The following is a 69,698-nucleotide window of genomic DNA, read 5'->3' as shown; positions in this document are numbered from 1 at the left end:
AGCCTTGAAATCATATCAAACTCTTCCTAAATGCATACTAAAACTATAGCTAAAATGGGTAAAATAATGATGTTATCAGAAATAAAACGTATTTGGGACGATAAATTTAGTAAGCAATTGTGACATTTTAGATACGTTTACAAATCGTTACATTTGGTGACGAAATAGATACGCAAGAGTTAGTCGCAACTGGTGTGACGTTTTTGAGACCAAAAGAAATTGTGACCACTGCATTGTAACCATTCACTGATCATCACAGATTCGTAACAATATTTTTATTGTGACGAAAAAAAATTATTGGGACGGAATATTACGTGACAATGGACTCATTTTCTTGTAGTGCACTAGCTTTATATCGAATGGTGTCCTTAAGATCAGACCAACCACATTCCTTTTCTTTAATGAATTTAACTCCACGTCAATGGCTTTTTTCTATTTTAACCAATATTTTCCTTGAGTGCACTCCAATATATAGATGTGGGTTCATGATCCTCATTTATTTCAAGTGCTACCTTATAAGCAAATATTTCATCAATGTCGACATCTTTTCGGTTCCATTGAATTCCAGACATGATATAATTTATTATGATCTCATTATTATAACACCTTCATGACCTTGAGGTTCAACGTCCCAAACCTCATTTGGTACCTTAGGATTTGCCGCGGCCATGTCTATAATTTCCTTAACCTCGGTTTGATTTGCACCTTTCTTAGATTTCCAAGGGTTCTTATCTATGGAACCTATTGGTCTACCACGTTTCAAACGTGCCTTAGACTCTGTAGCAACTTGATTATTGTGTTCCTTTTGAACATCAATACGTACTGGTGCATTACAAGCTGGTATGTACGATTTCATAACTCTCTTTGGGTCAGCAAAGTAATCTGGCAATTGAATAGCTAGCTTTTGTAAATGTATAATCTTTTGGACCTCTGCCTCACATGCTAGAGTTTGAGGATCTTGCCAATTTAAGGATGTTTGATTCCATGATATTTCTTTAACCAGCTTGTTTGTCTCTCCACCCAACATAAGAAAGTCGTATTCATCAAACTGAAAATCCCCGTATCTAGCCTTAAACAAATCACCCGTAGTTGGCTCTAAATACTTAATAATGGTGGAAGAATCATATCCAACATTTATTTTCATCCTCCTTTGAGGTCCCATCTTAGTTCTCTGTGGTGGAGCAATCAGTACATAAACGGCACACCCGAATGTGTTTAGATGGGATATGTCTAGCTCATGACCCGTAATAATTGGGATGGCGAATATTTATGCTCACTAGATGGCTTGATGCGTATAAGCTCTGCTGTATGTAATACTGTGTGTCTCCAAGCCGACCCAGGAAGCTTCGACCTCATGAGTAATGGTCAAGCAATTAATTGAATTCGTTTAATGAATGATTCAGCTAATCCATTTTGTGTATGGACATGTGCCATGGGATGTTCCACACTCACCCCATGGACATACAATAATCATTAAACACTTGGAATGTAAATTCACCAGCATTATCTGGATGTATAGTCTTAAGTGGAAAATCTGGAAAGTGAGCTCTCAGTCTTATGATCTGGGCTAACAATCTAGCAAATGCTAGATTTCTTGTGGATAATAGACAAACATGTGACCATCTAGTCGATGTGTCGATAAGAACCATAAAATATCTAAACGTCCGACAAGGTGGGTGTATTGGTCCACATATATCTCCTTGTATCATTTCCAGAAAATTTAAAGTCTCTTTAGTGACTTTTACTGGTGATGACCTTATTTTCCCTTGTGCACATGCTACACACGTGAGATTTTTAGGGATAACTCTTGGCTCTTTAAGAGTGTGCTCATTTGAATTCATAATTAGCTTACGTATCATGTTAGAACCCGGATGGCCAAGCCGGTCATGCCATAAAGTGAATTGTTCACTGAACATCTTGTTCATTGCCAAATTAGCCTCTATCATATTAACCTTAGCATGGTAAAGACCAGTGGATAATGAGGGTATAGTCTGTAAGACTTTCTTATGGCCTTGGGTGATTTCAGTTATATATAGGAACTCTTGGTTTCCTTCACCCTTAGTTTCAACATGTAAACCATTCAAACGAATGTCTTTAAAACTCAATAAGCTCCTCTTTGAGCTGGGTGAATATAAGGCATCAATTATTTCAAGATGTGTGCCATTAGGTAATAAAATATTTGTCTGGTCGTAGCCTTCAATCAGGCTTGCTATACCCGCTATTGTGATAATATTGACATTTTTCATAATGAGATTAACAAAGTATCTCTTATCCTTCAAAATTGTGTGGCTTGATCCACTATCCACCACAAGTAAGTTCTTGTCCTCAGCCATTTCTAAAATGGACAAGAATTCTATGTTTTAAACATAAAGAATAAAACAAACAAATATATATTGAAAGAAATAAAATAATTGAATTTAAACCATAATTATAATCCAAAAATATAATCCAATAAAATTCAAAGCATAAAACATAAAAATTAAATCAAGACAATTTGAAATTTAATTATCCTCTCCTAGACAATCCGAAGTTTCATAATCCAATTGGTCATCATTCTCATGGTCGAAATCTCCTTCACCATCGAGATGAACCAAGTTGGCTTCTGGATTCTTTTTCAAACTTTCTTGATAGAGATCAATAAGATGCTTGGGTGTCCTACACGTCTTAGCCCAATGATTCTCCATACCACATCGGTGACAAACCGATTTGGCCCTATGTTGCGGTTTGAAAATTCTGCGGCCTCTACCATGGCCACGACCGAAGTCGGACCGGTTCCCATGGCCATAACTATCATAGTGGCCACGACCACCATGTCCTTTTCCACCACGACCACGACCGTGATGCTTGCCTCTCTGGACGTAGTTAGAATCTTTAGTTTCTTTAGGCTCCTTCTTGGTCAAATCGAATTTGTGGGCTTCCGGTAATGGAGTAGAACCAGGAGGTCTCATTGCACTGTTCATTAGTAACAACTCATTGTTTTGCTCAGCAAGCAGCAAATAAGAGATGAGGCTTACATCTGTTTTGAAACCCTTTTCACGATACTGTTGCTGAAGCAGTATGTTATTGGTGTGAAAGGTTGAGAATGTTTTCTCTAGCAAGTCTTCCTCAGTAACCTCCTTACCACATAACTTCAAGATCGAGACTATCTTAAATAGCTCTGAATTATACTCATCCACGGATTTAAAATCCTGGATCCTTAAGTTTTTCCAATCGAATTGAGCCTTTTGGTAGAAGCACCGTCTTTTGGTGTCCATCTCTGTTTTTCAACTCTGGCCAAAGCTCAAGAGGATTCTCTATGGTAAGGTACTGGTTCGTGAGACTCTCAGCAAGGTGGTGGCGTATTAGCAATATCGCCTTATACCTACTCTTTTCATGCAATCGTTATCATCCTCAATGCATTCGCATAGGTCCTTTGATTTTAGGTTTATCTTAGTGTCGAACGCCCATTGGAGATAGTTGTCTCCAGAAACATTAAATGCAGCATATTGGAGATTGTTGATCTTTGCCATCTATAAAATAGAAAAACAAGCACCCGATTATTATCATGCGGTATTTGAGACTGAACCATGCAATTGTTTTAGTCTTAGGCCATGCGGTATTTGAGACCGAACCATGCCAATTCTTTTTAGTCTAGGCCATGCGGTATTTAAGACCAAACCATGAAATTTATTTTCGTCTAGGTCATGCAGTATTTAAGACCGAAACATGCCGATTTTAGTAAATAATTTCTTGTCTTTTAATATATAGTTTTGTGGTTAATTCTATGCATGAAAACAACCCTAGATAAATTTAAAATCTAGCATGAGCAAGAAAAAAACATTCAAGCAAATTTCTATTTAAGGGGAATTTCCTTTTATTAAGTTTTCCTTTTTCTGTAGGTAAGATTTTCTTTTTCTAATTTAGCATTATGACAAAAGTTTTAGGAAATATTTTCTCTAGGGTTTCAATTTTAAGGTTTGATTTTAGGTTTTTGATTTTAGACAAACAATCAAAGATAATCGGATTTAAAACTTAGAACAAATATTTCAATATTTTTCGATTTTAGGTTTTTAGTTCTAAGGTTTTCATGCAATCGATTTTCAAGCAAGCAAACAATAACAACCAGATTTTAGAAAATATATGATCCATCCTAAGTGATTTATAACAGAATTATATTATTATTACTTAAACTCATAGTATTGTTTTTTTATAGTCTTTAAAGTTTAATTTTTGTTTATTTAGCTATTAATTACTTTAAATAGAATACTTTAATACAAAAGAAAACAAGATAACATATACTTGGATATGTGCCAACCTCTTTGTTGCTTACGTGGCAGCCTCTAAAAGAAAGTTTTGGGATGCCTCTACTTTATTATATAATTTACCTTTAGTGAACTTCCCAATTTGTTATTAAAACCAATGACATTATTTGCAATATCTTCAAGACTCTGACTCTTACATTTTATTTACCCTGTTATTTGGCAAGCTATGCCTTGAAAATATTTTTTCTGATGTATGGGGCCTCAAATTATAGAGGCCTTTTTCTTTTTTTGGCAAAATTTTTGGTATCATTTGATGTATAGAGACCCCAATTTTGACAACAAAAACTTTGTAAAATTATTTTTTTATATAAAGACCCCGAATTTGAGGAAAAAAAAGAAGCTCCTAACTTTTGTTTTGTATTTGACCACGAATATTACCGGGCCTGTTTTTATCATTCTGATTTTGATCCTAATACATGTAGTTAGTGTCATGCACTAACATTGATTACAAATTAATAGATTTTGTTTCCCGCGATTTTCTTTATTATAACCTAGACTTGGATGAATATCATGTTATAGCCTGCGAAAAATGACGAGTATATCATCGAGAATGTCGAGTTCACAATAGAGTTCTTATAAGGCATTTCTATCGCCATATTAGCTTAGAGAATTATTAATGTCGGTTGGATCTATCTCTCATAATCAACGGGTTGACATGGATCTACCTCTTATAACCACAAATGTAAGGTTGGCCTTTCACATGCATAGTTTACTCCATAATAGATTGGTGACATGACCATATGTAATCACATTGAGTATTTGACCATCATTTCCTCCACACTTAAACAATCATCTCTACTCTTCCTTTTGTAAAAAGCAACGGAGAAGTAGAAGAAAAACAAAATCAGAAAAATACAAAGAGAAACTGATTTACAATTACCATTGGGAATTATCAGCCCTAATATGAGTTTCAAAGGGGATCGTAATAAAAGAGAACAAGAAGAATTTTATATAAGTGATGTGTTATTATTTACTCTTCTGTTTCTATTGGATCTCCAGCTGCAAGGAAAAAAATTCTATAAGACTTCTTCATCACTGATTTGTGTGTTCAATAGTGTCTCACAAAATCATTAGACAACATGCTTTCCAAATTGTATAGTACTATACATAATATAGATATTTTTGAGCAAGAGAATAAAGAACAAGAGTTTATTACCCGAGGTGTCATCTTTAGGATGGTTCTCAATGCACTTAAGTAAGAATTTGAAAGTCTCCACCTCACATGGTATGGTTAACGCGCCGCTGTGATCAAATCCATACTCTTCCTCAGCCTTCTCGAGCAAGACCTTGAAAAGAGAGTGGCTAAGAAAGTTTGTGGGTATGATAAATCTCCGGAGCTCGGGTCCAACATATACAGCCAGATACCCTTTAGGGACATCTGGTGGTGACTCAGGGCTATGGCAAGTAGTTTCCTCGTCCGAGTCACAAGTCTTCAAATCCAATACCCTCTTGTTGATAACCGGGGAAATGATTGCTGTGTGCTTCCTAGCCCCCAACTCGCTATCATCTGACTTTGAACCTATTGTGACAGTTTGCCATTTTTGAAGAATCTCCTTTAGTCTCACAATCTGCTTGATCCCGGTTAACTTTGCCCCATTGTTTTCATCCATTTTCTCCTTCGAAGGATATATATAAAATCTTTCCCAGGCAAGCTGCGTTTTAAATCCCAAAATTAAGATTAAATTAAAGCGAGAAAAAAAAAATTTAATGGGTTAGATCTCAACAAAGTTGTTGTCTGGAATAAAAAAAACCAAAATCTAAAAATGAACACTGGGAAAAAAATTAGTCCCCATTAATCCAAATCCGTTGAGCAAAATTATTAACAAGAGGAATAAAAAGTCGATTACTTATTAATCCTCAATACCCTTTCGTAACTATCACATACCAGAAGAGGTACAGAAATGGAACGCTCTTAGACACGAAGAGGAAACGCCATGCAAAAGCAAGAAAAGAGTGTCAGCAGCTCCGGAAGATTTTTTTTCTTCTTTTTTTTTCAAGGATTTTTGGGTTGGATGATGACAAGAGAGATTTCAAGTAGCAGGAACATAATTTTCTTATTTTGGATTTTGTGATTCGTTGATTGCCTTTCCATAACAAAATAGTTTTCTTGGCCTTCCCGTCACTTTCGCATGTAACTGTTTCTAATTCTAGATTTAGTATTAGATTTTTCAAATGAACCAATTAGTCCTTAATGCCTTGTTTGTTCCCAATACTTTCGCACGTATATGTTTCTTGTACCGAAGAAGTGACTATGGATATATAATATAAGCATCTTACCTGAGGACTGTTCAAAAAAAAAAGAAAAAAAAAAGCATCCTACCTGAGGACTGTTCAAAAAAAAAAAAAAAAAAAAAAACATCCTCCCTGAGGTATCATATGCAGTAAACCAATAATTATTAATTTAATAATTTATATTAATTTATAAAGGTTTAAATTTATATATAAATCAATAATTATTCAGTTATAGAGAGACTTTTCTAATTTAATAATCTTTTTCAAAAATAAATTTTAATTGCTATAGCTAATATTTTTATACAATCACTTATAAAAAAAATACCAATTATCATGTTTTGAAGCGAATACTCAAGTTTTTGATATATTAAAAATATTATAAATAAATTTGAACAAAAATTAATGAATATATATTTATATATTTTGATAATTTTATATAATTATTAATTTATATTATTGATGGACCATATATATATAAAGAATTTTTTAAGATGTTATTCTCTTATTATATTTGTTGAAAGAGAAATATGTCAAAAAATAAAACTTGAACTCTCAAATATAGGAAAAAAACATGAACTGTAACACCCACTTTCTAAAATGAGGATTGTGGAATGTGGAGCAAACCAAAGGATTGAATTTTAGTTGATTTTCTGTTTAATTAAATTTTTGTTTACTCTAAATAAACGAAAAACTCCTAATCTCCTCCATAAATCGATGCTTCCACTCTATATGTGTTATTGTTGACATTGTGCTGATGAGAGAGAAGGAGAGAGAGCTCTTAGTTATTTGGTGTGAAATAAAAAGAGAAGGGGATGAAGCTTTTTTTTTTTTAATGAATGTAAACTTATATTCAAACCTAAAAAAGTCCTTTGTACATCAAGTACGTCCTTATATCAAAAGGTTCGGAAAAAGTGTAAAACTAAGAGAACTGAGAATTTTAGTTGCGGGAAGACAACCAAAGCTGCAAGCCATCTTGGAATTGCTTCACTTGAGGTTGCATCAAGAGAAGCTTATTTCGGGTAAGACGGTCAAGGTATTTAATCAATTGGCCCGAAGTAGCAGGCACCTCTCCATGCCTGCGGCGATTCCGCTCTAGCCAAATTGTGTGGACTGCAGCCTGGAGTGTAATGCGTAGAAGATAGCCTTGTGTACCTTTGACTACTGGACCAGAGATAAGAGAAAGGAGCTGGCTAAGACAAACAGAGGAGGGTCGAGGCAGGAGAGTGCAAGCTAGGGCCTGCCAAACACGCGAAATGAATACACAACTGAAGAAAAGATGAGACAGGGTCTCAACTGGTTCCCTGCAATACACACAAGACTGGCTCACGCCTCTTTTCTAGAGTAGCATATGGTCCCCCGTTGAGAGTGTTTCAAACAGCAAACCAAAGCATAAAGGAATGCTTTGAGATGAAGTGTGGGAACCAGACTAGGGTATACCAACCTACTTGTGACCCCTGGAGTCTAAGCTGGGACCAAGTTTCTGAAGTAGAGAACAAAGCCATGTAGGTGTTGTTAAAACGTTTCCATAGTGCAATATCACTACTAGCACTAGGCCCACGATTTTGAAGCTTGGGGACTTTGTGACAACCCGTCCCGTGGACCCCACTAGCCACCGCTAGCTTGTCCCCATAGGCCCCAAGCTGGCCCTGCAGGGCATCAATCCTAACCCCTCAATGTGGATATCCAAATCCACCAGTAGGTTATTGGTGCGCCAGACGTTCCTCGAACCCTGGTCTGGACCCCACCCTTTAACAACCTTCCCACAGGACATTCTGTCACCAATTGACCTGCATCTGATTAAGCAGACCCAAACGGTGATGTCGAGGTGTGTGAGTTTGTAGAACCATAGCTATTGTTGCAGTGGAGGGTATACCAAGAGTAATAAACCCGCGATCTCCAAGGACCACATGAATGCATCCCAGAGGACTCCAATTGTCATACTATCTTGCCTGAGATGGAAACATTTTGCCTGAGATCTGTACTTTAGTAGTTTCTTCCATCAAATACTCTTTTAGCTCTCCCTTTAAGAACGTTAACATGTAGTTATTCACTTTGTCCACTGTCTCATTTCTTGGAGTAAGAATTGCTCGCTCAATCAGATAATCCTTATCTTTGAAACTAAACTCGAAGTCCTGATATGTAGACTTTGCAATGTATTCAATACAATCATCGTTGTTTTGCAGAGGCATATTATTGTCTATTTTCATTAATCCTATATCATCATCTATGGTTCTATATTTTTCTGGTTTAGATATTGTGCCATCACCGATACTTATTAGCCATTTTGCAAAATCTTTCTCCGCCTGGTGCAACCTCATATTTTTCTCAAGGGTGAATATAGAGCTATAGTTCCATAAATATGAACGGTTGATTGTTGCCATAACAGTTTCTTGTCTGGTGCCTTGTGGTATAACTGGCAGAATTTGTCTAAAATCACCACCAAGAAGCATTGTTTTTCCGCCAAAGGGTTTGCTTGCTGCATCTGGATCTGCCACTGAGAGTACATCTCGCAAACTCTTATCAAGAGCTTCAAATGCAAATCGATGGCACATAGGTGCTTCATCCCAAATGATGAGATCTGTTTTTTCTAGTAATTCTGCAAGCATGGAACCACGACTGATGTTACAAATACTGTCTTGATGAATATCCACCGGAATCTTAAACCGCGAATGTGCAGGTCTACCATTAGGTAAAAGTGTAGCTGCAATTCCGGATGAAGCTACTAGTAGTACAATTTTTCCTTGCGATCTTAATCTTGATATGATAGTCTTATACACATATGTTTTTCCTGTTCCACCTGGTCCACTGAGGAAAAACAACTTTCCTATCTGATGGTCAATTGAGTCGATCACAACATCATACACGTTCTTCTGCTCGTCATTTAATATTTGTATCAACTTGAGGTATTCTTCTTCTTGTTTATGAATATTATAACTCTTTTCATCTTGAAGCATTGAGTTTTTTATTTTCTTCAACAACTCTTTGTCTGGTTTTGGCATGTCTTCAAAATCAGTTAATGATCTATCATTTTGCGCTAGAATTCTTTCGATTTCTATAAGTGTATAACTTTGTAGCTTCTCATCAGAGAACTTTTGATCGTTGAAGCTGAATGTTTTTCTTTGATTATTAGGTATGTCGTCAGCAAGGTGACGCCAACAATGCTCCCATAGACTAAGAGGGCTACTTAATTCGAAGTAAAGTAACAATGTCACAAAGAGATGACGAAGCTGAAAAGGATATGCATATTGTGCTGCTTCGTCCATAACATCCCTCTAGCATAGCATGCCGCCTTGAATGTATTGTATTTAACATTATCAAAAGTTAGTAAATCATCAAAGCTTGTCGGCCCATTTTCTGTATTTAGCAGCATTCTCAAGTAATATAAGTCTCTTTCTGTTGGATGAATGTTTACAATTCTGCCTATGCTGAATCCTTGCTTCCTTTCTGTCCACATTTTTGCATCTGAATCCCACACGTAATATGAAGGGAATTGGATATATGTTAGTTTTCTAGCTTCAAGAAACCGCTTGTTCATCTCAAACCATTCAGTAAGCATTGTTTTCTCGATTCCATCTTTTGACAAAATGTATTCTAGTATGGCCCCTTCAGGATATACAATTCTTTGTTGGTTTGGTAGGTGTAATGATAGTCTTGTTATTGCAGGTTTTCGTTCATGTATATCGAATGCAAAAATTCGCCAAGTAGCTTCACATGCAGAGAGGTAACGACATTCTAAATAGTTTTTTTATCTCATTGATCTCTTCTTGTGTTTCTGTCTCTTCGCTATTCTGATCCATTGCTTGTTTTCTTTCGATCTTCATTGTAGCCATATCTACTCCTTTTGTGATATATTTGAATAGGTACTTTATGGCAGATGACCTATTGCACCATTCTACATTAATGTGAGCTTTATATTTTTTTAGGAGTGCGAGATTATGAGGCACAACGTAGCGGTTATCAAGCTTTATGTTGCTCTTCATGACAAATTTTGTTTCGTCAGATCTCGTATGATATGTAATGTAGCCAACATCACTAATATTTGTCGTATTGTTGTTCGATCTTGGGAAATTTTTGGTGCATTTGTTATCATCCATACACTTTAGCCCGCAAGGTCCATGCATCATAAATTGTTCTACCAGTAAGAAACCTTCTGGATCACTCTCCTTATCTGGTAACTCATAGCTAATAAAACTATCAATATCTTCTGGATTTGGATTTTGTTTTGATTCTTGTAACCATAAAAGTATGTGTGCATGAGGAAGTCCACGTTTTTTAAACTCGATTGTATGAACAACTGTTTAGGGAAAAAAAACACTTGTAAACTATTTTATGTTAATAAATCTTAATATTAATAATATTTGGTAATAAATTATATTAGTACCTGCTGTAATAGGGCCAAAAAAGATTTCATCCTGTAGGTCTTTAAGAAGTTCTTCTAATTTCATTTTAAATACACGACATTCAATATCATGTCTGTCATTTGCATTCTCATTCCTCGCCTTTTTTATATGGTCATTCACTTCTTCCCATTTTGGATTTGCTGTTATAGTAATGAAAAGGTCTGGATTTCCATACCGTCTACATATTGCCATTGTGTCTCGATAATTCTCTACCATGTATCGCGGTCCGCCTGTAAATGAAGATGGTAAAATTATTTTTTGGCCTAGTTTTTTCGAATCTGCATCTCCTTGTTCAACTGCATCACATACATTATTGTACAGATCCGCTCTAAGTTTTTTTTGGTTATACAGATCAAAGTTCATACGTTCTTGTTTGATAGCAGTATATGCAACAACCACATATTGATGGAAAAGACGGCGTGATCGAATTATTGTTCCTGGAGATGTCAATCTTGTATGTATTTGGTATGCATAATACTCTCGCATTGTCACATATGACCTCTTCGTAGTATATCCTTCTCTATATGGAATTGTTTTTTCCATATAACCTTGTTCACCATATGGAAACAATAAAGGATATTGTAGAGACATGTACGATGGATGTAAAAAGCTGATGTATTGTGGTTTGTCCATTTTTGGATGCACTATTATATCTCTCTCACAATTCGGAATAGTCATGTCACCCACAATAAGTCCAGCAATCTCGTCTCCTTGTGGGAGGTCAAATTGTCTACCACGTTCTCTATTTTTGATAAATCTGATTGAGTATTCTTCAATTGTTCCGGATTCGTATCTATCTCTAGCAATTCTGAACACTTTAGCTAACTCGTTGTATTCGTCAAGCATTTCAATCAATCCGCTGAGAATACTTTCATTCAACTCATTATTTCTTCCTTTGGCAAGTGCATTGAGACGATTATGTAGTTCATTGGCGGTATCATATATGTATAGTTGTGCAAAACGTGGTATATCTCCTTCGACTGGTAGTAGAGATCCAATTTTGTGGTAATTTTGACCATGCATACGAAAAGTGAAAGGACTATTTCCTGAATTGATATCGTAATAAATTTTTCCACCCATTGATGTAAAAGCAAGCATTGAATTATATGCTCGTATGTTGTTCTGAAACTTTGTTGAACGTGACAGTAAGTCATCTAAATAAGTTGGTGGTTGTCGAGATGGTTGCAGCACAACTCGTCCTTGTTGACAACAAATCAAAAATTTCAATTCTTTTCCACTTTGTTTAAGACTTTCAGATTTCCACACCAAAGCCTCACAGTAATTACATGTCACCAATTCATTTTTTTCCTCTTCATTGTTTCATGAATAAAAAACAATACATTTTTATTAAAAAACATGATTTTTATTCTAATTTTATTAATTAAATAATTATATTTATTTTATTAATTAAATAATTATATTTATTTCATTTTTATTACATGTCACTAATTCATTTTTATTATATTTGAAGATATTGAACTACATAATATAGGATATAATTGTTACCTCGTGACGTTTTATTCCGGAGACATCTTCGTTTTTGGTTTACATCATGATTATATTGATTGTTATCAATACATCTTCTATTAGATGCATTGCCATCCAAAATATATTTTGTTTTCTTTGTTAGATTCCCTTGCAAGATATATGTGGTTAAATTTGATGGGTTTGAGTCTTTGCAAGTTTTTACTTCTTTTGATCGTTTGTAATAAATCATGAAATATATGTTTTTATTAGATGAAAGTGTTTCGGTAAAAGGGGAAAAATTTAAAAGGTTAAATTTGTTACCATTTTCTTAGCTGCATAGTTGTTATCTGGGGTCCCTATATTTTGTAAAATAATATTAGTCAATAATGGAAAAATATGTATGAGAAGCTGAATATGAGTTTTACACTTACGCATTGATTTAGTTTATCGACCCATGCCTGAAGTGTAGCTAGTTTTAGCCGCATATGAGTTTCATTGGTAAGCACCTTCTCCATCATAATAATTTGATCATTATTCATAATGGTTTTATTCATTTTCTTGGCTGACTTTTCATTATTTTCACAGTTTTGGTTTCCATCTATAGTGCTCATTATGAAGCTGTGTTGTTTAGCGCTAATCAAAGCCAGTTGAAATTCTTGTTGTCTCTCTTATTTTATTGTTTGTAAGTTCTTCTTGGAAAAATATCTAATTGAGTTTGATTGATACCATTAAAATCACGTCTTCCTCTATATATATATGACAATGTGAGAGAATACATCTCCTTGTGGGAGTATCTTCGTATAATAAGTTTTTTTTTATATATATATTAGGCCAAGGAGTATCTTTACATGTATCTTTTTGTTAGATTATTTGTATGTTTTTTTTTGTGTATGTTTTTTTTTGTTTGATTAGAGGATTCCTAATCTTTTAAATTACAAAAATAAATTAATTTACAATTATTATTTTAATAATCTACAACATAATATATTGTTTAATTTACAATTATTATTTTAATAATCAACAACATAATATACAATATTGTTTTAATAATCTACAGCATAATATATTATTTAATTTACAATTATTATTTTAATAATTAACAACATAATATACAATAACATAATAAGATTTTGACACATGTCATGATCTGGTGAGACATAATAAGATTTTGACACATGTCATAATTTGGTGAGTTAGTAACTTTTGAAACCATACTTTATATAATAAGATTTGGTGTAACAATTAAGTGGAAAGTGCAATTCTTATTGTTGAATATACTACTCCATAGAAAAAGTGCTATATTTGATGAAGACATGATAGCAATGCCAAAAACCATTATCAAAAGTGACAGACCTATCATAATTGGCGATGATAGAGCGCTTGTTAAAACACTATAGTATCGTTAGATAGCGTTATTGAGGCGTTACCATGTCAATATTTTTGTAGTAAATTACGGTGACCCCATACATGTTTCTTGTATGTTATTGTTAATGTGTAAATTATATAGTCTGATAATTGCTAATGCACTAAATTATTTAGGAAAAAACAAAATCTATATTTTTAATTATATATCTTTTGTGCAAATTAAACTTTTCAGTTATAAATTATATATAAATATAAATCTAGACAATCGTTTGGGAGTATACATGTTGGCTGCTATAACAAATATATCCTAACTTATTTCAACAACCACTGGGACTAAAATATAGATAATTTATCTATCTTCTTAATAAAATAGCATGCATACGTTGAACTTCATTATATATCTTAAAACAAAATAATCCCTACCTAAAAATATCAATGATGTGGTACTACAAGACATTATCTATTTGTTTCATTATAAAGACCAATCAAATGAATGACGTGGGAACTAAATAATTAATTTCAATATCAGTTGTATCTTTTTCTCAACTCATTTTTCTTCAGTAGTTGAGAAAACCGAAAGAGACCCCGGTGACCAAAAAAATTGAAAGAAAACCCTACAAAAGAAATTATATAGCAAATTAAAATTTAAAATTTTCATTTTGGTAACAAAAAAATTAATAGTTCTCTTTTCTGGTTGTCTCTTTGTAATTTTTTTTAAAAAAATATTATTTCGTCGTCATTAGGTGAATTAAGAAAAAACAATGAATTACTCTAATACCATTTCATTCCTTAAAAAGAAAAAATAATAGTCCTTTCTTGCCAAGATGAGATTGGTGATGAAAAAGCTAATATATTTTAAGATAAGTAGAAAATAAATAAAAACATTGCATGCAGTGCGATCCATAGAAGAATGAAGACCAATAAACTCACACCACGTGTCTAGCTTCACACACCCATGCCGAAACCAGCCGGCAAAACTTGAGGGGAATATACGACAGTGTCAGGAGTTCAGTTTCTGACCAAACACGTGTCGGAAAACTAAAGAAAACAACTGCGAATAAGATTTTGGGCCTTCGGGCATCTTTCTTCACAACCAGCATCTTCGGTCTTGATCCTCAGCATCTATGAAAGATCCACCGTTCAACTTGTCAAGATCCATCCAACGGGTCAGATTCAATCTCTCTCCATAGTAATCCGCTCTCTCCTTCACCCGTTTATATAAACCTCTGACTCAATCTTCTTCGTTAGGATATACTAAAAACATTTTAGAAATGGCGACTTTGGATTCTCCGTTAGAGGTTTTGGCTTTCGACTACGTTAACTTCGTCTTTAACAATCTCTGGACATGGATTGCCGTCGTGACGGCCGCTGTTAGTTTTTGGCGTATCCGGTCCACTACCACAACCAGCGGCCGCGGCAGCAGAGACGAAGGTTTCAAAGATGAATCTCCTCGTGACCCACAGAAACCACAAGCGACAAAGGCTCCTCTCGTTGTGGAAACGAGACCTCCTAGGGTTAAGGTAACGGAGACAGAAGATTGGAGTTTGTTGTTGTGCAATGACGGAGTGACGAAGGGGAAGCTAACGGTGTACTACGAGGAAGAGATCGACGGAGAGAGAGATGAAGATGGCGGAGAGACAACGGCCGTTAAGTATGGAGGAGGTGAGAGTGGAGAGTGGTGGGAGAGATGGGAGAGAGTGGTGAAGATGAGAAACGGAGACGAAGGTTGGTACCGTTACGTGGATTTAACGGTGATTAACGGAAGTGTTGTGAGGTTGTGGGATGCTAACGGAGTCCGTAATGGTGGTTGGGTTAGTGTGGAGCGTAAGGAGTGCTTTAGTTGAGACATATTCGGAATATTATAATTTTCTAATTTGAGCATGATTATTATTCATCGAACCTTTCTGGTTTAAAGACTATTTTTTGCTGAAGTAAAAGCTGTAATTTGTATATATATTTTAGTGGTACACAACTATGATTGTTGAATAATAAGAACAAATTCACTTTCATGGATTTTATTTTTGTTAAAAATATTTACATATGTCAAAATAACATATATTTTTTTGGTTTTCATAGTTCGAACATTATATATATATAGGGAGAAAAGGAGAGAATGAAACCATTAAACATGAAAACTTTCTAAGAGCCCACATAACTCAATTAATCGAATTCAAAGGACGTGCGCAAGTTTGCTATGGGCAATGCAATTGAAGCCTCTACTAACCAAAAGTCGTATTCGAAGGTGGATATATCATTAATTCAAACCATTCAATAAAGACTTCCAAATCTTAGACTAGGAAAGTAAGTGGATGTGAGATATCGTTGTCATGCCAGCAGAAACATGTTAATCATGAAGCCAATCTTTATCTTACGAAAAAGAGAAACAAATATGTGTATCAATCGACATACCAAGAAAAGCTTTAGGTTATCTTCAAAGGGGGGTTCTAAGTGAGGTGTTAGTGGAGAAGCAAAAAAAAAACGAGATAAAGCAAAAAAATATAAGAGAGCCTCTTATTAAGCATACTCGTTTATGGCATAAGACTCCATACGTGTCACATATTCGTTGGTCGAAAAAAAAACTAGAAGTAGGAAAAAAATTTTATGCGACGATCAAAATTTACTCTGTTTAGTAGTATGAAAACAAACTAGAAGTAGGAAAAAAACTAGAAGTAGAAAAAAAACAAATTTTCTTTCTTTCCTCTTTCTCTCTATCTCTCTTTTGCTCTTGATCGAAGTCCAGAATTGACAAAGGAAGGAGAAAGAATCAAACGCTATGGAATCCAATGAGGTTGGGGTCGGAGGAGATCCGAAGCTGAGGAGATTGAATATGGGGAGGCCAATCAAAAGATATTGAATCGACTCCGAGATTGATTGGTTTGATATTTGAGTTTGTAGTCGATTCATTGTAGGTGAAACCGAAGACTGAATTTGGAGTTGTGATGTTTGATGAGAGTCATATAAATTTAAAACAAGAGGTTTGTTTTTTTATATCCTTTTATATAATTTTGTCTCATTCCTCCTTACTTCAACTTCGTTTTTGCTTAACCTATTGGTCTAACTTACTTAAAATCTGGTGTTTCAGGATCTTTGGAATCTTGGTATGGGGTTTTATGGCATCTTTGCCAACTTCTTTCGTCCAAAGCTATCCTGGGAATAACAGGTAGTTATGCACTCTTTTTTTTTGTTTTTGTTTTTGTTCTGTTACAATTTTTGGGGTTAATTGACATGTCCCTCGATTGAAGTCATTATATGATCTTTGTCTCGATGGTCTACTGAGTTCAAACTTTTTTTTGCAGTTAAGAGGGAGACACAATAACTTGTCTCAACCAGTCTCTTTGGTTTACTAGGAAGCAGCTTGAGTCACTGTTATATGACATATTGTCATACAAGGTTGGTGAGTTCTCATTATCTTGACTTTCTTTTATCTTTTTTGTTTTTCTTGGGTTATTAATTTATTTGGTGTTAGTTTAGGTAAGTGTCAAGTCAGTCATTGATGAATGCTTCTTCTTTGTTGGATGTGATAAATACGGTTAATACTTGATTAGGGTCTAGGGAGGTCGACATCAGACTTATTGTGGGATGGTTTAGGGTTTGTTGGTTGTTATGATGTGATAAATGTGTGGTTGTTGTAGTTTAAGTAAAAACTTATATTTGAAAACTTAAACCCACTAGTTTAAAAAGTAAACTAGTCATAAACATTGTAAATAAAAGGGTAACACTTGATATTAAAACACAAAACATTAACCAGCTAGCACAAAACACACAATATTAACCCTTCCTTCTCTTTCTAACACACACACATAGAAGTACGCTATGGATTCAGACGACTCCATGAATCCATATCGTTTCTCTGCTGGCTTCTTCGATCTCCTACAAAGTCAATAGAATACCCGCAACCACATTGACACAATATGAGAGTCAATGTTCTGACGTCCCACCTGCAGCTACATCCCCTGTTGATAACCGTAGATCAAGGCATACATGGATACTAGCAGATGATGTGATGCTTGTTAGCGCTTGGCTAAACACGAGCAAGGATCCTGTAACTTTAAACGAGCAAATACGTGGAGCCTTTGGGGAAGGATTGCGGATTACGTTGCAAAATGTCTGAATGATGTAGGTCAAGTCACTGTGTGCAAGTCAAGTCATTGTAAGCAGCGGTGGGGTAAGATCAATGACACTGTGTGCAAGTTTGTTGGATGCTATGAAGCTGAGACAAGGGAGAAATCTAGTGGGCATAATGAAGATGACGTTATGAAGCTAGCACACCAGATCTTCTTCAGTGATCACAACGTCAAATTCACCTTGGAGCATGCTTGGCGAGATCTTAAATATGATCAGAAGTGATGTGCGTCCACATCTCCTAAAAGAACTGAAGTGAAAAGGACACAGGTGTGTGAGGATGGTTCTGCACATCCTTCAAGCTCCCAAGCTCCTATTGATGTCGAGGATGAACCAATTATGCATCGTCCTACTGATGTTAAGGCTGCAAAGGTGTTGAGAGGAAATGCTATGAAGAACATTAACACTAAAGAGGATGTAGAGGGAGATGCTAAAGCTTTGTTAGAGTTTCAGATGCAAGAGGTTGAGAGGATTGTATGAGATGAAGCAAAAGGATTTTGCTTTGAAAAAGATGAAGTTCACAATGAAATGGAAGCATAGCCAGCATGTGATGCTTGAAAATCTAATTGCAAACAAAGATTCACTTACTGAATCGGAAAAAGCTTTAAAGGACAAACTCATTGATGACATGTTGTCATCAGTTTGAATCGGTTTGGTGTTTAAAGATTTGTTGAAACATGTACTCACTTCCTTGTAATTGATTTCTTTGATGGTTGTCTTATGTACTAGGTAATTTGTAATCTTATTGTTGTGACTATGATGATTAGCATGTACTCGGTCTTATGTAATCATGAAGTCTTTTATTAGGTTCCTTATTTGATTTTAATAATGTACTCGGTGTTAGTTTGTTCTCTTATGTAATCGGCTTCAGTTGGCTATGTTATGTAATTGGCTTCTCTTGTGTTTTCGGTTTGGTGAATATGTTATGTTCTTTTGTGTTTTTGGTTTGTTGAATAAATTGTTTGGTGTTGTGTTTACAATTACAGGATAAAGGACAACGATGGTGCTTGTTGATCTTGACCACACACAACAGTCTCCACACAAAGTATCCACACACAAGCGTCTCCCGTGAGCTTCACCGCCCACAACAGTCTCCCGTGAGCAAATAGATTTAGTAAAAGCTGTCGAATCTTTATTTGTAATATAAATTTTGTTATATTTTTGCAATAATGGAACAAGAGCATATTTTTTACCACATACTTTCAGAAGTACACTTCTTTTGTTTTTTTTGTGACACACAACCACAAGTTTGTAACAAGTACATGTTTTGTTTTTTTTATCTCACCATACCACAAACTTTCTTACGATTTAACACCACATATTTTTACTTATAAAATTCTATAAAACGAAGAGATGGACTTATCAAACACTCACCAATTCACAAACTTATCAAACACTCTATATCTTTTCTTTCACTTTTCTCCTAAAATGGCATCTTCTTCTCACAATAATTTTGATGACACCATTGATGATGCTTAAATCAAGTTTGTGACCAAATTTCCAATCAAATTTGCCAATCTCTTCTCACTCCACCTCTTCAACATCAACAACCACCCAAACCAAAGAAGAAGCAAACTTACATTGAAATAAATCTTGAAATCGGCCATGCCCACTTGTGGAACGATTATTTCAGTGAAGATGCAACATACACTCCCAAAAATTTCCGATGTCGATTTAGAATGAACAAGCCCTTGTTCATGCGTATCGTTGAGCGACTAGGAAATTAAATTCCAATCTTTCAACAACGAAGAAATGCTACAGGAAGGTTGGGGTTTTCAGTACTACAAAAGTGTACAGCAGCAATTCGTATGATAGCATATGGTTCGACAGCCGATGCGGTTGACGAATACCTCCGACTTGCTGAAACCACAACGTTCTCATGCTTGGAGCATTTTGTTGAAGCAATCATAAATTTTTTTGGAGATGAGTACTTACGAAGACCGACACCAGAAGATCTTCAACGCCTACTCGATATTGGATAGTTACGCGGATTTCCGGGGATGATAGGAAGCATCGATTGTATGCATTGGGAGCGGAAGAATTGTCCAACCACATGGAAATGTCAATATACATGTGGTTCTGGCAAGCCGCACAATCATTTTAGACACTGTAGCATCACAAGATCTCTTGATCTGACATGCTTTTTTTGGACATCCAGGTATATTAAACGATATAAAAATTCTTGAACACTCTCCCGTTTTTGATGATATTTTAAACGGTCAAGCTTCGAAAGTTAAATACAGTGTCAACGGACACCAGTACAAGTTGGCTTACTATCCCACAGATGGTATTTATCCAAATTGGTCTACTTTTATCCAATCTATTCCACTAACGCAAACTCCAAGACTCTTTATTTGCTACACATCAAGAAGCTGTACGTAAAGATGTCGAGCGTGCTTTTGGAGCTTTGCAGGCTCGATTTGCCATAGTCAAAAATTCGGCTCCTCTTTGGGATAAGATAAAAATTGGAAATATAATGATAGCATGTATCATACTGCACAATAGGATAGTAGAATACGAACGAGATGGATACACTCAGTTTGATCCATCCGAATTCACACACATGGAGTCCGATCGAAGTTCAGACGTGGACTTCACCTTACCAACAACCAGGCCTTCATTTGTCTCCACTATGACGAACATTCGTTTGAGTGTTCGTGATCGAGAAAAACATAAACGGTTTCATGATGATTTGGTTGAGAATATTTGGGCAAAATTTGGAGAATACAATTAATCATTTTCCTTTTTATGAATAGTACTTCTACTTTATTAAGTTTTAATGCTTTATGTGTTTAAAATTTTATGAAATGCAATAATTTTATAAACATATATCTCAAATGCAATAATTTCATATTCTAGTTTAAATTTTTTCATCTTCAAAAAAAAAGTTTCAAATTAAGAGATTCAAAATTAAAACCCACCAATTGGAGGGGAAAATTTTAATTAAGATTCCCAAAGTTCTTATTCTACTAAAAGTACATAATATATTAACTAAAAATTTTAAGAGGCCCAAAAATATAACCCCTCATTGGGGGTTACCCTTACAACAAACAAATTTAGTAGTATTATATATTGTTGTATGTCTGTGTTGGTGCAGGATTTGTCACGTGTAATAATTATGATCATGGGATGCCCAAAAAATAAGGGAAGACTGTCAATAATTCAACCAACTCAATCCCGGAAGGAAGACATTAAAAGGTAACCAGCGTAACCGGAAGTTTCCCGAGAAAAAAAAATAGTAAGACTTTGATCGAGCATCAGTCATAATAGTAGTTTACCAGTCACCTCATCAGAACTGTTATTGGATTTGATTTAATGTGATAAAGTAAGAAAACAAAAATTAAGAGATAGAGGTGATAAATGACAATTTTTTTATTTATCATTTTTAGTAATTTCTTTTCTTCTTTACTTTTTCTACCTCACACTTTGTAATAGTAGTAAGACATTGATCGAGTTCAGTAATTCCTCTGTCAATGATAACAGTAGCTTACCAGTCATGTCATCAAAACTATTATTGGATTTGAGTGAATGTAATAAAGTAAGGAAAAAAAAGAATTTAAAAGAAAAAGAACTTCCTTTGTAAACTCTTATCCTCCGGTTTGGGCAACCAATCTTGGAGTTCTGTTTTAATTTATCTATTTAATGTTTAATTGGAAAAAAAAGAATTTAAGAGATGGAGGTGACAGGTGACAATTTTTTTTGTCATTTTTAGTAATTTATTTTCTTCTTTACTTTTTCTATCTCACCTATCTTCACAAAGTGGATCAGATCGAATATTTTGTAATTTTGAATAGTATTTTTATTGACCTTTCCGTGTGGTCAGACAATTCTTCCACTCCTAATGCATGAAATCAATGCTTTCTATCATCCCGGAAAATCTAATAGCTCTCCAATATCGAGTAAGCGTTGAAGATCCTCTGGTGTGGGTCTCCTTAGATACTAATCTCCAAATAAATTTATGACTCCGTCAACAAAAAATTTCAAGCAACGAATTGCAGTGGTTTTAGCAAGCTGGAGGTATTCATCAACTGCATCAGCTGCACAGCCATATGCCATCATACGAATTGCTGTTGTGCACTATGTAGTGCAGAGAGACCAAATCTTCTGGTAGCATCACTTCTTTGTTGAAAGAATGAAATTTCATTGGAGAGTCGATCAGTAATACGCATGAACAACGACTTGTTCATTCTAAATTGACGACGAAAAAGTGGAGGAGGGTAACTTGCATCTTCACTAAAATAATCATTCCACAAGAGAGTGTGTCTTTCTTCACGTCGTCTTTCAATGAATGCTCTATTTTCTTTGAATTTGGCGATTTTTAACGAGTACCAGGCTGAATTCTAAGATTTTGATAGACTTGATTGGTAATTTGATCACTAATCTAATTGCTAATTTGATCACTAAGTTGATCAAAACAATTATCTAGCATATCATCAAAATTATTCCGGGAAGAAGATGCCATTTTTGAGAGGTAAGTAAAAGAAAATAAGTAGAGTGTTTGATTTGTGAGAATATTGGAAATTGATTGTGATAAATATTGTATGAAAATGTGCGACTTATATAGAACATTTTGTGGTATACATGCATTTACAAATGAGTGGTATAGAAATGTGGTCTAAAAACCCTATGGTGAGTTTATAAGAAAACAAATAAAGGGCAGTGTACATCCTTAAAATTTGTGGTTAAGGTTACAAAAAAAAAAAGAGAGCTGTACTTGGTAAAATTTTGTGGTAAATGTTACAAAAAAACAAAAATAGAGAGCTGTAGTTGCTAAAATTTGTGGTAAATGGTACAAAAAAACCAAAAAAAAAAAGAGTTGTCCTTGCTAAAATTGTGTGGTAAAGTTCACAAAAAAAAACAAACAGAGCAAACCAAATAACGAAACCCTAAAGCAAGAACAAAGCAAAGTTTATGTATTTAAAAATCTCAGCCGATGATGATCTTTGGAATAGAGACAAACATTTTTTGTAAATATGTGAGATGTTGGCCTGTCCGCAAACTTACTCAAGATCAGAAGAACACCCTAGGGCCTGGCCGCAAACAAACTCAGCTTTAACCAGAATGTAAAAATTCTTTTCATGTATCTGAAATATTAAAGAAGTGATTACTTTCACTTATGTAAACAAAGAAGTGATTACTTCTCATTTCATTAAACATTCAACCGATTACAAAGAAGTGATTACTTTCACTCATATAAACAAAAAAAACATTCAACCTTTACATATAAGTGATTACTTTCACTTATAGAAACAAAAACATTCAGCCGATTACATATAAGTGATTACTTTCACTCATAGAAACAAAAACATCCAACCAATTACATAAATTGATAAACATTTTATTTTGACAACATGTCAGAAATGAGCTTCTCCTTTAAAGTCATATATGTTTCACTAAGTGGCTCTGAATTTGCAAGTAGACTCTCAAGCATGATATTCTTGATATGCTTCTCCTTCAATGCATACTCCTTCTTTCTCAAAGCAAAGTCACTTTGCTTTAAATCATACATCCTCTTCAGCTCTAACATCTAAAACTCAAGCAGAGCCTTCGCTTACTCCTCTGCAGTTAATGTATTGTTCACATTCCTTTTTCGATTTTCCCTTTGAAGCCTTAATACCAAGTGGTCGAGTTATTGATTCATCCTCTTCATGTGGTTGGGAGCTTGAGGACTGAGCAGAGCCATCCATGCACTTCCTTCTTTTTGTCGTTGTAGTCCCTCTGGTCGATGAAGATGCACACCATTTCTGGTCATGCCTAAGCTCTCGCCATGCATGCTCCAAGGTGAACTTCACCTTCTAATCATTGAAGTATATTTGGAGTGTTATCTTCACAACATCATCCTCATTCTGGCCACTTAATCTCTGCTTTTCCGCAGCCTCATAACATCCAACAAATTTTCACACAATATCATTGATCTTCCCCCACCTCTGCTTAAAATGCATGGCCTCTCTATTTGGCCGACCTGCAGCCTTCGGACTTGCTGCATAATATTTGACAATCCGAGACCAAAATGTTCCACCTTTTTGCTGATTTGAATTGATTGGATCCTTGCTCTTGTTTAGCCATGCACTGATGAACAGAACATCATCTGCTGAAGACCATGTATGTCTAGTTCTACGGTCTACTTGTTTGGATCCATCTTCACTTGGACCATCATCGGGACATTGGGTGCTAAAAACTGGGACTTGTGATGTATTGTCATAAGAATGGTGTCTACACTCTGGGTTTCTTGCTGATATGTAAGAGGTCCAAGAAGCCAGAAGAGTTATATAGATCATGGAATCTTATGAATTCCATATCCTTTTTTTGTGTGTTTGTTAAAAAGAGAAGGAAAGAGATTGGTAAAGGATAATGGAGAGGAAGGCTTTTATGGATATAATTGTGTGTTTGCGAATGAAGACAGAGGCTTTCATTTATAATGTTTGATGTATATTAGTGTTAAAACCTTTTTGGTTGTGTTGTTGTTAGCAATCAATGTCAAAATTAAGAGTTTACCTACACTAAACCAACCAAGCATTGAACACAAAACCATAACCACTAAGCATTGTACATTAAGTATGGTGTAGACACTCCTAAGCATCATCTAACAAGCATTTATCACAACCAAAAAACATAAACTCAATCAACTCAACACTCAACGCTTACCTAATCTGAAAAAAAATTCAATACAAGAGAGGACGGTGAGTTACCTTTCTTCAATAGTGGGAATGTAGCAGATTCGATCCCATTCTATCTGCTGAAGTTCCTCCATTAACCCATAATATAACAGAGCAAAGATTACTTTCATGCACAAATTTGAAACAAATTCATTAAATACAAACATAGTAGAAGTGGAATAAGCTTAAAGGAAACAATCAAATCACATTCAAGAACAAACGACATGTTAAATAAGTCAAATTTTACATACTTGATCTTTTGCCAAACATATCATCTCATGGAGGAAAAATATAAATGTTTTCAAGACTAGGTTCATCAATTCAAGGTTAAACTCAGACAATACAACATCCTCTTTAATAGTTACACTCGACACAAAGTATGAATCAACCAATGGACAATTTCTAATTCATCTTCATTCATGGCTAATTTCATTAATCCTAATTAAAATCATGCCTACGAACACAGATAAAAAGAGATACTGAAGAACCCTAAATTTTGAAAATCCAAAACCCTAATTTCTAAATCGTTATACAACAAGAATTCAAACAAATAGAAACATGAACTTACCATCAAATGGAGATTGGTTCACAAATTCTCGAAAAGCACCGAAGGAAACGCTTCGATTTGGTGGAGAAGACTCTCAACGAGTCAACGGTTTCATATCCAAGCTCATTAATATATCATAACCTCTGATGTTTTGTTCTTATTGCTTAATCATCACCTCCAACTGAGGATTTTTTAATCAAAAAGAGTAAAACACAGAGATTGGTTAATTGCAAATATGAGAATTTGGGGAGTGAAAGAACTGTGTCACGAAAGAGATGGGAAGAAGAAAGAGAAAGAAGGGAAAAAAAGAGAAAAAAATTGTTTTTTATATCAAAATTAAACGAATCATATGTCTACACATACCCAACAAGAGTTGGTGTTAAAACTTAATAATTAAAAGGCAAGTCTTGTGTTTTTTATCAGTATTGATTTATTTTTTGTCCCAAAAAAAATAAGAGACCTTGCTAAATCCTCCCAATGGACTTGCTCTAAGGATTTGAAAATTCAAAATTGTCCTCAAGTAAAAGATAAAATATACAACAACAAATTATAATTTAAAAAAAACATCTAATAAATAATAAATAACCTGTAATATAAGAAAATAATGTGTTAAAAAGATATATCTTATGTTATCATCATGTGTAATTCGAAGAAATAACATGTTACAAAAGAAACACACTCTTAAATTGTAGTATTGTACTAAAACACAAACACACCCTTAAAATAATGGGAAATATTGATAAATGATCGTGACATTGAAAATAATAAAGAAACTAATATTGGAGCAGAAAAGTTGGGTAACTAGTTTTTTCTAAGAATATGAAAAGTCAAAATTATCTTCAAATAAAAGACAAAACATATTTTTTTTTAAACATATAATAAGTAATAAATAACATGTAATATAAAAAAACAATGTGTTAAAAAGATAGATCTTATGTTATCATGTGTAATTCGAAGAAATAACATGTTACAAAAGTGATGGACGATTAAAAACAACATAACGACTAAGATTCTAAATTAGATTTAACTTTTAAGTGTTTTGTGTGAATTTGAAAATAACATGTTACCATAAAAATTGACGAACGTTAGAAGCAACATAATAACAAAATTTTCGAAAAAAGATTAAATGGTTTGTGTGATATTGTAAAATAGCATGTAATTGGGTATAAACGTAATTGTAACTGAAAAGAGAAGTCTGGTCGAACGAAAATCTTCTTAGTACTTTTCAATCTATTGTTATTTACTATAAGAAAATACTCTAAATAATTAGGTAGAAAACCAAATTTTTTACAGTTGCTACGAACCTATTTCGCTCTCTTTTTAATATATATATAGATATATATATATATATATATATATATTAATTTATCAAACTTGAATTAACGTGAAGAAGATGAATGAACTAACAAGTGAAAGAAATTAGAGTAGTTGATGGAGAGGTAAAGAGCATGTCTAACAAGAAGAAACATAAAAAGGTGTTATAACAACAAGATCGAATATCAATATCCTCTCAAGAGATAGTAAACCTAAAATGACAAACTCAAACAAAAGATTATTTGAGAAGGTTGCGATAATAACCGGAGGAGCAAGAGGAATTGGAGCGGCCACGGCTAGATTGTTCACGGAGAACGGTGCGTATGTGATAGTTGCGGATATCCTTGAGAATGAAGGCATTCACGTGGCGGAATCGATCGGTGGGTGTTACGTTCATTGTGATGTGTCCAAGGAGGCTGACGTTGAGGCCGCGGTGGAGCTAGCTATGAGACGTAAGGGGAGGCTGGATGTGATGTTCAACAACGCCGGGATGACGTTTAACGAAGGTAGCATCATGGAGATGGACGTGTACATGGCTAACAAACTTGTCTCGGTCAATGTCAATGGTGTTTTGCATGGCATTAAACATGCCGCTAAGGCCATGATCAAAGGTTTGTTATTACTACCTTAGCTTAAATTCCACATTATGTAAGTGTTTTAATTATAATTAAGACAACTAAGTTTAGCGTGTCCGAGAAGGGGGAGGAGGAGGATCGATAATATGCACATCGAGCTCATCAGGGATAATGGGAGGACTAGGAGGGCACGCATATACGCTCTCCAAAGGAGCCATTAACGGGTTAGTGAGGACAACGGCGTGCGAGCTTGGGTCTCATGGCATCCGTGTGAACAGCATCTCTCCTCATGGAGTTCCCACTGACATCTTGGTTAATGCGTACCGTAAGTACCTTAACAATGACAAACTCGATGTTCCTGAGGTTACCGACATTGTGGCCGAGAAAGGGAGTTTGCCCGGTAGAGCCGGTGCTGTGGAGGATGTGGCTCAAGCAGCTTTGTTTCTTGCAAGCCAAGAATCATCAGGATTCATTACCGGACATAACCTGGTTGTTGATGGTGGTTACACGTCGGCCACTAGTACCATGAAATTTATCTACAACTAGTTTTCGTTCTGATGAATTGATTGGAAATATCCTGGAGATGATTCCTTTTCCAAGTTGTTCTTTAATTTTCATGTTTTTATTCTGAACATGAAAACCAAGTATTCCTCTTCTTTCTCGTGGTTAAAAGAGTAGACGATGTTTTACAATTTTCTTTTTGCCGTCTAAAATTATTAAATTTCAAAGAAACAGGTAACATTGCAGCTCAAAACAGGGCACAAATGCTTATAACAAATAGAAAGATGACTAAGATTATTAAAAAGATTACTAACCCAAAGAAATTATTCCGCGCTTTTTTCTTCAATTAATACGCATATGTAACCAAGTAAGACCTCCACTAGCCTGATCAAAAGCGTCCATTTCTTGTAAATTTTTTGGCAATGTCTATTGCAATCAGCTGAATTTTTCATGTCTCTGTTGCTGCAGCTGTTGCTCTCCATCGAAGACGGAAGCATTAAGTTGCAAAATAATTAAAAGTCAAGTGTTAAAATTAATTAGTAACTCTTGAAGGCTTTCCAAATGAATGTTAAAACAATTCCCCGGTTCGTGGTTCTTGAAACGTTGATCTTCTTCATGCTTTCCACCTACGTCTTGTGATTATGAATTAACTGTGTCCATAGGCTGCCATAAACTCTTACCAGGACTCAACACCCTCGGCCTCTCCATGTTCACCATCGATTACGCCCCCAAACAGCCTAAAACCCACCTCACGCATTTCGTCCGCCAGAAAACTTATCGCAGCATTTGATAGCCAATTGGCCGGAATACAATCAATTGTCGCCTCTCTCTTTGGAGCTCTTCCCGATGACATTCTCGTTAAGTCATTGCAGCTGGTCTCAAAATGTAAACACTAAGCAGAGTAGAATGAGTGGAGACAAGTTTGCAACTTTAAGCTATAACGAGATTAAAAAAAATTAAGCAAACTGATAAAAGCTCTATTTTTCGTTGTCTTGAACCTAACGAGCAATTTCTCAACACAGTGGGAAAATCAAAAATAGAGTTTTTTCTTGTGTGCCACGTTCATTCATCACTTAGCCGCTCTACCATCTGGAATAGAGAACAGGACAATGGGCTTAGACGATTTGACAAAAGGCACATCACATCTGAAATAGCCTTTCCTCTCAAGCTGAATCACATCTCCACATTTCAGATTCCTCATATTCGAATCACCAAGTGCCAGTGTTTCCTTCTTCGTGTTAGGATTCACAAAATCAGCAACTTCATCATCATCTTCCAGCTGGGTTGCAGCAAACAAAACAAAAAAAAAAAAAAAAAAGAAAAGAGATGAGAGAGATAACGTATAATGTAGAGATGTATTGAGAGAGTCTTACCTTCTTTTTGGTGATTAGATAATCAAACTCGGTTAGTGTGAGATTCACCAATTCATTGGTGTCAGGAAGCCATGTGAGCTTCAGCTTTGTAGTCTTTACAGATCCTTGGAGATTCAGAACGCCAGATAACGCAGTGACAAGACCCTCCTCGTCCTTTGTGATTTCCTTTACTATGGCATTTCCCCAATCCATCAAAGTTACTTCCTCACCAACGGATATCGCAATTGCATCTTCCTCCATCCAAATGTTCTTGGTGAAAGTGGTTGCCTTTTCTCCAGCACCTTCAAATTTCTTGTGCTTTGGTATCAGGCGAACAAACGGCTCATCAGGTCCATCCGTTAAAGTAAATAGTACACGACGCTCTGCAATCACAGCCGTGTGTCTAGGGCACACAGGATCAATTATTCTCTTGTTAATAGACCAAAGTTTGTCCCATTCCATCAAATTTAGATTCTTTGAAGCCCCCTGGAAAAGTAAAAAACATCAACATAATTATTATTACAGATCGTTCGAAAGAGACAAGCAACAACACAAAAAAAAAAAGGCTTACCTGCTCAAGAATGAATTGAATCAGAGCCTCGATTTTCAAACCTCTACGAACAATTCCTTGGACTGTCGGGAAGCGTGGATCATCCCACCCATCAACCAATTTACTCTGCACAAACCAGAGAAGCTTACGCTTACTGAGAAGTGTAAAAACCAGATTTAACCGGCTGAATTCATAAAGCTGAACCTGTCGCATTCCCATGTCATCCAGAACTTTAAAGTACTGAGCGTTCCGGTCATGATACTCACTAGACCGAAGGGCATGCGTTATACCTTCAAGGGAATCGACAAAAGGGCAAGCGAAGTCATATGTTGGATATATTTTATACTTATCCCCGATACGGTGGTGAGACATAGGATTGCATCGATAATAAACCGGGTCGCGCATGGCTTTGTTGGGATCTTTCATGTTGAATTTCCCGCGAACGCAGCATTGTAAGCCTCTCTCACTTCCCTTAATCATTTCCTTCCATAGCTTCAAATTCTCATCGACGCTATGATTCCTGCATTGCGAATCAATCCCATCCATCCTCTCTTTCTGCATCTGCTCCCTCGGTGTGTCGTCAACATATGCCTTGCCCTCACGCATAAGTTTTTCCGCCAATCTGAAGTAGTCTGAAGTGTATGTCACTTTCTCATACTTGATCCCCAAGGTCCCAATATCTTTCACGAGATTATCCACAAACTCACTGCTTTCTTTAGCAGGGTTAGTATCATCAAAACGCACAATGACTTCTCCTTGGTAACGCTCAGCAAAATACTTGTTCAGCAACGCAGCCTTGGCATGTCCAATGTGAAGGTAACCACTTGGCTCGGGAGCAAACCGAAGTCGAACATTTCCAATCTCTGCTTCTGGCAAGTCTACTTCAGGTTTGCCTTTATCCTGTGCATCTGCTTTCGTAGTAGCCTGTTGTTGGCTGTCTTTAGAAGACTTTGGTGCAGCCACAGGCTTCCCTGACCCCTTCTTCTTCACATATGTTGCTAAAACCTTATTAAGCATCTCGCTGTACTCGTCTAAAATCGAATTGAACCATCTAACCAAACTCCGATACTTTTTCGATTTCCTCAAACTCTCCCATCTTTGGCCAGTTCCTATCAAAACGTTTCAACTAAATCAGACAGAGAAACTCATAACAAAGATAAATGAAATTTTATAATTTGTTACCTGCAAGAGCTGACCAAATAGCAACATCAGCAATGGAAAGAGAATGGCCAACAAGAAACGTGCGACACTCAAGATACTTATCAACACGACCACAGGCAATCTCAAACTCTGAACCAGAGGAGAAGACAGAAGCGTAATCTACCCACTCATCAATCTGATTAATCAATCACACACAAGAAAGGATTTAAAGCCAATTTTACACTAGAAGATGATTATTGATATATTAGATGACTTCCATGAATCGAGAGACCTGGGAAGAATCAAAAGCATCGTGGCCATAGAAATCAGGAAGCTTGTTAGCTGTTCGACCAACAAATCGAAGAAGAACAGTGGTTCCACTCAATTTCCTCCTAAAAAAATCAAAGAATTCGAAGAACTCTCAGCGAAAGAAGAAAAAAAAAAAAAAAAAGTATAATCAGACAGAGAAAAAGGAAAAAGTACCCGTCGGAGAAGACAAAAGAAGCGACGGTGGCTGCGGAGAAATCAACAGTTACAGGAGAGGCTGAGAGAGAGAGCAACGATGACTGAAAGTGGTGGACTTTCCGGTGGGAACGAAAGCTTCATCCGATCCATATTTGGATCCAAGACTTGTGCAAATGGTTCAGTGGTTGAGAGTGTTGGAAATTGATCCTTTTGCTTAATTTGAAAGTTTCAAAAGAGAAAGCAAGAAGAAGAGTGAGGGGAAGAGGTTGAAGAACCAAGGGTTTTTTGCATGAAGAGAGAAGAGGAGTCGTTGTAGAAAAAGAAGACAAGAGTCGTAGAAAGAATGTGAAAGACAAAAAGGCCTCTAATGTGAAAGACAAAAAGGCCTCTAGGCCTTTCTCGGTTTTGTAAGCCCCAATATCTAGATGAGCTCATTTTGTGTGTAATTTTTGTAAGTAAAAAACACATGTGGTGCAGGTGGGCTATGTAAGTGTTGTGTTCGTGGTGTAATATTACACTTTTAACAGATAGATGAAAGAAACAAGAGAATGAATGGAATTGGCGGCGAAGAACTGATAAAAAGAACGCAATTTTTTGTGTGTCTCAACAGGTCTTGAATAATAACACCAAAAATGCGGATTTCAAAGCTCCATTTGCCAAACGGGTCTGGTCATCGAAAAAACTTTTGACAAACGGTCTATACAAAAACAAAAGCAATATCTTAGGTTGCCACCATAGCAATATACTCGAATTTCACTATTCTCATTTTATGTGTATAACAACAATGCTAGAGAGAGAAAAACCCACTAGATACATAAGACGATCAATGCAAAAATTCTTCTTTGTGAGAGCAAATAAAATTTCATCTGATTGTGACCGTGATGACCTGTTTCGATCGGTTTCCAAATTACCTCTGTATATGTACAAACTCCAGTGAAACAAATTTGTTGCAGAGGCCAAACCCATTTCTGTTTTGGTCAGATCTCGTAGTCTATATCTGTTGCATTCTGGGAATCAGATTGCTTCACCAACCGTTCCTGCTCATCATACCGATCAAGGTTCTCACATGGAGCCGGGAAAATTGTGCCAATCACACGCCCCTCCACGTATGCACACTGGAATATGTGTTTTTTCTTGTACGTTATCCCCACTGACATGTCCCTGAAGGTTACATTTTTAACCGGAATCTCTTTGCTACCTTGGATACGCACTGGTACACGCACTCCCTGCCCGTAAATCCCGGTGTAGTTTATGTTCTCGAGTACTGGGAAGGCTTGGGGATTGAATCCACCATCTGGGTGCTCGTTGTAGTCCGTTTTAATGACGATACCAACTCTCAATTCATCCAATGTGACATTCCGGAATGTTATATCCCGGACATACCCACCTCGTCCTGGTGCGGTTTTAATCCTAACTCCACGCCGGGAGCTCCAAATCAGAATGTTCTCGACAGTGATATTCGAGACACCACCAGACATCTCACTTCCTATAGATATACCCGCGCTGTTTGTTTTGCACAGATGCTTTAGGTACAAGTCAATTATTAGATCAACATTTGATTGGGGAAAGCAATTCTCTCATACCTAACCATGGAGCGGATGATGAGATTACGGATGAGTATGTTCTTTGATGGTCGTCCGTAGGTAGTTCCATACTGGTCCCAGCCACTCTTTATTGCAATTCCGTCATCCCCAACACTGATGTAAGAGTTCTCTATTAACATGTCCTCACACGAATCTGATGCACACAAGCAGATATTATTAGTCTATTGAAACCAAGTAGTGCACCAGAAGCCCAAGGGTCATACTCTGATCTATATCAGTAACACTCATATACAACCAAGGACCTGTGTCTCTCTTCAGCATGTGAAATTTCTCAAATTTACATAAATTAGTTGCGCTACTTTAGAGGCCTAGTGTTATCACTACTAGTCAAATTCATCTTCCCATCTTGTATGTTTCTGTTTGGTTATTATCGTTACTACATGCGATCAGAAACTCAATCCCTTATTAATTATCTGAGTTGCATCGTCCAATGCAAAGTGGAAATTACTTACCAGGATCAATACCATCAGTGTTTGGGGCTTCAAACACGGGTGCCAAAATGGTCATATTTGTGATGGTGACATTTTTGCAGTCATATGGGTGAAGTGTCCAAAATGGAGAATCACGCAAAGTGATGTTGGCGAAAACAATGTCACTTGACCACATTATCTGTACCAGTGGTCCTCTCGTGTGGTTAAGCAGCTTTTGGCGATACTTCTTCCACCACGTTTGCCCCTGCCCGTTGATGCTACCGTTATTCCCTGTTTCCATCATTAATTAGCTATACCAATCATACAGTTCACAGAATAAACTTCCAGGCTTCGTAAGACTGTTAGCCACATAAGTTGAGTAAATATGTGTCAACTGAAAGAAGGCTTTGATTATCTAACACATGAAAACTTAGTCAATTCTTGTCCCAAAACTACTACACTTATAGCTCTCTCTAGTCCAGTCCAGTCCAGCTAAGAGAGACATAACAACTTTCAACCAGCTTATAGATTTATCCTCTTTAGATTTTGCTTCTGCCTGGAAGTTCTTAATCTCAACTCAACCAGAGCTTAAACAGTAGATTTGTGGTCGGCCATCTAAATACGGGGAAAGCCCTCATTTCAGCCACTGCCTAAAAAGCTTAACGAAGATAGTGCAAGCACATTTTAAACAAATCACTGAATTAATAAAAATTACATGCATCCACAGGAAGAGTCACATATGAAACTCAGTTATTACGAGAGAAAACAGTCCCCACAAGCAAAATTTAGAAATCATCAATTGACCGACCTGTGATAACGACATCTCTAAGATTCTGTCCATGAATGAAACTTCCATAACGAGGTCCAGGATGCTCCCTTCCATAGCCATATGAAGGTAAAGGAGGAAGCAAAGGCCAATACTTTTCATCCTAAATATGTTTAACAAGAAAACCAATGTTAATATATATATATATATATAAAAAGAGAAAACAAAAACCGCCTCAACTTAAAAGCTTCTTAGAATCTATAAGACCAACTCAATAGTGAAGCAAATCAATGAAAATAGCACGCAATAACATTGTTGACTCTAGGTTGAACAAGAACAACGGAAACAAGCAACCTCAAGCTACTCTCTCTCTCTCTCTCTCTCTCTCTCTCTCTCTCTCTCTCTCTCTCTCTCTCTCTCTACCTCTCTACTAACCTTGCAACTTGAGGGCCCAACCAAAATCAACAGTAATAAACCATTCCAAAAACGAGAAAGATCCAAACAAAGGTAGAATTTGTCTCATTGTTGAAGTCACAAAACAAAAAACAAAAAAACTAATCTTTCCATAAACCCCATTCAGGCAGGTTAATAAAAAAGAACCACATCTTTGCCTGCAACAACTGAACCAATGATTTAGAAAAGATCTCTTCATATATAATCCCTAAAAACTCATCACAGATCACATATAAAAATGAGAAAGCAGAGCAAAACAAACCTGGAGAGCAAGAATCTCAGCGTCATGATGAAGGAAAAGCGTCATGTAACTAGTGAGATTAAACGGCGCAGTGAGCCACCTACCAGGAGGAACATTAAGCTGTCCACCTCCTTTCTTGGAAAGCTTCGAGATCTTATAAACAGCTCTCTCAAAGGCCTCAGTGTTGATTGTGACACCATCACCAACCGCACCGAAGTCCGTCAAATTGAAAGCTACAGGTCTGAGCTTGGGAAATCCCCCGGCGGCGGTGGCGGCGGTTGAAGACCACCGGAAAAAGGAGAAACCAGTCCCGACGCTGTAGAGATTGGTCGAAACGCCGCCGAATTGCCAGATGAATAAGGAAGCGAAAGTTGCGATCCAGAAAACAGTGACGAGAGACTTGTGGGAAGAGAGGAAACGTCTCGGTAAGGGATCTACCATCATGGCTTTTGAGATTCAGAAGAACATTTGGGAGGATGTTTAAATTAAGAGATTGGGTGAGATGTTACGAGTCAGGATTTGTTTGTGTGTTGCGAGATTTGAGTGAATCTTAAGGGAACGAACGAATACACAGACTTTGTGTGTTTGTTCAACTTGAAACTAACGTCTTAGAGAAAGCGATTGAGTGAGAGAACTGTGTAACAAACATATCTTCTCTGATTTACTATAGATAAAGGAAACAAACAATGCTTTTTTTCTTTTTTTTTTTTTTTTCTCGCACTCCGGACCGGAAAACAACAAACACTCAACCGGGAAATTTTTTTTTTTGTTAAATTTAAGTCAAACCGAAACCAAACCTATTATTTATAAACCATTTAGTTTATTATATTTAAATTTTCACAAAACACACCTAACAAAACATTTTCTTTCATGACTTAATAAAAGGAAAAATTCCTAAAAAAAATCCTCATGTTGTGGTGCACATATCTTCAGGTAGCATGAATGACGGGAATGGTTCAGAGGGACAAGATCCGAGATAGGAAGAGCAAAGTCATAACAACAGATACCTTTCGACTAAGTCAAATAGTACTCATGCGAAGATAGACCCAGATAATTGGAGTCTTGATGGGTTGTTAGACAAGTACGAGGAGAAGGTGGACCAATCTATTGAGTCCGATCCGTCTGAATGTTTGGAGGAGGATGAGAAAGAGGAGAATGGGAATGGTTGGGACGATCAGTCACAATCCACGGAGTTCAAAGTACCGAGCCAGATCCAAATCACTATAGATGTGGCATGACCATGATCATACCAGACGAGGTGCCAGAAGGGGAAAGAGAGGAGACCAGGAATCAAGTCCTGAACATGTTATCGATATTATGGAGGATTAAGATGATGAGGAACATGTTGGAGTCGAGACCAACGATGGAGCCGAGATCAAAGTTGGAGGGGAAACCAATGTTAGAGCGGAGGAAGCTGAGGGTGATGGGGACCCTAGTTCGAGTGATAGTGATCAAGAGGAGTACTTGGAGATCCAATATATTCTATCGAGCGATGAGGAGGGGATGCCGACTCTCATTGTGGAAATTAAAAAGAGACCAAGGGAGGCGTCTAGAGAAGAACGTAAATCTGAGCCAGTACCAGCACCGGTACCAGTACCAGACCAGGAGGAATCAGTGGTTAACCAAGTATCAAGGGTAAACATAGTTCGTGATGGACCAGATCAGGGTGAGGATGCGCGAGAGAATGAGAATCAAAGAAACGAAGCAAGGAGAATGGGCCGATGGGATCCGATGTTACTCGAAGTTCAGTTGAACAACGAGGCGTTGCTAAGCCGGTTGAGGGTGGTAGAGACTGAACCGGAGAACAAGAACGTACGTATGGCTGAGACAGAACCGGAAAGTGATCATGTGCATATGACCGAAGCTGAACCAGAAAATGACCCTATGCCGATGACCGAGACTGAACCAAGAGAGGACCCATAATAGGAGGAGGAAAATGAGAACATGGATGGTGGTACCAGAGAAGTGGGGGGTGAACCCAAAGTGGATCAAGAGATAACCACCAGAAGTGAACCCAAGTGAAGGTTGTCTAAACATGGCCACTAACGAATCAAGGGATGACCAAGAAATAGTACCAGACCAAGAATTGGGAGGTGAACAAGTAGAGGGAGTATACCAAGAACTAAAGGACTCCATGATGGAGTTAGTTGAGAAGCTAGCTGAGGAGGGAAGGTTGAGGAAGTAGATTGTCTGACTAGAACATGAACAAGGGAGTGAGAAGCGTTCAAAGCACTTAAACGATATCATGGAACCAATGAGACGCGAGGAGGTGCGACCATTAAGCGGAGTTCCGAGAACTCGAGCACAGCCAGGAAGCGAGTGACCTATCCTTCTCGAGTTCACTTGAGGAACACGGCATATTGTGTGGTGTGCGGAGAAAACGAACATCAAGTTCGTAACTGCTAAAGGGCATTGCTTTGTACTCCAGGACCGGGGAATGATATCGTGTGTTGGGAGTATCGAGCGTTTTGGCATCAAGGACACAACTTTCCAACCCGACCTGCGAGACCGGAAGAGAGTGGACCAAGCAAAAGTGAAGCTCCAGAGCCTGTGCCCTCGACCTCTGTGATCCCACCCGCTGAACCAAGTACCGACCAGCTGCCTGAGCAGTGTGAGTGTAACTGTAGGATGTGTAAGTTCCTAAGAGAACCCTAGCAGCTGTTAGCCTTTTATGTAGGGTTATTTGCAGATCTTTGGGAGAAGGTTGGAACTTATTTGGTTTGTAATATTTTATCTAGGTCTTTGCGACTAGATTTTGAACCCGGATAGCAAGCAAGTAGAACCTTTAATTCTTTTTGGTATAAGATATTAAAGGGAGGTTGTGCTAAGTCTTTAGTCAAATTGTGTGTTGTGTGTTTGATTGCTAATCTTTTGTGTGATTCCTTGTGTGTGGTTGCTTGCTAATCCCATATTTGTGTGAATGCATGTGTGATGGTTTAGATTGCATATAGGTTGCATAACTAACCATACGTTTGAGTTTGTGTTTGAATTGGCATGATTGATTGAGGATTCACCTAAACACCGCAAGAGCGCAATCTGACAAATCGAAGACAGAACGAGACTGATCGAGAAGGACACTCGAGTTAGTTACGGGAATTCGAGAGAGAATGATGATAAAAAAAAAGATTGCTAAGGCAAAATTCATGAGCAAGACGCGGAGCAAAACCAAACTAAGAGAGTGGCCTAAAGATCAAAATGGTGTATAAAACTGAAAAACCAAGAAAGGATCAAGGGGGTGGTTAAGAATCGATGAGGCGCAATTAGTTTGATCAACGCAAATCGATGGCGCTGTGGAAATAATAAGTAGACGAAACATACAAAAACTTGAGTCATTGAGGAAAAGTCAAACGGAGACGTATAAAAGACGAATGGATAACAAAAAAAAAGGAAATTGGTAAGGATCAAAGGAAGAAAAGGCAAACTAAGTTTCCAAAAGGAGAAGTACCACGAAACAAATATAACGCCGATGATCACAAAGACTTAAAGATGGAGACACAGATGACAAAGGCGTGGTCATCACTGAAGGGCGACCAAGACGATAGAATTTGAGGTTGAATTCTATTAATGGGGTAGAATGTAGTGACCCGTATCAAGGGATATGGACCCAAAGAAATTTTGTGCTAAAAAGGACCGGGAAGAACTCGGAAAGGAGGAGAAGGAAAAATAATGGAGAACGACAAGGAAAGATACGGAGAAAAATCTCTAAGTTGGGAAATGGCCAATGATCAAGGATCAGAGGAGTACTATCGCGCCAATGAAGAGGATGACTGATGGTCTAAGGAAGAACTTAAACGAGAAGTTGTAGAAACCATTAAAAGGAGGAACCACCGCGATAATGAAACAAGAAAGAACGAACAACGGACGGTGAGATTATCATGGCTGTGTACCGATGGACCAGCCAATGTACCAAGGGACCGTCGCGGGAAATTCATGGTACGTACCAAGTACGATGGGACAAGAGTTAGGATCGAGTAAAAGAGACTAGTAAGATAAGAGAACTGAACTGTGGAGTTCTAGTTGAGAAAATTGTCCAAGGACCGTACCAAGGGTGAATATCACATACCATACAGACAGGAGCCGTACCGTACGGACAGTAGCTGTTGATCGCTCCTTGGAACGAAGTGATGCACAACTTGCATCAAGAAGACAATCTGGTGGAAGTACTCGACCACCTACTCGAGCAGGCAAACGACCGAGTGCTGGTTCAAGTAGGCGGTCGAGTGGCGTGCCGAGTAAGAAGCATCAACCCATTGAGGAGGATCCTGAGCGAACTGAGAGTGAAGAAGAGATGGAGTTCACTCTTCAAGAACACATGAGGAGGAACAAAACAAGAGGGAAGAGGCCATAATTTGAAGAACAAGAAGAAGAGAGTGAAAGTGAAGAAGAGCAAGAAGAAGGGGAAGAAGAAGAAGAATCTTGTGGGTTTACTCCAAAACAGCTCTATGAAGCTTTCATGAGGATGAGCTTCTAAGGAACAAGATTTCTACACAAGGAGACCATGGAGAAGTTGGGGATTGCTGAAGATGTAGAGTATCTATTTGAGAAGTGCAATCTAAGCAAGTTCATGGGATTCTGCTTGGAAGGGTATAGAGAAGAAAGCTGTGAGTTCTTAGCCACCATCAAGATGCACTTCTACCCAAGGATGGATAAAGAATTGGGAGCTGTTTGTTGTGATTTCACCATCAAGGGAAGGAGATATGAGCTTCCATTCAAGAAGATAGCCAATATCTTTAGATTTGAAGTTGGTAGTGAAAGGTGTATGGTTATACCAAGGGAAGAACTCTTTTCTATTTGGAAAACCATTGGAGATAGCAACATCTACTCATCCTCCAAGTCCAAAAGCTCAAAGATAAGGAGCCCAGTCCTAAGGTACTTCCACAAAGCCTTAGAAAACATTTTCTTTGCTAGAAAGGAGACTGGAAATGTGAATGTGAATGAGGGAGAGTTTAAGATGATTGATGTAGCACTCAATGGCATAATCCTTCAAGCAAGAGATGGGACCATTATCCTTGGAAGTAGTGTGGAGACTGATCTTGCTATGGTCTTCATTGACCAATTGATCTACTTTAGAAGCTGGGTGAGCAAGCTGCACAAGAAAGGATCAATTGGAGTTCTAACCATTGGAGGTATGATCACTCCAATGCTATTAGCTGCCAAGGTACCACTTAAGGGAGAGCAGGTCAAGCCAAGATGGATTGACACCAACTACCTCACCTCCACTCTCATTCTAGCCAAGGAGATGCACCATGGGAAGCACCTCTTCAACTTTGAGCATCCAACACTAGGGAAAACTCAGCTGGTTCTACCTAATCAAGCTCTCACCACCATAAGTGAAGGGCTAAACATTGATTTTTGGCCAGCTGCTGAACTTTTGTTTGATGGGACAGCCCAAATAGGAGAACATCAAGATGGAGATGTGGAGATAGCTGATGGGGAAGAGAAATTTTATTTTGAAGATTATGAGCCAAGTCCAAGAGATAGTAGAGGAGTGAGGGAGTCTAGAAAGAGGTTGACACTTCTACAAAAGTGGAATAAGTGGCATGGGAAGAACTTTGACAAGCTGAAAAAGAAGATGGGAAGGATGACTAAGTCTATCAAAGGCTTAAAGAAGGATATTGTTGAATTGAAGAGTGGGAATTCTTCACCAGCACCATCTAGCCCTTTGAGGAGGAGTATCTCAACTAGAGCAATGTCTAAAGCTGAAAACTCAGTGGAACTAGCTAAAGCTTCAATGCATGAGGCAATTCAGAGGAGGAGAGGTTCAAGTCGCCTAGAACAACAGTTTCCGAGGCACTCGACCGGTTCACTCGAGCACCCACTCGACCGAGAACCTCCAATGCACTCGGCCGAGTACATGCCCAGACCTCCCTATGGTTTCCCAGCTCCAGCAGATTATCCAAGCTATCCCTATGGCCAAGCTTACCCTCCCATCCCTCCCCAATACTTCATGGATCCAGCGCTCTTGCAGCAATTCTACCAGCAGCAAGGACAACAACTTTTCCCACCACCACCAACTCGGCAACCAACTCGGCCAGGCCACTCGACCGGGCACTCGACCGAGTACCAGTCGATGGCTATCGTCGAGTTGCCTCCTTCCCCACCTCCAAGGCAAGATCCAAGCTCCAACTACACTTATGAAAGCATGAATGAGGATGTGGACAGCTTCTTACACAACCCCTAAGGTACCAACATCACCATTTCATTGTAAATACCATTGCATCTCTAGTTTTATTCTATTTTGAGTCTTGAATCCTCTTACAAATTTCTTTTACACAATGGACTGTGTAATTTAAGTTTGGGGGAGGGTTTGAGATAGTATTTGATGTTGTGTTTTGTTTTCTTATTTAATATTTTAGCATTATCATGTTCGTATTTGCATTTCATCTAAGGCATAGAAAAACCAAAAAATTTGAAATTTTTTGCAAAAATCTTTATAAAAAAGAGTGTTCATGTAGTTTGCATTGCATATTAGGATTTTGTTTAGCATTTTTCATATAAGACTGTTTAACATTTGCATTAGGGATATATGATGAGTTTAACCTTGTTAGCTTGTTTAAATTCACTAAACTATGAGCAATGCCCAAGTTAATAGTATTTTGATGCTAGTTGAGTAGTTAGAAGCATAAGGTTATACCAAGCCTTGAATTCCTGCATTGCATTTGGTCTAAATTAAAGCATGTTGAGATTTGATGTCATTTCCTACTTATAAGAACCTAATATTGACTTTTAATTATCAAATTGTGCATTGCTTTAAACTCATGGATATTTGGATCATCTTTCTCCTTTTTTACCACTCTTGTTGATCCAAGTAGCTGATTTAATCATTAAGATCAGTTTCCAGTACCCTTAACCAAACCTTCTTTCAAGCCATGTTTATTCTTGTGTGAGTAAGGCCTTTTTGGGATTGAGCTTGGTAGAAAGTGTTAGGTTTGAGCTGACAAGAGTAAAGTCTTGTGTAGTTCTAGTTTGCAATTTGCAAACTAGATAGGACTAGGTGGTTTAATTTTTGGGTTTGGGACTTGGTTGGTTTGAAAAGAAAAGAAAAGAGAAAAGAGAGAAAGAAAAGGTTAGATGTCTTTAGGAGAGGAATGTGTTTAAGTAAATTTTAGCTCTAGTGAAAGAATGGGAAGTATGAAATTGTTAAAGATGGTTCTGTTCAAAGAAAAAGAAAGAAAGAAAAGAAGAGTCTAGCAAAAAGCTTTTATGTCTTAAGAAATGAGAAGAAAAAGGAATCATAGCAAATAAGAAAGAAACCCAATTCCACTAGATGATTCAAATAAGAAACCTCTCCTAAGGCTTGAAAACAAAAGAGAAAAGGATATTTGAGAAGAGATGAAGATAAAGGGTAGAACTAGGACAATTTGGGATTAGAATGATAGGATAAACACTTCGGGTACCTTTGGGTAGACAAGGTTTTGTTCTTGTATGTGTCTAAGTGTTCTTACCTTTATCCTTCTCCTAAAGCTCAATCCATTTTTTATGAGAGAACCTTGATATTGATAAGCCCCACTCTAAAGAGAGATCATCATTGTCTCCAAAACCTTTATTACCAAGCCAAACGAGTTTAAAGCATTGCATAAGTTGATTCATGTTCTTGTTTAATGAATGTTAAAGGAAATGGTTGATTTGAATGCATGTGCATATCCAAGGCTTAAATCAGTAAAGGTTGAGATAGGCTTGTCTAAAATCTTTAAGTTGTCTAAAATCTTTAAGTACAGCTCATTCAACTTGCATCATAGTACTAGTAACTTGGGCATTGATTCTAGCTAGTTTATTAGCAAGCTTTAGGAGCTGAGATCCCACTTTCAAACCTCACTCTCCTACTTATGTCTTGTTTATTTGCTTGAGGGCAAGCAAAGACTAAGTTTGGGGGTGTTGATATTCATATATTTCACCTTGTTTTACCTTAGTATATTCACATCTTTTGCATGATTTACTATCTAGTTTGGCCATTATTGAGTAGCTTTAGGACTGTTTATGCATTAGAGTAGATTTGCATTGCATTTGCATAGTTTCTTGCATAAACATGTGATTTTGGATCCTAAGGAGCATGTAAGGAATGCTGAACAGGATTGGAGCTATCAAGTGAAGATAACAAGGGAGCTAGAGCTGGAGAATCAAGGTCCGGAAGCCCACTCGACCGTGTGCGGAGAAGGACTCGAACGAATGGAAGAAGCAGAAGAGAAGTCACTCGACCAGGCACTCGACCGAGCACATGGTCGAGTTGACCGAGCCGCCTTAGTATTTTGTCTGCTAGCAGATTTAGGGCTTCCCCACTTTTCTATATAAGTCCCTTGTACCTCATGGCCGCCCACAAGTCAGAGAGAGTCAGAAATAATATCTTGTAGCCACCAAAACCTAGTATTTACCTTTTTGGGGATTATCTACTTTTTTCTTTCTTTTGTTTAGATCATTAGCCACTTTTGTACCATCTCAAGAAATCTTTTGATACTTGTTGGTCCCATAACTTTCTAAGTATTAAGAAATTGAGTTTGATTTCTGGGTTTATGATTTTGTTCATCATGTTTAGTGATTGTGAGTAGTGGCTTAGGATCTTAAGGATGGATTAGGTTGGGTAAAGGTTATGGGTGTTTAGATTGATCAAGCTTTATTATTATACATCTCTTCTAGATTAGATATGCTCTATGCTGTTCTTATAAGGTAAGGATAGATCTTAAGCTTCTTAGCATCACATCAAGGTCTAAGTTGCTAGATAAGGCTAAGTCTAGAGATTATTATGAAGCATGCTAAGAGATTAGATGTTTTGTTTTGTTTTTGACAATAATGATCTGGATTTTAATGCATGCTTTTATATGTAATAGCTAGTGAGAGCTAGGTCTAAGAGTATCTATGTTTGATTGTTATTGCCATGAGAATGGATTAACAAGTATGAGAGGATCATTTTCTAGAGATAACTCATTGTTGGTTTAGGTTTGTTGATCAATCTAGATAACCATAGTTTAAGCCCAGCCCATGAATCCATCCTTAGGACCTTTCTTTGTTTATTGATTTTCCTTTTTGAGTATTGTTATTCGCTTGCTGTTTGATTTACTTTCGTTTTGCTCTGTTTTGTTTGTTGTTCTGTCTTTGTTTTACATCCGCAATCCCACTCGACTTACCACTCGATCGAGCATCCGGTCGAGTGCTTGATCGAGCATCATCCAGAGTTCTTGCTTATGTTCTGCATCTTTCTAGTTTCATTCGTGTTGCATTCCTGTTTCATTCATATCATTTATGTTGATTCTGTTTCATTTCCTGTCTTGCATTAGTTTAATTCATGTTCTTGTTTAGCATCATCACTGCTTTGTTTTCACTGTTTACTTTGCATTCAGTCTCTTATCTTAGTAGTTTTACATTCTGCATTTTATCATTATCATTAGGTTGATAGTTAAAAACATTCATCATATTTGGCTTGACTTAGATAAGTATTCAAATCCTGATTGCTTGCATCACACTCTGATAACAGGATTTTCACCCAGGGTATCAATTCCCTATGCAGTTGTAGTACAAAGGGTTATCAATCCAAATGGTTGTTATGCTAGCAGATAAGATATGATCAGAACTATGCAAGTCAAGCTAAGCAATAGTTGGGTTTGATCTAACAATCCTAAAATAAACAAAAGAAAACAAATGAACAAGAATCACACGACCTAAGCACTCAATGCAAGCATTCGAGTACAGGATCGGGTGGGGTGATCGAGTAAAGAAGGAAAGCAAGAACAGCTCGAAGGTCTACTCGAAGCAGGAGATCGTGTACCTGTTCGGGTAAGGGATCGAGTAATGAATAAAAATGTAAACAATCTAAATACGAAAACTCCTAAGGATGGGATAATCGACTCCTAAGTGTTCCTGACCAATACAGATGTCCTACATGCCTCAAGCAAATATCCCCTAGACAATGAATCTCTAAAATCTTGATAAAACACTCTCGTGATAGAAACAATCAACCTTAATCACTTCCCTACCCAACTCTCGTTGGAGAAACATGACCAAGCAGGCAATACAAACTGATTCATTATAGGCAATAAACCCTTTACTCATCTAATCTCTTAGGCTAAGTGAGTAAATCTCTAGCATTGATTGATTCAAGCATTTCATCTACACCTCTCGGTGGTAAAACGCCCTAGATCTAATCTCAACCTTTTAGTCTGTTGACAGCATTAAGAACACCAATCTAGAAGGGAATTTATAAATCATAATCAACCAACCTAAGACATCCTAATCGATCAAGAACACAAAATTGTCTATCCCATCCCTAGAAACTTTACTACACTACTCAGATCTCATTTCAGAAAACATAAAAGCATAGATAAACGAAAATTGCATTGTATTGAAAATAGAGTAGAGTAGAAGAGTATATAATCGAAAATGCAAAAAGAAATGAAATTAAATCCTAACAAAAGTGTAGAAAGAGTTTTGAGTCGCTCAGTTTCTCTCCCGGAAGCTCTTGCTCTCTGTTATGAGGGTTTGCAGCGTGCTAGGGCGAGTGGAAGAAGAGGGGGGTTTATATATGGAAACCCATTAACCCTAGCTTCCCAGTCCTGCCCGAGAGTCTGCTCGATGGGGTGCACGAGGATGTGCTAGGGTTGCTCTTCGGGTAGGCTCTTCGGATTGTTCTTTCTGTTCTTGGATCCTCTTCGATCGGGTTGGTGTACGAGCTGTTCTTCCTGTTCCATAGCTCCTTCGGGTAGATGCTCGAATTTGACCTTGTTTCTCCCCATTTTCGGCTCTTAAGCACCTGTTTTCATCCAAAATATGCAAATGCAAGAATGCAAAACCCTAAATGGCCTAAATGTGGATTCCTACAGTAAATGACCTAAAATGCTAAGGTTAGGGTGAAACAATGCAAAATATGGACAAAAAAGGATGTTAAAAACTTGTAAATTAGAGAGTTATCAGACCCCCAAACTTAAATCTTGCTAGTCCTCTAGCAAGGAAGTAGGAGGGTGCGGTTCTAAAATAGGACTCATAACCTTTTGAGCTAAGTGAAGGATTCAAGGGTGAGGCTTTTGGTAGAGTGGTTTTAAAACAATTTCTTTGGGTGGCTTACTCTCAAAAGAAGGAATGCTAGACAGTTGTGAAACTATCTAAGATTGAGAACAATTAGGGCATACGAAGCTTAACTCTTGATAATCTACCCCTTTTCTCATTAACCTTTTTCCTCTTTTTTTTTGTTATCAAACCCCTAGAAATAAACTACCCACATCCATGATTTTAACTCTCTTTTTTTATAATCCTTAAGGTCTAAACTTTAAACATCTAGCTCTCTCTTTTTTTTTTTCTTTGCTAAACTCCTAAAGGGCAAACTCTTGAAGATAAGTATGATGGGATGGCACCAACGACAGGCTGGTTAACAGTGACCTTAGTTTCAGAAAACTCGAAGCGGCAATTTAAATCACCCTCCCAAAACCGTCGTTGTTGCGCGGTACACTGTTGGGGAGGAGGGGTCTCCTGGTAAGTGTTCACATCTACCCTTCGGTTAGTGTCGGTGATCATCTTGTAGATCTCTTTGGTCATTGTCACGACCTTGGGTACACTTTGGCGAGCATGGAGGCTGCTACAACCTTCTCTTCACCAACCCATGAGGTACCACCTTCATCCGCACCATTGTTTATACCATTGCATTATGTTTTATTTTCTTTATGTGATTCTCAGATTTCTTTTTTCAGACTTTTATTTACACAAAGGACTGTGTAATTTAACTTTGGGGGAGGGTCTCAGAATGTATTTAACGTTTTTTTATTTTCTTATTTTCTTATTTTAAATTTTTGCATACTTGCTTTATTCATTTGAATCTGCATCTATTTGCATAAAAAACCCAAAAAATTGACAAATTTTAAAAACTTATATAAAAAAAAAGAGTGTTCATGTAGATGCATTTACATAGTAGGATTGAGTCTAGATTGCTTCATATAGGATTGTTGCATATAAATTGTAGGGGGCAATGATTAAAACTACCTTGTTAAGTTCAACTTAGGATTGAAGTTATAGTTCTTAACCACAGTTCATTGTTGCTTGATCAATCTGTGACAAAAAATGAAGAATCTTTGTTTGAAACCTTGTGTATTTTGAAAGCCTCTTCTACTTGTATGAAACTTGCTTGAACATTGTAGCATCTATATATTATTGGACTAAACCTAAACTTCAATTATCTTGCTTATGGAACTTGAATACCTGCTCAAGGTAACTCTAAACTCGGGTTAGCTTTTGCCAATCTTTTCGTTTAATCCAAAATGTTTTTCCCCACCGTTGAACCTAAACCTTTTTTTTCAAGCCTTGTTGTGATTTGTTGAGTGAGGCATTTTCAGCTTTGATAGTGCTATAGGTTATGAAACCTTGAGAGTATTAAGAACGACAAGAACTAGCTCTTCTTTTAACTAAGTTTAGAACCATTTGAACTAGCTAATAGAATCGGTTTTGAAAGATTGGTGGTTATCATGTTTATTTGGGGTTGGGTTGAGGATCAAAAGAGAAATAAAAAGAAGAGAGTCCCTAAGGTTCAGTTTATTTAGCTCTAAGTATCTAAGTATAAAAAGAGGGAACAGTCTTGCTATAGTCTCCTAGAAAAAAAAAAGAGAAGAAAAAAAAAATATGAGTATAGCAAAAAAAGAAAAAAAAAGTTGTAAAGAGAGAGAGAGAGAGAGAGAGAGAGAGAGAGAGAGAGAGAGAGATTTACACTTTTTCAAGCTTTGTTAGGATTCGATTTTTACTTCTTTTTCCTACTCTTTCATTTGCGATTTCTCTAATTGGATTACTTCGGTCTTCCTTTTAATTCAATGCAATTCTCATTAATTTGTGTTTTTATATTGCTTACTATGAGATCTAAGTAGTGAATCAAAGTTTCTAGGGATCAGATAGGCGAGTATGTGTTCTTGATTGATTAGGATGCCTTCCTTTTATTTTTTTGAAATTTCCTTTCTAGATTAGTATGCTTAATGCTAGTTTCAGACCGAGAGCTTGAGATTAGATCTAAGGTGTTTTGCCATCGAGAGATGTTTGTTGAAATGCTTGAACCAAATAATGCTAGAGATCTACTCACTTAGCCTAAGAGATTAAATGTGTAAGGAGTTTATGGAAAATAATGAATCGGATTTTAATGCCTGCTTAGTCATGTTTCTCCAACGAGAGTTGGGTAAGGAAGTGATTAAAAGGTTGATTATTTCTACCAAGAGAGTGGATTTACAAGGTTTAGAGATTCATTGTCTAGGGAATATTTTGCTTGATGCATGTTAGACATCCCAAATTGATCAGGAGCACTTATGAGTCGATTACCCTATCCCTAGGAGCTTTCGTATTTGATTGTTTAAACTTTTTTATCTCAAACTCGACCCCTTACCCAAACTGGTACTCGATCACCTACCCTCGAGTTGTTGATCTTTGTGTTCTTGATTTCTATGTTATCCGACCACCTACTCGATCTAATACTCGATTGCTTGCATCGTGTACTTAGGTTGAATGGTTCCTGTTTTATTTCCTTTATTTTTGTTCACTTTAGGCTGTTTGATAAAACCCCTATTATTATTTGGCTTGACTTGCATTGTTCTGATCATATCTTATTTGCTAGTATAACAACTATTTGGATTGATAACCCTTTGTACTACAACTGCATAGGGAATTGATACCCTAAGTGAGGCTATCAATAGTTATTATGCAAAACTCTATTTAGATCAAGTATTTCCACATTGAACTATTTTTTGAAATAGAACAAAAAATTATCTAATACATGTTCATGGTTCTTTTGTATAAAAATCCATCTTATATAACACAAACATGGACTTATATACATCAAAAGATTCTTGAAGAAATAAAGCTTCTAAGATGATTACATAACGTGATTTTGACAAAGAAAAGTGGAGAAAGTCAAAAAACAAATAAAAAGAAAAAAAAAAGCTATGAAACAACAAAAAATTGGGTTTGCTCTTTGCCTCTTCTTAATAAACACACTGTTGCCAAAAAAAAATCCATTTTGTTTCAATTGAGCTAGAGGAAAATAATGTTTCATTCCTATTTACGCAACATACCATTTTCCTCATTGTTTGTTTATCTACAGATTCCAAAGGTTGCGTTTACATTTCTGAATCTCCTCAAAGTGTCACTCGTTCTATCCTTCTAACAATCTCCTTCATGTTTTGTCTCTCGTCCGGGTTACTTGCGATACACGCAGCCCCGATCTGCAACAATTCCACCATTTGCTGCATCGAATCAGTATTAATTGCTATCTCTGGATCTATAAGCTCTTCTTCTTTATGTTGCGCGATAGAAGATTGTACCCACTCAACTATATCGGTCCCCCCTTTACCATTATTTAGGTACTGAGAAGGAAATTTCCCTGTCATGACCTCAAGAAGGATAATTCCAAGACAATATACGTCTGATTTTGGGGAAATTTGCTGGTTTTGTACGAACTCAGGGGATTTAAATGCGAACAAAGCTTGTGAGGCGTTATTAGGCTGAAGAAGTGGGAGGAAAGCGTAGTCGCTAATCAATGGCTCATAGGTTTCACTTAGTAGAACGTTGCTGGATTTTAGATTTCCATGTGGGAGATCGTAGGACGCAAACTCCTCATGCAAAAAGTCCATTCCACGCGCCACTCCTTGTATGATTTTCAACCTTATTGCCCAAGTTAGCTCTGAGTGATAAACCCCGCGATCCCCTGAAAATTTCAAAAAGAAAAAAGGATTTAAAACAGGTTTCATGGTAAACGTAAAAGTATGTATCTAAAAATCAATCAATCGAGAAAAGCAAAAATGTTGTAATACCGTGCAAAACATAGAGTAGACTACTCTTAGGCATATATTCAGAGACGACAAGCTTCTCTTCACGACGATAGTGATAAGCTAGAGGGGTTAGAACGTTAGGGTGACGAAGTTTCCCGAAGTGTTGCATCTCAATATCAAATGCATCACGCGCAAGTTTATTCATATCCCTAATCCTCTTCACAACCACAGATAATCCATTAGCCATCACTGCTTTATAGGCCGATCCAAGGCTACCGTTTCCTAGCACCTCAGCTGCAGCCTTCATGAGATCAGGTAAACCAAAGGAACCTTTCTCGCTATTAACCATAATAATGTCTCCCATGCCTCCTCCTCCCGGACCCCCACCTCCACCTTTCCCGTGTGATGAACCTTTTTTTGAGGAACCGTCTGTGTTACTCCTCTTCTTGCTTGACTCGATAGGTTTCTTTACTGAGTCAGGTACACGGACTTCCACGCTTTCTTGATCGCTTAGATGGTCCTTGCCGAGCATTCTAAACTCGGGCTGCCTCTTTTTCTTCCATCTTGTTATGATCGCCACCACAATCAAGAATATCAAAAGGAATAAAATGACCATAAAGATAGCTTTCGTCGTAACCTCATTCTTCTCTCCTGTTGATGAAGGTTTATCCTCACATTTTGTACTCAGAGGTGGCCCGCAAAGCTTCTGATTCCCTTCAAATTTCATCTCTAGATTCTTCCTCTCGGCAATGCTTTTTGGGATCTCTCCCTCCAGGTTATTGTTGGAGAGGTCGAGAGATTTTAGAATTGTGTTGCCCGCTGCAGGAGGAGGTATCTCACCCGAGAACTGGTTGCCTTGCATGTGAAGCTCCTCAATACCTAAGAGCTGCATCAAAGAAGAGGGGATTTTTCCAGATAGCCGGTTGTTATCGAGAAAAACCCGCTTGAGCTGTGGGGTTTCCTTGAAGAAATCGTCAGAAATCTCACCGGAAAAGCTATTGTTTGAGAGCAAAAGCGATTTCAAGCCATGTAACATGAAGAAAGGAGGGAGTGGACCTGAGAGGAGATTGTTGTCAAGCCTGATCGTCCTTAGATTTGGGAGATCCTTTAAATCTTCTACATTGATGGTCCCGGAGAGACCGAGCCGGGTGACATGAATGCCTGAAACTGTTTGACCCTTTTGGCAATAGATCCCAAACCATTTTCCATTGCAAGGATCGGTTCCTGTTCTCCATGAATTCAAGTCTCCTTTAGTTATATTTACTGAGCTCTTGAACCGCACGAGCGGCTCTGATTCACTAACGTGTTGCAAAGAAGAGGTGAATAAGATACAGAGGAGGATGAAGCAGAGAAATAGAACAGCAGTCATGGGTTAAGGAGAAGTAGAGGAGCTGCTGTTCTTGTTGTTGTTTTGGTCTCACCTAACGATCTAATAACCAAGATAATCTTAAAAATGATGATGTATGTTGTTGTCTCTTTGCCTAGGAATGTTGTTTTTCTTGGATTTGGTTTATGGTTCAAAAGTTTGGACATTGTTTTTTAGTATCCGCAAGGAAAGAGAGACATATTTTCTTGTCTTTGAGGGGGTTAGCCGGTAAAGTTTAGGCTTCCATTTACCAAAAATAGCTTTCTATGATTTTACTAAATTAAAGTTTTTCTTTTTCTTTTTTAATTAAAACAAATTGAGAGCTCAGAGACTTTCCTGGAGAATTTCTTACGACCATATTTTCTTAAAAGGTTTTGACCTTTATTCTCTCACCAAAATTGTCGGACTCTTTGTGTGTGTCAAGTCATTCTTTGAATATAATTTATTTCATTATTATCAACACTAAGGTAATATCCGCAAATACGTACATATTTTTATAATCATATTTTTTTTTAACAATTTATGTTGAATAAATTAACTTGATGAGATTATATATATATATATATATATATTAATTTTCATGAATCATCTAATTTAATGCTTATTTAGGATTACTTACCAAATATATATATATATATATATTATCTTTAAAATATTTGTAAGAAAGAGTTAATGCATTCTTAAATCATATATTAATATATATATAAATCATATATATATATATATAGGTAAGAAAGAGTTAATGCATTCTTAAATTGTGTTTAACTAGAAAAATTACAAAATGTAGCATGTTGACGTCATTAGAATCTGGAAAGTTCTCTTCAAATTAAATATATACAATTCTTTTATAAAATTGTAGATATCACATAATAATGAGTTTGCTAGAAACCATAAATGTAAATATTATTTATCTTTGCTACACTCTTTTAAAAAAAAAAAAAAATTTGAGTTAACTAGATTTTATTTTCATTACTATCATATTGAATTTAAATACTAGTTAAACGTTTGGGTTATTTGCATTCCTTTTTCTATATGTACTTTTTACAGAAATACCCAATCTTGTTATCCATTTTCAATAATACAATTTTTATATACAGACTAAATTTTAAATTCTAAACTCCAAATACTAAATTCTACCCCTTTAAAACTAAACCCTAAATGTAAAATACATAACTCAAACCTAAAAAAAAAAAATTTAAGTTAATTTAACATCTCATATTGTATTAGCGTAAAAAAGGGCAAAAATAAAAATAAACAAGAAAATGGGTATCTACAAAAGGATATTCAAACACTTTTTCTTATCTTTGAAAATGTATGGTTGTCATTTAGATAGTATTTTCACAAGTGAATGCAATTAAATTCTTACAAATTTTACTGTCGTCTAATTCATTTTGTTATCATCTGTTCATAAATATTATTTGTCCAAAAAATATTATTCTTCAGGAATCCTAATACATATATAGTTTTTTTTTTGTTTTTTAATTGATAGAGTTTTTACTATATATTTGTTCAAGCTGGTCTTTCACTACTAAACTTATGGTAAGTTTAATGTATCAAATCAAAAATCAAATGAGAACTTCTAACAATCGTTACAATCCGCTCGCTGTGACGGTGTCCACTCAGCCAAAGAAACAACTCTCCCTTCCCTTTTCTTAATTGACGATGAAAATCATGAAACTTGCTTCTTCTTTCGGTTCAATTATATCATGCATTTGAGATTTTTTTTTTGTTTTTTTTTTTTTTTTTGTTTTTGTATCAAACCATTTGGTTTGCATCAAGCGTCTTAGCCATTTATAAACTTCTTCATGTAACTCTAAAAAAGCCGAAAGGAATGAAATACAAGACAACACTCATAGATTTCAACAACACCACAAAAGAAAACGTTTATGTTGTTGGCCTTGAAAATCTCGTATGGCAATGAGACAAAACACATGAGAATGATGGTAAAACATGCAATGATGGAGAAAAGATCCGTATTTGGATGAGATTTTCTGAAAATACTTGTATATTAAGTAGCAAAGTGGAAAAGATAAAGATATGACCTATGTTAATGATAATAACTAACAAGAGAAGATGGGCTTTATGAGCTGCCTCAATCCTCATTGCGAGGAGATTTCCTGGTGAAGTAATCTCTAACGATCAACCTATCCACAAAAACATCTGAAGTCAGTTCTAGAGAACTCAACCTCGTCTCAACCATTGTTGTCTGTAGAGAATCTAGGACTAATTTAATTATTATGTTATTCGTTTATGGTTTATACATTTTCTTCACTATCACAAAATACAGAGATTGTTTGAAGCATTTTAAAACTTTTTTAGAAAACTAATTAACAAAATTATAGAATACGCTCTCTCGTGTTCATGTTGTCTCTGCTGCTCTGGAGTTTGTTTTCACCATGGAGATTCACTCACCCAATCTCTTTATCCGGAAGGTAATTTAGTAATTTTCATAGAAATATTTGTTATGAGTTTCATTTTGATATATCCAAAGATGGATCTTTCATTTAAGAAAACAGAAAAATGTATGGAGGTGATATTTAGGTACGGTTGGATAGAGGATCTGTACAAGCTGATGCTTTAACCGTATATCATCGTGCTTCCTTGGAGAAGGTCTCTGTCTCAGTCATCATCTCTGTGAGATGTTTCTTCTTTCTCCTCGACACCAGTGGGTGCCTAGCTGAATCATTCTTTTTCTTCAAAATTTGCATTATTGTGAGATTGCAGTTGAACCTCGTGACTCTATTTTAGCCACACAGGTTGAGTGGCTAAAGTATATCAACGCCAACCTTACGGTACTTCAGAAATTCATTCAATATATAATGTTTGCATATTTCTTCGAGTGTGTGGGTTATAAATTAAATAAGAAGATATTGGTTTCATCAGGTGTCAGATGTTGTCCCAATCGCTTGTCGTGCCGGAGCAGATGCCGGAATCCGCTCTATTTGCATCACCAACTTCAGGTCAATGAAATTCTCTTAGCTGATTTACTGGTGTATTGCTAAGTTTTATGGTACAGTGCATACATATCAAGAAAGTTAGTTTTCTCATAAATATAACATGTGATCATTGTAGTTGCGACTTCATATATGCAGAATATGTGATGGCAGCTGGACATCATCACCGATCCATTTTTTGGCAATTTTTCTCTATTCATCGATATTAATTTCTGTAGATAGCTGAGGATTATTCGCACTGCGAACTTCTGATACGCCTCCCTGGATACTGTCCTAGTAAGTTATATATATATATATATATCCAGTAGTGTTTCTGTATAGCAAACCAAAAGAAACTCAATCTTGTGTTTTTCCACAGTGCCTGCTTTCCATGATGTTATCGATATTCCCCTTATTGTGAGGCCATATCATAAATCTAAACATGAAGTTGGTTTTCATCGGTGCTCTTGATAACCTTTTATCAAATTTAACCAGAGTCCATTCACATTTCAGGTTAGGAGAGAGCTTGGAATTTCAGACAATGTGAAACTACTCATCTTTAACTTTGGTGGGCAGGTAAGCAAATTCTCTTCTAACTTTTAATATCAATATCAAAATTCGATTTATTTTTTACAATATATTATTCGATTTATTTTTTACAATATATTATTGCTTCTGTGATTTGCAGCCAACTGGTTGGACACTGAAGGAGGAATATTTACCATGTGGTTGGTTATGCCTGGTAATATCGAGATTACGTTATGTTGTTATGGTATTGTTGACTGATATTTTTAAACAAGATGACATATTATCATTCTCTCGGTCATATATAGGTTTGTGGAGCTTCTGCTAAACAGAAACTTCCCCCAAATTTCATAGCACTTCCAAAAGGTGTATATACTCCTAATGTGATTGTTGCTTCAGACTGCATGCTCGGTATCATTGTAACATTCGTGAACCAGAAATTGGATTTCTAGTAGGGGTGTCGATCTACACCATTTGCGGTTGGTCAAATCGGTTTGATTTTAATTTTCCGGTTTGCGTGGTTGGTTTGGGGAAGCCCTAAACTTGACTACTAAAGGGAAAAGTCGACTTCTTCTTTCTTCTTCAGCCATTTCGTTGCAGAGAGAGGAAGAAAGGGAGAGAAGCTTTCCAGTGAGTTCTTGTGAAGTTCCTTGCTTGTGTTTGAGAGATATGTTCTTAGGGAGTGAGATCTAAGGCTAAGGACGTGAAAAGAGCTTGTTGTGGAGCTTTCTTGTCCTGGGTTGGTTGATTTTCTCATTGATTGACAAAGGTGAGTGCATGGACATGGCTTATCTAAGCTAAGATCTTTGTTTCTGTGATTTTTGTGTGTTGTTTGGTTGTTTGTGAGTTTTTCGTAGCTCCTAAGGCTTGGATTCGTTCCTGGGATTGTGTTGGACTGAAAGAAGAAACTTGGAGGCAAGATACGGAGGTTCTGTTCGAAGGAAATCGCTGCTAAGCATCGGTGTCGGTTGACACCAACGCGAGGATGACTCATGGACTTAGCAAGCGTCGAATGTGAGGTGTCGGTCGACACCGTTAGGGTTTCGGGAGTGTCGAGCAGGTGTCGGTCGACACCAGATGACCAATGACGGTCGACACCCTTCTACAATGACCGGTTTATGTAGTGTTGCTTTGTGCATGTTCCTGGTTTGTTCTATTGTTGTTGTTTGTGGCATGAGAGATCTTATTGCTTGTGTGTATAGCCCAATTGATGGAAGGATTGCCTCACTAAGTATTTCTGGTAATACTTACACCTTTCTTTTGTGTTGTGGCGTAAGTAAAGGCAAAATGTTATCGTGTAATCAAGACGATGAAGAGGAGGATGCTCTAGCGGCTCGGTTGTTTGCTTTGTGTCTTTGTTAGCATGCTAGAGAGGAACTTAGTGGTCTAGAACGAATGTTAGGAATGCTGGTTTATGATTTGTTTTATATTCTGGATTGTTGTTGGAATGATATGATGTTATTTCTTTAATGGTTATTGGATTTATTATTTGTTATCCGCTGTCGTTGATGATAGGGGATAGATTGCTAGTGACTATGGGATCACTAGATATTAGGTTATTAAAAAAAAAAAAAACGGGTCGGGTTGTTTCGATCATCTATGAGTCTTTTCCTATAACATTGTGCTGATAATCTAATTCACGGCTACTAATCGCGAAATACTTCAGGAAAAATTGGATATGAAACTGTGAGTGAAGCACTTGCATACAAATTACGGTTCATATATGTTTGAGGTTATCATATACCGAGTATGCAATATATATATATATATATATATATATATATATATATGTTTAAATATTTTTCATTCTCTTGGAAATTCTCCATTCTTGCGTTAAAGTACTACTAAGGTGGCGTTGAAATGACTAGAATAGATCTTCTGGATGGATGTTGGGCACCTTATCTTGAGCGTGCAGTTACACTGAAACCATGTTACGATTGAGGCGAGGTAGAATGTGCAAACTCTTTATATTAGCAGATCATTCTTTCTTGCACAATTATACTGTTATATAAAAGTAGTTCAATTTCCTCTGTTGATGATGTCATTGCTCCTGCTTGTTTCTAATTTCAGGTGGCAGCTAAAATACTGCAGGACACAGCAATGGGGAAGAAGCGTTCCAAACTCAATGTGAGTAATACAAGCAAGAAAATGTTATCCATACTCTAGATTCATGTAGACAAAAAATATAGTAATTTGTTATTCATTTGTTACTAATCAATGGTATTCATCTTGATAATGTAGCTTAGCGGGGCGATGAGACTTACTGATGCAATAATATTAGGCTTCCAGCTACAGAGAGCTCCAGGAAGAGATCATTTCGTTCCATAATGGTATCAAGTCGCTGGAAACGAAGCTGAAATTCCTTCCGTTGATTAGACACAAAAGTCCTCCAAGTGTGTTTCCTTGTGGATTTGGAAATTTTGAAATGTTACTTAATTGATGGACTCACCTCTTATGTGTGTTTATTAACAGGTTTTTAGAAGGCTTTGAAATTTTTCATGGAGACCACCATGGCCTTTCTGATATAATCCATTTCTTGAATAGTCTGGCAACATTAGCTAAAATAGGAGGCGATCATCAAGAAAGGGAGCATTTGGCTGCTTCTGCACTTTTCAACTGGGAAGTTTGCTCCATTAATTGGATTAATGAAGTTTGTGTGTTTTGAGGGACTAATGAAGTTTGTCTGGCCATTCAGGAGAATATTATTGTTGCGAGAGCACCCGGTAGACTTGATGTAATGGGAGGCATTGCTGATTACTCTGGAAGTCTTGTCTTGCTGGTTAGTTCCTTCTACAAGATTCATCTTTTCGTTGGCATTAATTATTCACCTTTTAACAAAAGAGTGTTTCTTTATTATATGTTAGATGCCTACACGAGAGGCATGTCATGCTGCTATGCAGAGGAATCATCCTAGTAAACAGAAACTCTGGAACCACGCTGAAGCACGACATCATATAAGAGACAATCTCATACTTGAAATTGTATGTTAATTTCTATACTCGCTGGCTCTCTACATTGCTTTCCTCTATAACATTTTTGGAATTTAAGGTTTCATTTGGATCAGAATTGAGCAACAGAGGGCCAACTTTTGATACGGACGTTTCTGATTTTGTGGAAGAGGATGGGAAACCAATATCCTATGAGAAAGCCTCCATTACTTTTCCCGGGATCCATCTTAGAAGTTGGTTCATCTCATTCTCCCCATTTTTCAGATACTTCATCACAAAATCTATGATATAGTATAACATTTGAGTCCATTTCTAGGTGGGCGACATATCTTGCAGGTACAATTCTGGTACTAATGAGGGAGATGGGTGTTCGATTTGAAGACTGCATAAGCATATTGGTAAGAAAACTTTACTTAATTTCATGAACTGCGTTGTATGTAACTCAGTTATATACACTCTTTTAGGTTTCTTCAACAATTACTGAAGGTAAAGGAGTATCTTCCTCTGCTTCAGTTGAATTTGCTACCATGTCTACTGTCGCTGCTGCTCATGGTCAGTACTTACTTCTCCGCGATAACTAATTTAATGAGTTAAAGATTCATTTGAGCTGATTGTGCGAAGGGCTTGAAATATCTCCGCGAGATGTCGCTTTGCTTTACCAAAAGGTGGATAATTACGTTATTGGAGCTCCTTGTGCAGTGATGGATCAGATGGCTTCTGCTTGTGGAGAAGCTAACAAGCTTCTGGCTATAATCTCTCAAGTACTTTCTCTCTTCATTTTCTTTAAAAACATGATTCTCTTAAATGAGTATTAACAAGGTTGTCTACTCGCTGCAGCTAGCTGAGATACTAGGACTTGTTGAAATACCGTCTCACGTTCGATTTTGGGTCGATTCCGAAATACGACACAGGTGAGGCTGTACATTTTTTGTTTAGAAAATGCAAGAGAGGATCTTATATTTTTTTTCTTAACACATCCGTTAATCTGCAATGTCGGTGGTTCAGACTATGGTTTTATGAGGATATGAGCTTTTCTTGGTAAGACAATGATAAAGTCTTTTGCATCTTCCTTTGCTGAAGCCAACTCAGAAGAGGCTGAAGAGGAGAGCTCAAAGTTGATTGAATCTGATGCTTCGTTGGATTACTTGTGCAACATTTCTCCTCATAGGTACTATAGATCCCTCTTATGTATATATATAACATATGTGTTACTCAATTAGAGCATATCGATATTATCAATCTTTTGCAGATTTCAAGCTTTTTACACAAGTAAGCTGCCACAGTCTATCATCGCAGCAGAATTCATCAAAAAGTATGGTGATCATGGGGATTCTGTCACAACCATTGACAGAAAAAGTACATACGACATAATGGCGCCGACTAGACATCCAATATATGAGAATTTTCGTGTCCAGGTGAGCTAATCTAATTGTATGTATAATGACGATGTTAACTTATAGTAGTGGGGTATCTAAGAAAATGTTTTCTCTCTCTCTCTCTCTCTCTCTTAGGCTTTTAAGGAATTGTTGACAGCAACTCCTTCAGAAGAACAAGTCACAGGTCTTGGGGAGCTTATGTACCAAGTAAATTAATATTTTTACAAAAAAAAAAACCGGTTCTTATGATCGAGTTTCTGCTAGTTAGTTAACTGTGAATTCCGTGTTTACTTGGTAGTGCCACGACAGTTACTACACGTGCGAGATTGGCTCTGATGGAACAGAAAGATTAGTGAAATTAGTGCACAATATGGAGAAGTTGAAGAGCTCTAAAACTGAGAATGGGACTCTCTACGGGGCCAAGAATACTGGAGGTGGTAGTGGCGGTACAATTTATGTTATTGGAAGGAGTAGCTTGAGAAGCAGTGAACAGATTTTTCAGGTCAAAAGAATCATAACTTTGGTTGAGCACATGGTTTTTGAGATAGAACCACAAGTTTAACAATAGAAGTTTTCATGAATTTTCAGATTCAGAGAAAGTACAAGGAAGCAACAGGGTTTATGCCGTATGTGTTTGAAGGTTCATCTCCAGGAGCTTGCAAGTTTGAATATTTGAAGATACGCAAGAACTCTGCTTCTACTTCTTCTACTTAATTTATACTTCAGAGACAATTATGTGTGTTACTACTTACTACTTAATAGTAATGGTTAGAACTAAATAAACTCTTCGTTTACCTCTCATTAAAAAAAAAAAAGCCAAAAAGGCTAATCTAGTTCCAACTTTACTATATAAGAAATTATGTGGCAAATAAAAATTTAATTGTGTTTTTTATTATCTCTATATATATATTTTTTCAATACATTTTTTAATTGTGTTTCAACCAGTATTCAAGAAAGCGGTCTAGGCGGCCGCCTAGGCGCCGTCTAGGCGCTAGGCGCTCAACAGACGCCTAGATGACCGCCTAACCCGCTTAAAATTACATACATTTTATTTTAATATTTATTTTTGATTTTTAAATTACATATAATTAAATTATTATGTTTTATATCTATATACGTAATTATAAACATTTATATGTTGTTAATATAACTTAAATAAATGTATTTTTCTTACCGTTGTTTATAATTTATAAATTTTTTCTTTTTATAACATATATTTTAATATAATTATATATATATATATAATGTTTTATGTTGTAAACGCCTAAACCGCCTAAAAACCGTTTAAGCCCCGACTAAGCGTTCTAGGCGCTAGGCGTTGGGTCACCGCCCAGATACCGCCTAGCGCTTTCTTGAACACTGGTTTCAACTTATTTGCAAGGTTATGCCATTAGTATTTACTAATAGTTACCAAAATTCTAAACTCAATTATACGTAACATTTAAAGGATTAGGAAATCTCTTAACCTAATTAAAACAAAAATAGAGAAAAATCCTAAAATACCATCAAAAAAGTTTTTATTTCTCAAATACTACACATCCCTTACTTTTTCATTAATACTTGTAACACCCCAATCCACTATGGATGAATTCCTATTTTGGTGAAAAGAAATACAGCCCATCAAAAGCCCAACTTCTCTAATAAAAAAAAAACCTAAGTGTGTGTATGTATATATGTGTACGTAGCCTCGTTCTCGTCACCACAGCTTTTTGATCATCACTTTCATTGATCTTAACCTGGAAAGTCATAAGAAAATATCGATTCTAAGCCTCAATCATCCCCCATATTTGAAGTTGGAGGTTACATTTATGGTAGTTAATTTGTGTTTCCATCGTGAGAAACGGAGAAGTTTTGTTGATATTCGCGTTTCCACCATTTAACACCGACTTCATTTAGTTGGTTCTAGTGAAGAAGAGGAATTCAGAAATAGTGTCAAGTAGTGGTTTGGGTGATCCATTTCCCGTCGGATCTGAAGGAACCAAATTACGCTTTTGGTGTCGTTGGATAGATACTGCTGCAAGGAAGAAGTAGCATCTTTCGGTTCGTCGTTACGAGTTTGCAATCTCTGATACAAGCTCGAGCTAAATCGGCTGGTACGATCGGTTTCGTCGCCGAACTTCTCGAACCAAAGAACGAGTGGTCAAGGGACAAGCTGCTCAAGCCTCCAAACCACAAACAAACACGTAACTTGGGGAAGGCAATGTGCACCACACGAAGGTTCTCTAGCTATGGAGTTTCGGATCTCAACAAAGCTGAGAATGAAGCGGCTGCACAAACTAGGGCAAGCTTAAGAGAAAGTTCTTATTTTATTTCAACGTGAAAAATAATGATACACACAGTAGCCTTTATAAGCAATTACAAAAAAAAGTAAAAAATAAAGAAAAATATTACAAAAGTAAAACAAAAATACTCTATAATCTAGAGTTTATTGTGCAACAGTTTTAATTGAAATAACTAAATATGGCTAATTAAATCCTGCAAAATCAAAGCAATAAACTCGTTAACGTAAAAATGAAAATAATTCAAAAACTTACCTTCACAGATCGGTAATGAAGGAAAGTCTTCAGCTTGTTTACCAAGCCTTGGTTTTAGACATCCTCCTAGTCTTCATGCATTTTCTATGTTGATCACAAGGAAGTTGTGATCTTGGGCCTGTGAGCCCACCAGTGGCCAAAAGTCACCTTGAACTGAATCGAGGTCATCTCATGGTGGAAGGGGGTGCAACGTCTTCTTCATGTTGGTCTTGAGTTGTTGAGAATATAGCTCGACCAAACGGCTCATGTGGAGGTGGTGATGAGATGACTTGTTCCATGATTTTTTCCACGTACTTGTTGAACTTGTGTTGAAGCACTTTAGCTCGTTGTCTTGTTATGGCTCAATCAAAGACTTGTGGTGTTTCTCGTTTAGATTCTTTGTCCGGTTTTGATGGACCATCCAGTTCAGCTGGGATGTCCTCATCACTTTCACCCTCTTCAAAAGTTTTTGACCTCAAAACTTGATCTCCTACATCAAAACGAGTTAAATAAGTACCAATAAACGTAGGAGTTACGTTAAACTCACCAGGCAAATCAATGCGATACACATTGTTGTTGATCTTTTATAAAACTTTTACGGTCAATCCCTACGAGTTGCTAGCTTTGAACTCTTTTGGTAGGCTAGGGCAAAAAAACCAATAACCGATTAACCGAACCGAAAAATTGGTTTTGGTTCGGTTTTGGATACTTTCAAATAACTAATTAAATAATATATCTTTGAGATATTTGGCAAAATAGACAGTTTTCAAAACATAATTGTAAAAGTAGTACAATCACTATTTACAATTAGCAAATACCACAATTTTTACTGTTTTCTACTGTTCACAAGACTTTTCAACTCTCATCAACATTTAATATTTACAACACATGCCATTGAGTCTTTTATTTTTATTTTATTTTATTTTTCTTCTTTATTATATGCTCCATATAATCTAAAAATAAAAATGCTGACAAATTAAAACAAATTCTAAATTTTTATAGAAAGAAAAAATTCTATGTTTTTTTCTTATAATAGGATATGTATTTTGCTTGTGATTTTAGTTGATAATATTAAATATTTTTTACAAATTTTAGATCCGTACACCTAATTAAGTGTACAAATATCTGTACACACTATTCTGTGTACAGATGTCTGTACACATTATCAAGTGTACAAATGAAAATTGTTTCATTCTTAGGGTTTCAAATGTTTGTACATATGCTTTATACTGCAATGTTTTTATACAAATTACATTTGTAAAGTTAATAATGTGTACAGACATCTGTACACAGAATAATGTGTACAGACATCTGTACACAGAATAATGTGTATAGACATCTGTACACATACTAAGGTATACAGATACAAAATATTTATATAATATATTTAAAAATTATTAAATAAAATTCATATCATATTAGAAAGAAAAAAAATGTATTTTTTTGTATCTAAGAAGTTTTCTAAAAATAGATTATACTAACAATTATTTGAATAATTATGATTGGAGGAAAAAAAAACCTTTATTTCTTACCCACACATACCCATTTTTGTAATTTTCTCACCAAACCTATGCCGCACCATTTCTCCCTATCTCACAAACTCTCTATTACACAACACCCTACTTTTCTAATTTTAAATAGTGAATGTATTAGTTTCCCAATTAAGTTTCAAAAATGTATTAATTTGCTAACAAACCCTATATCTTTTAAGAATCGGTTTCGGTTCGGTTTCGGTTCGGTTTCGGTTAGCAAACGAATAACCAAAATAACCGAAGTAGATCATATATGTTTATGTATATAATACATATATATTTATGATATATATATATATATATATCGTTGTTTCCTTTTCCCGACTTCAACGTTGATACAGTAGCCCTAATTCCCTAGTAATACACATAACACAAACCGGCGACAGACTTCGGCTAAAACTCCATCAATGCCTAAAACATCTTTGACAGAAGAATCAAAGGTAAGGATTCAAATCATCTCTGATTGAGTCTCTCTCTTTTAATTTCTTTAATCGATATGTTATAATTTTTCTTTAAAGTGAACCATTACTACATTAATTTTGCAATTTGCAACTATACAAGTTGTCGTTTATGATCCTTCTATAGAAATATTTTTTGTTCGTTGACCATTGTGTTTGACGCTTTGGCAATTGTGACTATGGCTTTACATATATGTGATCGTACGTGTATACGTGAATAAGTGGTGGGGTAACATGGGTTGTATTATATGTATTTTAATTTGAGAAAAATATTATAAAAATCCCCAAGTTTCAAATTTGGGATAAAAAAATCCCCAACTTTAAAAATATTATTTTAATTACAAATTTTGAGTTAAACTTTCCAAAAAATAACAAACTTTTTATGACTTCACCGTTTTAAACTCGGGGTTAAGTCTCCGTTAAAAATTATATAACGGGATTAACAATCCGTTAACGGCTTCCATTTACCCAAAACTTCAAAATTCCCAAATCAATTTGTAAACAACAAAACAACTTCGTCACATTTATACGAACTCACATTGACGCATCGACGTCAAAGGCATCCATTGTAAGCACTCAAAAAGCTTACGGCTTTGTCACACAAACTATTATTAAGCAAGCAATACAATAAGTCAAGCAATACAGTAAGTCCAACGCAAAATAAAAAAAAAAAGTTGAAAAGGAAGCACCTTTATTAAACAAATCTCGAATCAATTGAAATCGACCCCATAAATTATTTTGCAAAAAGAAGAGATTAGAGAGAAAGAGAATAAAAGATTATCTCTTTTGGCTTTGTTTTGGGGATTATTAATTAAGAGAGATCTTCTCTGCTTCTTTGTCTCTCTCTATCTCTTTCTCTCATGGTTTCTTTCTGGATTCCTCTCTCTCAAGAACCCAAGTGACGTTTGCTTTCAGCTGATTTGTTTCTTCTCTCTCTAGGGGACCTATTTGATTTGTTTCTTCTCTCACAGCGTTGTTTTGTTATTTACAAATCAATTTGGGAATTTTTAAGTTATAAACAATGTTGTTTTGTTGTTTATAAGACGTTGATGTTTTGGGTAAATGGAAGCAGTTAACGGATTGTTAACCTTGTTATATAGTTTTTAACGGTGACTTAACCCCGTGCCTAAAACGGTGAGGTCAAAGAAAGTTTGCTAGTTTTTGGAAAAAGTCAACTCAAAGTTTGTGATTAAAATGACATTTCCAAAGTTGGGGATTTTTTTATCCCAAATTTGAAAGTTGGGGATTTTTATGGCATTTTTCCCATTTTAATTATGATAGAAGTAAGTCTTTGATATAAGAACTGATTTTAACTTCTCATTGTTACTTTGTAGATGGACTCAAGTAATTTTACACAAGAACAAGAAGGACACGAGGAGGCTGAAAACATTACTTAAAGTCCAGCTCCGACAAGTGTCCACAAAGGCAAACGAAAAGGGAAACCTGGTGAAACGACTTCCAAGCCACCACAATAAAAAAAACCAATGAATCCAAGGTCTCCTGTGTGGGATCATTTCACAAAAATTGAAGGAAAGAAAGGCAAGTGCAATTGTAACTACTGTGGAAAGGAGTTGAGTTGTCTTGCAACTTCCGGGACGTCAAATTTGTATACACATCTGCAGACTTGCAAGGAATACAAGGCATGGAATGAGGCAAAGCAAAAAAAATTAGAACAAGATGTTGCTGAAGGTAATCTGAAATTAGCGAAGGTTTTAAAGAGGTATTTAAGGAGGCTACAAACGAGATGTTGGCATTATCTGAATTACCTCTATCATTTGTTGAGTGTCTTGCTTGGAAACATTTATGTTATAAGTGCAAACTCTACCAGCCTCATTCTCGCAGAACAGCCACAAGTGACATTGTGGAGATTTTTTGTAAAGAAGAAAGAATCTCTCAAGAAGCTGTTCAAGTCAACAAAGGAGAGAGTGTCTCTTACAACATACATTTGGGTTGCTAACACTACAGGTGCAAGTTATATGGTCATTACTTTGCATTTTGTTGATGTAAACTGGAATTTAAGGAAGTTCATTATTGGTTTTAAGAATGTTTCTGACCACAAAGGATCAACTATATCAGCGGTTCTTCTGGAGTGTTTAGCTGATAGGGGCATAGAAAAGATCTTCACCCTCACAGTTGACAATGCCACAGCCAATAATTCAGCACTCAAGAAGTTCACAGATGAATTTAAGTTATTGGGAGATGATTCGTTGGTGTTAGGTGGAAAGTATATGCACATACGGTGTGCTGCTCATATTCTGAATTTGATAGTTAAGGATGCTTTACATGAGGTGGAGGCTAGTGTGACTGCTATCTGTAATGGGATCTAATATGTGAGGTCTAATACTCAGAGAAGGATGCATTTGAGCTGCATGTTGACAACGCTAGGATGACCCAAGGAAGCATGCTTTTGGACGTAAGGACCTTTGGTTAGGGAACCTCTCTTGGCGCATATGCAGCCAAACCCATTCTCCTGGCTCGAAGGTTATCTCCTTTATTCCTTTGTTGGCGTGCTTCACGTAGTGTTTGGTCTTTGCTTCAATGTTTTCCCAGACCTTTTGATGTATCCTTTTAACGAATTCAGCCTTTTCTAATCCCTCCTAGTTGATATCTTTGACTTCCAGAATAGGGGTAAGGTCCAAAGGTGTTAGCGGATTTGCTCCTTAGACTACTTTGAATGGTGTCTTCTTGGTGGTGTAGTGAGCAGTGCGGTTGTAAGCGAACTCAATGAATAGGATACAATCCAACCAATTCTTCATGCTCTTCCCAAGTGTGGCTCTTAGTAAAGCCGACAAGGTGCGGTTCACGACTTCGGTTTGGTCGTCGATTTGAGGGTGACATGTAGTCGAGAGTAGAAGCTTAGTTCCAAATTTTCTCCAAAGTGTCCTCCAAAAGTGCCCTAAAACTTTTGTGTCAAGAAACTACACAATGGTTCGTGGTACTTCATGTAGTCTTAAAATTTCCCTGAAAAACAGCTCTGCGGTTTGTGTGGCATCATTCGTTTTAGCCCATGGAATAAAATGTGTCATCTTAGAAAAGCGATCTACCACCACGAAAATGGAGTTTTTGTGGTGGATCTTTGGTAGGCCTAGCATGAAGTCCATGGAGATGTCTACCTAGGGTGCGTTGGGGATAGGAAGAGACATGTATAATCCAAGTTGGATCCTCGACTTGGCCTTCTTGCAAGTCACACATCTCACACACTGAGATTCTACATTCTTCTTGAGATGAGGCCAATAGAAATGCTCCTTAACCACAGCTAACGTCTTGTCGACTCCAAAATGGCCCATAACGCCTCCTCCGTGGGCTTCCCGAACTATGAGCTCCTTAAAGGATCCTTGTGGAACACAGAGCCTCCAATCCCGGAAGAGAAACCCATTTTAGATGTAAAATTTCCCGTTATCTCCATTGATGCTTTCCTTGAATATCTCTCAGAGCTCCGGGCTTTACCTTTCACACGAATTCTCCATTCATATTTTGAAAGATTCAGACGCGAGACATCATCGAAAAGACTATAACCTAAACATTTTTTTTTGTCTTGTTTGATTTGGTTTCAAAGTCTAACGAGACGAGTATATATATATATATATATATATTTTATATACATAATATTTTTTGTAAGCGATATACATAGGAGTAATATATCTTTAACAAATCATAAAAATAATTTATATAGATTTCCAGAAGTAAATATTTGTAAAACTTCCTTTTATCCTAACGATAATAGTAAATTATTAATCTTTATCATAACAGCTTTTAATGCATATATTACATTTTTTATTTTATTTTACGTTAACATTCATGATTATACACCATATTATTTTCTATTTCGAAAATGTTAATTTTCTAAATTTTATCTACTATACTTTTAATAATGTACAACTAATATATTAATTAATTTCAACAACAACTCGTTTTAAAACATATACTATTTTTAAAAATAGTTATAATAAAATACTATATATTCTATACTGATTGTGCTAAGGGGGAGGTGGTATTGGTTTGAGATTTTAAAATAATTTTAATGACTTTAAATAAAATCATGGAAAGTATAAAATTGAGGATTTTAAGTGATTGTTTAGAAATTTTTCTAAAATCTTGCTGATTTATTTTTCCTAATCTTGTAAATCTCTCATAAAATCTTGTAAAATCCTTCTAAAAAAATATTGCACAATATATTCAACGCTTCTGTGCAAAAAAATAAATTTCCGCACACGACGGTGGTGGTAGCCATAAACGGAGGCTCTGATCGCCGCACAACCTTCAACATCGTCATGATCTCGTTGTGTGTCTCATTATTATATACAAAAAGGGTGTCATGATCCTTAATGTACTTGGAGCGTGACGTAAACAGACATGCACACACAGAGAGAAAAAAGAGAGATAAAGAAAGAAGAGAGAGAGAGTACTCGAAGTGAAAGTTGAGAGAAAGAGAGAGAGATGAATATAAATATAAATTGACCTCTCTGTTTCACGAGAATGCACATGCTCCTCTCTCTCTTTCAGAAGTTTTTGTTTTGTTTTTTTGTTTCATTGCTCTCTCCTCGTCTTCTCACAATTCACATGTTTTGTCTCTCTCTCCCTATCTTCTATTGGTCTTCCCAATATTCATTTGAACCACCATTAGGTGTGATCTTCTTCTCTCATTCTTCTTGATTTTTCCGGTGAAGGTAGTCATAAAAGATAATTCTGTCTATTTTTTTTGCTGGGTATATGAATTTGGTTAAGATTCGTGGAGATATGATGGAAGATGATTGGGAATTTGCGACGTCTTCAAACGGTGCCTCTTCTTCTCCGCCTCCTAAAAGTCATGGACTATGATTGTGACAATCTTTCTATTTGATTAGAGAGTTTACGTTACTTTTTTTATGAAGAAAATAATATAGAATCTTAAACCAATAACATAAACTAGTTGAATATCTTAACAACGCTGGATTGTTTTGTTTTACTTGAATAACATAAAACTTTTAATGACTTTATAAAACTCTTCATCCAATAACACTAGATTTATGAAAATTTTAGATAATTTTTTATAAATCCACAACTAATAACACCAAATTTTAAAAGAGTTTTAAAAATTTTTGATTAAATAACAGCATATTTTATATAACTTTTAAAGTCATTAAAATTTTATTTAACTCTAAAACCCGTAACTCCCCTAAATTTTGTTTTTAGAATATATATAATCAAAGAATCTTTTAAATTTAGACATTGTAAAGTTATTTTAAAGTTTATTACTGGTAAAAACACCGACTGTCCCTCATACATTTATTCAAATTTGGTACTTAAAATATAAAATATCAAAACTTATATCAAAAGTATTAAATAACTGTATTTCAAGAAACTATTTTTCATTGTTTGCACGTTTCATGTACTCATAGATCGAGATTATAAAGTTCCGTAAAGGATATAATTACCGTATATCTCATATGAAAAGGAATCAACATGGTTTCTCATACGAATCAAAAAATGATATATAAAGCAACGAAACCATCATACAAAACCATCATAGTATTTTTTAAACTTCTACAAAAAAAGAAGGATGGTAATTGGATGATTTCTGGATCTGCAGATAATACAACCTATATTTTGTTTTCTTTCGCCAAAAAGAAAGGTCAAAAACGTCAATTCAATAGTGGAGCCGTATGCAATGCACAGAAAAGCCTGAAAATTTCAATTAAGAACAAACGTTAGTACTAGGGCTGGGAATCCAAACCGAACCGATTTATCCAAACCGAACCGAACCGAAATTTGGAGAAATCGGTTCGGTTATTGTCGTGATTGTTATCCAATCAGAAAGGAAAAAAACAATTTCGGTTTTGTATTCGGTTCGGTTCGGAAAGGGTAAACCGACGGGTAACCGAAAATTAAACCTACCTATATAAACTATGTACACCGGTTTAATTAGTTCTAACCTAATCCTAAAACCTAAAAAACTTTTGCTTTCTACGGCGACTGCGAGTGCGACAAAGAAAAAGATTTGTCCGATTTCTTGTTTGAATCTTCTCCTAGCTCTTAATCTTCAAGGTACGTACTTCTCTCTGAATCTTCTCCAAGCTCTTCTCTCTTTAGCTTCTCCAAGTTCTTTGATGTTTTGTTTGTAATTACTTGGGTCTTTAAAATTGCAAGAATAGTGTAAATAAGACATCGTTTATGAGATATAAGTTGTTGTCCGTTTATGATTCATACTTCATAGTATTCTTACTTTGATCTTCTTAATCGAGAAAACAGTAGTCTAATTGTATTCTTAATCGAACCGATTTCGACTGTGGTTGTTTGTCTTAGGCTTTAAAGTTCATTGATCACTAGGCCATGGCAATATAGTAACTCAATATTTTAAGACTGGTTGATATTGTCTTATTGCCGTATCTTTTAAATCCTTATTGTGACACATTACCTTTGGATGCCTTATTATCAATCAGGTCTCAGTGTTTTGATTGTTGTATTATGAGCATTTGCATTTCACTATCATCTTGTTTATAATCGGTTCATTTGTGTAGTTCTTTCTTGTGGATGTTTGTCTAATTGTGTTTTATTTGATCAGGTCTGCTATGTCTCACGATTCTGGTGAACACAACAACGAACCGTTTCTGCCTGGTGAGGTTGATGGAGAAGATGCTCCGTCAGGTGCTTCCGTTCGAGGGAAAAGAAGAAGAACACAGCGAGACACTTCTCATTTACGTCCCAAACGAGGAAAAAGCTAGGCCATAGAGCTCCGGTGTGGGAGCATTTCATTCAACAAGTGCATGAGCCTGCACTTGCTAACTGTCGTTACTGTGGTCAAGAGATCGGTTGTGACACAGTGATACATGGAACAAGTGCCATGAATAATCACATTAAAAGGTGTAAGTTGTTCAAGATGCACGAAGAGA

The 69,698-nt window shown here is 36.4% G+C and overlaps 9 protein-coding genes and 2 pseudogenes across 10 annotated transcripts; 6 read left to right on the top strand and 5 right to left on the bottom strand.

Moving 5' to 3' along the window:
- Window positions 1-4,989: 4,989 nt before the first annotated feature.
- Window positions 4,990-6,376, bottom strand: LOC104790628 (protein SMALL AUXIN UP-REGULATED RNA 12-like). Its single transcript, XM_010516408.3, has 3 exons — window positions 6,187-6,376; window positions 5,458-5,953; window positions 4,990-5,300 (listed from the first exon to the last, which is right to left on the bottom strand). Exons 2-3 carry the CDS (start codon window positions 5,909-5,911, stop codon window positions 5,272-5,274), a joined length of 483 nt encoding a protein of 160 aa, XP_010514710.1. The 5' UTR covers window positions 5,912-5,953; window positions 6,187-6,376; the 3' UTR covers window positions 4,990-5,271.
- Window positions 6,377-10,316: 3,940 nt separating this feature from the next.
- On the bottom strand, window positions 10,317-12,013 carry LOC147942439 (uncharacterized). The gene is made up of 3 exons (XM_087456053.1): window positions 10,915-12,013; window positions 10,670-10,761; window positions 10,317-10,412 (listed from the first exon to the last, which is right to left on the bottom strand). The coding sequence occupies exons 1-3, from the start codon at window positions 12,011-12,013 to the stop codon at window positions 10,317-10,319; spliced, it is 1,287 nt and encodes a 428-aa protein (XP_087312179.1).
- A 2,573-nt stretch (window positions 12,014-14,586) lies between these two features.
- On the top strand, window positions 14,587-15,778 carry LOC104790626 (uncharacterized). The gene is made up of 2 exons (XM_010516407.3): window positions 14,587-14,931; window positions 15,014-15,778. The coding sequence occupies exon 2, from the start codon at window positions 15,037-15,039 to the stop codon at window positions 15,607-15,609; it is 573 nt and encodes a 190-aa protein (XP_010514709.1). The 5' UTR covers window positions 14,587-14,931; window positions 15,014-15,036; the 3' UTR covers window positions 15,610-15,778.
- Window positions 15,779-17,578: 1,800 nt separating this feature from the next.
- LOC147942438 (uncharacterized) lies at window positions 17,579-18,367 on the top strand. The gene is made up of 4 exons (XM_087456052.1): window positions 17,579-17,642; window positions 17,710-17,807; window positions 17,906-18,058; window positions 18,158-18,367. The coding sequence occupies exons 1-4, from the start codon at window positions 17,579-17,581 to the stop codon at window positions 18,365-18,367; spliced, it is 525 nt and encodes a 174-aa protein (XP_087312178.1).
- Window positions 18,368-19,367: 1,000 nt separating this feature from the next.
- Window positions 19,368-20,603, top strand: LOC147942437 (uncharacterized; annotated as a pseudogene).
- A 5,983-nt stretch (window positions 20,604-26,586) lies between these two features.
- Window positions 26,587-27,671, top strand: LOC104698788 (short-chain dehydrogenase reductase ATA1-like). The gene is made up of 2 exons (XM_010414181.2): window positions 26,587-27,015; window positions 27,104-27,671. The coding sequence occupies exons 1-2, from the start codon at window positions 26,622-26,624 to the stop codon at window positions 27,523-27,525; spliced, it is 816 nt and encodes a 271-aa protein (XP_010412483.2). The 5' UTR covers window positions 26,587-26,621; the 3' UTR covers window positions 27,526-27,671.
- Window positions 27,672-28,399: 728 nt separating this feature from the next.
- Window positions 28,400-31,314, bottom strand: LOC147942436 (glutamate--tRNA ligase, cytoplasmic-like). Of its 2 annotated transcripts, XM_087452891.1 has the most exons (7): window positions 31,006-31,314; window positions 30,815-30,914; window positions 30,565-30,718; window positions 29,587-30,491; window positions 29,404-29,508; window positions 28,854-29,318; window positions 28,400-28,759 (listed from the first exon to the last, which is right to left on the bottom strand). In XM_087452891.1, exons 4-7 carry the CDS (start codon window positions 30,397-30,399, stop codon window positions 28,550-28,552), a joined length of 1,593 nt encoding a protein of 530 aa, XP_087309017.1. In that variant the 5' UTR covers window positions 30,400-30,491; window positions 30,565-30,718; window positions 30,815-30,914; window positions 31,006-31,314; the 3' UTR covers window positions 28,400-28,549. The 2 variants fall into 2 exon arrangements, with proteins under 2 accessions (XP_087309017.1, XP_087309016.1); XM_087452890.1 differs by having other exon boundaries at window positions 29,404-30,491; window positions 31,006-31,301.
- A 306-nt stretch (window positions 31,315-31,620) lies between these two features.
- LOC147942435 (putative polygalacturonase) lies at window positions 31,621-35,208 on the bottom strand. Its single transcript, XM_087452892.1, has 5 exons — window positions 34,483-35,208; window positions 33,810-33,930; window positions 33,044-33,292; window positions 32,571-32,724; window positions 31,621-32,490 (listed from the first exon to the last, which is right to left on the bottom strand). The coding sequence occupies exons 1-5, from the start codon at window positions 34,903-34,905 to the stop codon at window positions 31,965-31,967; spliced, it is 1,473 nt and encodes a 490-aa protein (XP_087309018.1). The 5' UTR covers window positions 34,906-35,208; the 3' UTR covers window positions 31,621-31,964.
- A 12,927-nt stretch (window positions 35,209-48,135) lies between these two features.
- Window positions 48,136-50,748, bottom strand: LOC104780216 (pollen receptor-like kinase 3). Its single transcript, XM_010504718.2, has 2 exons — window positions 49,221-50,748; window positions 48,136-49,114 (listed from the first exon to the last, which is right to left on the bottom strand). The coding sequence occupies exons 1-2, from the start codon at window positions 50,545-50,547 to the stop codon at window positions 48,546-48,548; spliced, it is 1,896 nt and encodes a 631-aa protein (XP_010503020.2). The 5' UTR covers window positions 50,548-50,748; the 3' UTR covers window positions 48,136-48,545.
- A 1,627-nt stretch (window positions 50,749-52,375) lies between these two features.
- LOC104698787 (L-arabinokinase-like) lies at window positions 52,376-57,865 on the top strand (annotated as a pseudogene).
- A 440-nt stretch (window positions 57,866-58,305) lies between these two features.
- Window positions 58,306-59,046, top strand: LOC147942434 (L-arabinokinase-like). The gene is made up of 4 exons (XM_087455560.1): window positions 58,306-58,365; window positions 58,462-58,533; window positions 58,625-58,828; window positions 58,915-59,046. The coding sequence occupies exons 1-4, from the start codon at window positions 58,321-58,323 to the stop codon at window positions 59,038-59,040; spliced, it is 447 nt and encodes a 148-aa protein (XP_087311686.1). The 5' UTR covers window positions 58,306-58,320; the 3' UTR covers window positions 59,041-59,046.
- The last annotated feature ends 10,652 nt before the right edge of the window (window positions 59,047-69,698 follow it).

Source organism: Camelina sativa, chromosome 6, assembly GCF_030686135.1.
Source record: "Camelina sativa cultivar CO46 ecotype springtype chromosome 6, ASM3068613v1".
NCBI classification, from domain to species: Eukaryota; Viridiplantae; Streptophyta; class Magnoliopsida; order Brassicales; family Brassicaceae; genus Camelina; species Camelina sativa.
This window is presented reverse-complemented; position numbering and strand designations above follow the sequence as displayed.

Bases quoted from the DNA above. Each gene is read 5' to 3' on its own strand.
- LOC104790628 (XM_010516408.3), bottom strand. From the start codon at position 5,911: ATGGATGAAAACAATGGGGCAAAGTTAACCGGGATCAAGCAGATTGTG. The intron at 5,301-5,457 runs GTAATAAACTCT...TTTTCCTTGCAG, and splicing joins TCCTAAAGATGACACCTCGG to CTGGAGATCCAATAGAAACA.
- LOC147942439 (XM_087456053.1), bottom strand. From the start codon at position 12,013: ATGGGTGGAAAAATTTATTACGATATCAATTCAGGAAATAGTCCTTTC. The intron at 10,762-10,914 runs GTACTAATATAA...TATGGTTACAAG, and splicing joins TTTTGGCCCTATTACAGCAG to AATCAAAACAAAATCCAAAT. The intron at 10,413-10,669 runs GTAGAACAATTT...ATGGTGCAATAG, and splicing joins ATCCAGAAGGTTTCTTACTG to GTCATCTGCCATAAAGTACC.
- LOC104790626 (XM_010516407.3), top strand. From the start codon at position 15,037: ATGGCGACTTTGGATTCTCCGTTAGAGGTTTTGGCTTTCGACTACGTT.
- LOC147942438 (XM_087456052.1), top strand. From the start codon at position 17,579: ATGGATTCAGACGACTCCATGAATCCATATCGTTTCTCTGCTGGCTTC. The intron at 17,643-17,709 runs GTCAATAGAATA...TCCCACCTGCAG, and splicing joins CTTCTTCGATCTCCTACAAA to CTACATCCCCTGTTGATAAC. The intron at 18,059-18,157 runs GTCAAATTCACC...AAAAGGACACAG, and splicing joins TCTTCTTCAGTGATCACAAC to GTGTGTGAGGATGGTTCTGC.
- LOC104698788 (XM_010414181.2), top strand. From the start codon at position 26,622: ATGACAAACTCAAACAAAAGATTATTTGAGAAGGTTGCGATAATAACC. The intron at 27,016-27,103 runs GTTTGTTATTAC...GTGTCCGAGAAG, and splicing joins CGCTAAGGCCATGATCAAAG to GGGGAGGAGGAGGATCGATA.
- LOC147942436 (XM_087452890.1), bottom strand. From the start codon at position 30,399: ATGCTTAATAAGGTTTTAGCAACATATGTGAAGAAGAAGGGGTCAGGG. The intron at 29,319-29,403 runs GTAAGCCTTTTT...TTACTTTTCCAG, and splicing joins TTCAATTCATTCTTGAGCAG to GGGGCTTCAAAGAATCTAAA. The intron at 28,760-28,853 runs GTAAGACTCTCT...GCTGCAACCCAG, and splicing joins ATCTAATCACCAAAAAGAAG to CTGGAAGATGATGATGAAGT.
- LOC147942435 (XM_087452892.1), bottom strand. From the start codon at position 34,905: ATGATGGTAGATCCCTTACCGAGACGTTTCCTCTCTTCCCACAAGTCT. The intron at 33,293-33,809 runs GTCGGTCAATTG...TGATGGAAACAG, and splicing joins TAGAGATGTCGTTATCACAG to GGAATAACGGTAGCATCAAC. The intron at 32,725-33,043 runs GTAAGTAATTTC...TGTGTGCATCAG, and splicing joins CACTGATGGTATTGATCCTG to ATTCGTGTGAGGACATGTTA.
- LOC104780216 (XM_010504718.2), bottom strand. From the start codon at position 50,547: ATGACTGCTGTTCTATTTCTCTGCTTCATCCTCCTCTGTATCTTATTC. The intron at 49,115-49,220 runs GTATTACAACAT...TGAAATTTTCAG, and splicing joins TCTACTCTATGTTTTGCACG to GGGATCGCGGGGTTTATCAC.
- LOC147942434 (XM_087455560.1), top strand. From the start codon at position 58,321: ATGGCGCCGACTAGACATCCAATATATGAGAATTTTCGTGTCCAG. The intron at 58,366-58,461 runs GTGAGCTAATCT...TCTCTCTCTTAG, and splicing joins ATGAGAATTTTCGTGTCCAG to GCTTTTAAGGAATTGTTGAC. The intron at 58,829-58,914 runs GTCAAAAGAATC...ATGAATTTTCAG, and splicing joins GCAGTGAACAGATTTTTCAG to ATTCAGAGAAAGTACAAGGA.